Here is a 72,089-nt window from a genome sequence, read left to right as displayed (position 1 = left end):
TATTGAATAACAAAGATTCCATTTTTTTTGCAGAACTGGGACTTGAACTCAGGGCCTTCACCTTGAGCCACTCCATCAAAAACCCTTTTGTGAAGGGTTTTGTGAGATAGAGTCTCATGAACTGTTTGCTCACTGGCTTCAAACCGCGATCCTCTGATCTTTGCCTCCTGAGTAGTTAGGATTACAGGCGTGAGCCACCAGGGCCCAGCTACAAAGATTCACTTTTGATTGGGAAAGTAATTTCTTAACCTAATCCTTCCACTCATACATTACCATTTTGTGTGGATTTTGAAATGAATTTTGGTACATTTCCTTCTAGACTTGATTTTATTTTTGGCAGTACTGGGGTTTGAACTCAGGGCCTTGCACTTGCTAGGCAGGTGCTCTACCACTTGAACCACTCCTTCAATCCTTTTGTGTTGGTTATTTTGGAGATAGGGTCTTGTTTCATGCTGGGCTGGCCTGGAACCTTGACCCTTCTGATCTCAGCCTCCCAGATACCTCCCAGGTACCATTGGTACCTTTCTTTTTTTGTATGTCTAGAAATACATCATCAAAAGTTAATTGATTAAACAGAATCAAATTTCATAATTACTAAAGAGATTGTGATTTTCATCTTGAAAATGTAACAAAATTAAAAACATTTTAAATAAAATTCAAACTGTACTTGCCACTATACACCAAATCCTGGAAGTAAATACCAATGAAGAGTGATTTGGAGCCAGGTGCTGGTAACTTATGCCTGTAATTCTAGCTAATTGGGAGGCTGAAATCAGGAGGATAGTGGTTTGAGGCCAGCCCAGGCAAATAGTTCTTAAGACCCCCATCTCCAAAATAACCAGAGAAAAATGGACTGGAGGTGTGGCTCAAGCAGTAGAGTGCCCTGTTGCAAGTGTGAAGCCCTGAGTTCAAACCCCACTCCCACCAAAAAAAGAGTGATTTGGAGTGGAGTGGTAAGATAATTTTTCCCAAGAACATGAGAGTTCTGTACTCTTATCTTTTACTTCACATTTAATTTTTTGATAACACAATTGTAGAGGGGAACGTGTTTGCAAAAGTGCTTGACGAGCTCATCAGTTTCCTCAGTGGCTGGTTCTCCAAGTGGCTTATTTTACCCTCTCGGCTGACTTTCTCTCCAATTGTTTGCTGTCTCTCCAGATTCTCATTTGCTACTGGCTTTATGTTTGATTTGTGCGGCTTCCAAATTCGCTCTGATTTCTTCATGAAATTTTGCAACTCTGGAGACTTAGATAATATGTGGGTAAGAATGACACATTTCTATGGCTGTGTAATCCCATAATACAGGTCTATACCTGTACTGCCACTTAACAACACATCTCAGAAAACTTCAATTTCTTTAAGAATTCTTTAGAAGAAGGATTTTGTTCTCTTGTAGTGTTGGGGATGAACCCAGAGCCTTATGCATGCCAGGTAAGCCCTGGACTGCCCTCCTTAAGAAGTCTTCACAAACATTCTTTACATAACAGACTCTCTCCTGGGGAAATCTTGATCTGTAATTTATGGAGTCATTCCTTTATTATTGGATGGTTATGTTGTTTCTTTTTTTGTTTTCTTTTTGCTTTTATAAACAATGTAGCAAATAGTATCTCTGAATTCAAACGTTTATTGCGTTTCCTGGTTTTGTTTCTGATGGGTAACTGGAGGTTCAATTAATTACAAGGCGAAATGTTGTGGATGTTTTTATGCAAACTGCCAAGTAGCTTTCCTGAGAATACTAGTGTAACTCCTGCTCTTACCAGCAGCATATGACCTCACAGAATCGTATCTTTGCCAACATTGAGTGCTACCAAGAAAAATATTTTTGATAATCAGAAAATGGTATCTAGTTACTTTTAAGTTGCTTAAAATAATTGCTTAAAGACGCTTGTTAAATATTAATGTTATTTTCTATGCATTATTAGTTCATATTATTTTTAAATTTGTCAGTGGTGGATATTTTTGTAATTTATTTGTGAGAAGCGTGTATTAATCCTTTGCCTAGCGTATTTGTTACAAGTTAGGTTTTACTTATTTGTTTGGTAAATTATTTCAAGCTTATAAGAATTTTTTTTTTTATTTTGCTCGTACTCTAATTTGAAAGGGCTTCATACTTGCTAGGTAGACACTCTACTGCTTGAGCCATGCCTCTATCCCTGATTGTTTTGATGTGGGACTCAGAGGTACAAACTTTTCTCTTTGCATTGCCTTTTCTGTGTCCCTAAGCTTCTGATTGTGCTGTGTTTTCATTTTCATTTGATTTTAGGAATTTTTTTAGTTCCTTTCATTTCTTCAATGATTCACTGATTGTTCAAAAGTGAATTGTTCAGTCTGTATGCATTAGAAATTTTTCTGTCATGTCTCTTATTTATTTTTTGTTTTATTCCATTGTGGTCTGATAAAATGCAGAAAGTTATTTCAGTTTTCTGAATTTGTTTATGACTTGCATTACTTAACAACATTTGGTTTTGGAGAAATTTCCATGAATTGCTGAGAAGAATGTGTATTCTGTGACTGTGGGTGGAATATCCAGTATATGTTAAATAATTTTAAGGATTCCTTATTAATTTCTTTTTTGGATGACCTATGTATTGGTGAAACTTAGGTATTAAAGTCATCCACTATTAAAAAACATTTTTTGGGGGTAGTGCTGGAGTTTGAACTCAGGGTCTTAGCCTTGTCCCCAGTCCATATATTTTTATCTTCTGCTCCAAGTTAAGGCTTTAACATTTATTTTTAGTCAACAAATTACCAAATTAAGTTTTGAAATTTACTCATGTAAATATACTTTAATGCTATGAATATTTAATTATAACTTATTTTTCTATTTAGAATTTTTTCTGTTATAATTAATGGGATGAAATTTTTCTTAAGTCTCCTTGTGCAGCTGAGCTATAGTTTTTCTAATACATACATGTATTACATGAGAATTAAATATGTATAATGTTATTAATTGTATTACATATGGAGAATATCTGGGTTGAGGACTGCCTATCCTTAATTTTAGAGACTACAAAAAGATGGTGAGTTAACCTTAGATGCATCAAGTCACCATGGGTTGGTCGTGGATGACGAACATTTCCTGGTCGTGGTGATCACACATGGAGGTGAAGATTTTGGGCACATTTTCAAGTGAAAAAACCACCTATTTAAGAAAGTGGATGTAGTTAACAGGGGAAAAAGAATTAACAGAATAGCAGAGATCTTGGGAACCAAATTTTGACACATATCTGTCTATCATCTCTATCTATCTATCTATCTATCTATCTATCTATCTATCTCTATCTATCCATCCATCCATCCATCATCTATCTATCCTTTTATACTACTGGGATTGAACCAGGAACTTCATGCATGTGAAGCAAGTGCTTTACCACCTGAACTATGCCTCCAGCTTGTTTGTTTTTTTTGACAGTACTGGGGTTTGAACTCAAGGCCATACATGTGCTTGGTATTTTATTTAAAAATAAAGGCTCACTTTATTTAAACCTTCTCCTGTGCTTGCCTTGAACTCTTGATTCTGCCTCTACCTCCCAAGTTGCTGGGATTACAGGCATATACAACCAGGCCTGTCTGACAGATGTCTATTTTAGGGAGGCGGTAGAGGAAGAGGGGTTAACAACAGGGATGCGGGAGCAGACAGAGATGGAGATATGAGGATTGTACACTGCCAGAGAAGCCATGCAGAGGTGGGTGGATCCCACTGAGTGGAGTATCAATACTACAAATAGAGAATGAGGACCAAATACTAGGCATTGACCTTTAAAGCGACCTTGGGAATAAAGCTTGCATAGAACATGAAGTGAGAAAAAGAACTGATTTCAGGGAAAAGAAGCTGGTGTTGACTACTGATTTAGGTGGTGTGGCAATGTGAAGATACTAAAAGTAGTGTGAATAGAATGAGTAGTGGAAGGAATGTTTCTCAGGTTCTGAGAGGTCTGAATGTGCTCCTAGCAGAGGGTAGAAGTCTGTAAAGAGGAGACACTGAGAGGGCTGTTGAGGAGGGGGACTCAGGAAGAAGGGACAGGATAGTGCACAGGAGGATGGTCACTTTCTGACGGGAGGAAACAAAGTCCTTTGAGATGGAGAAGAAAGGTGAGGTTCAGCAGGAGACAATGATTTCTTGTTGACTGGTGGTGATGCTGGTGTGGGAGGGGACACTGAATGCTGAAGGAGAGAGAACAGGCATCCATGCCCCAGCCTTCTCTGCTTGCATAAGCTCAGATGGGGAAGAGAAATGAGTTGGTGCCCTGGAGCCATCTGCCTGTCTGCCAAGCCAGTAGTGACATAGCCTCTTTAAAATACTCCAGAAGTCATGAGAACCAAAAAATGAAGGAGGAAAGAAAGAAAAAAAGAGGCAGTTTCAGGGGCTGACCCAGAGCACTGGCATCCTGGGACTGTCCATGAGCTGGTCCCAATCATGACCTACCCCAGCTGTGACCCTCTGAGGGCTGAGAAGAGGTGCTTTCCTGTGTACACAGTAGAGGATACCACAGTTCCAGTCTCTAGCCCCACCTCCAGCCCAGCCCAGCCCAGCCCAGCCCAGCCCAGCCCAGTCCAGCTGCTGGCACCCTTCCTGTGGACCTCTCACTTTACCTTACAGTCAAGCATACCACACCTGACACCAGTGGTGAACATCCCCTACATTTGCTCTCATTGCAGTTTCCAAAGGGCTTTCCCCAATTGTGATCTCATCGTGGCCTGCTGACTTCACTTTAAATCTGCCAGTCCATAAATGCCTTCCACTAAGATGCATTGGGCAGCTAAGATGCATTTAGGACTTAGATTTGAATGTCAGGTCCTTCCAACCATTTCTTCTTGCCCACACCTGGCAGTGAGAAGGTGGCCTCTGGGACTTGGGAGAAGAGAATGGAAAAATACTTGCATGGCAGGACCTGGATGACAATAAGCTTGTTTGCCATCAGCCTGAGCTTGCCAAGGGGAGTCATATCCTTTTGTGGGTCAGGAAGCCAACCTTCTTTTCTTTTCTTTTTATTGTTTTGGTTTTTGGTTTTCTAACTTAAGTTCTCAAAATACACCAATCTTTCTCTCTTTTTTCTTAGTTTACATTAATTGTATGAAACAGTGGGTTTCATTATGGCATTCTCATTACTGACCTTATGTCTTCTAAAAGAAACAGACAGTGCCTATGACCTACAAACCTCATGGAAGCAGCCTACTTCCTCCCCTTTCACCTTGAATGTGTGCAGGTCCACTCCCAGGTGAGGGGCACTGACCCGAAGTGCAGCCCTAGCCAAGTCACTTCGTCTCTCTGGGCTTGGCCTTCCTTTCCTGGAAAGTGATGTGGTTGTAATGGCTGCTTCCCAAGGTCTGACTAACTTGTATAGTCTCTGAGTCCGTGATTCTGAGGAAACAGAAATCATTAGAGCAGGAAAAGAAAAGTTCTTCCTGGGAACTCCTTATTCAAGGAGATTTCCCCCAGGAGGCAGTGAAATTTTTAATGGTTCCACAAAAGAACATCGTTTTCTAGGGGGCAGAGCATAGTTACGCTATTTCTAAAACTAGCTAACTAACCAACCAACTAGCTCACTGACTAGCCGATCAACCAACCGCCTAATTAATCAACTAACTAACACATCTGCACAGCAGCCAAGGAACAGAGTAGTGGCCACCGTGGATGTCCCTTTCTGTGGGACCTAGTGGAAGGAGGCTCAAATACAGAGCAGATATCTTGGAACCGCTGCATCCAGTAGACCCCACCTCTGAATGACAGTCTGTGATGGCCACCCAAAACGGTCTTACAGCCTGGCCACTAGCCATTTCCACATATGGATTTTCTTTAAGCTCACTTGGCCTGATGGTGGCCCTGGGAAGTTTCCTGACACAAACCCATACCTGCTTGGTGCTGCACAGCTTGCTGGGCACAGGCGACTTCGGTTTCATGCGGCTGTGCCAAGTATGGAGAGCGGCCCTATGTGCACTTTCAGTCACGTGACCAGGTGACTCAGGCCCTTTCTGGTTCCTGCTTGTCAGAGTATGGGAACCAGGGAAGAAAGGCGAGAAATGACTTTGCAGTGATTCTCTGCAGGGAGGGTCTGGGGTTGGGCAATAAATAGCTCCTTGTTCTGTGGGCTTCCCTGACCCTGTTTATCTGAGCATAATAAAAGTTACCAGAAGAGCCACCGAATTGTCATTTTCAGATGTTTCCAGAACTCCTGAGTTCCATGTCCTTTCTCCAATAGGAATAGGCCAAAATCATCCAAGAGACAAAAAAACAACAGCAACAACAACAAAAAAAACTACATATTTACTACTTCCTCTAATGACACAGTTTGGTATTTAACCTCTCCATGTAGAAATATTTTTTGTGTTTGCCTGAGTCCACCCTGCCACGTTTCTGTCTGGTAGACAGAGTGGAAAATGCATTCCACAGCTGTAGGAATGTCTAAGTAACCCGAGAGAAAACACCAGTTCTGCCTGCATCTTCTCTCCCTGCCAGTCTACAGTCTTCTGTCCTTTCAAACTGGGTTTCAAAATTACTTCCTTTGAGGCTGACCTCTCCTTTCCACAGAAGGGATGAGAGCAGAGTTTTCCTAGAAAAAACCCATCTTGTGAACATGCTATCTAGAAAATAATTTGGGTCTATTTCAGGTTGCAGTTGATTCTGTTGAATGTGACCATGGTGTCATGAAAACAGGAATGGTCTTGGAGTCAGAAGTCCCGGATTTGTCCCAGCTATTACTTCAGAGAGGATCTTCAACCCTTCTTTAAGCCTCTGGAAAACAGAAGGAGTTAAAGGACCTTTAACTCCTGGGGTCATTGCAAAAGTAAAGAAAGAAATGTGTATGAAAGTGCCAGGGGTGGTTGTCACTTTTAACAGGACCCATAGATATAGGCTCACGTACTTTCAAGGCAGGACCTATAACTTCTTTTTCTATAGTTTTTCTTCTTCTTCTTTTTTTTTTTTTATGGCAGTACTAGGGTTTAAACTCATGGTCTCACACTTTCAAGGCAGGTGCTCTGTCATTGGAGCCACACCCCCAACTCTTTTTGCTTTAGTTATTATTCAGATGGGGTCTCACATTTTTGCCCTGTCTGGCCTCAGACTGTAATTCTTCTGCCTATGCCTGGCTTAAGTGTGAGCCACCACACTTGGTTTTTTATACTTTTTCTAGAAAAGCCTCAGTAAGCTTCTCTGGGCACAGTGTAAGCTTAATGTTCACTGTGGAGTGACCGTCTACTTGGTAACTGAGGACGGGCAAACTGGAAAGGACTTTGGGTCATTCTGTGGTCTGGATGAAGTTTTGTGAGGCCCAGGATTGAGGGTCCTCACTCCAGGGAGGTTGAAGAAAATAGGGACTACTGTGCAGTGTGTGTCTCTGAGCCAGGGAATCTGGGAAGGCAGGGATCCTTGGAATAAGAATTGGGGGAAAATAGGAAAGAAATGGAGGAGTTTTTCCTTGGAGATGTCTGGCACCATTCCAGCAAAAGAAAAAGTGCCATCAAGGCACCTATTAAAAAAAAAATCTGACCCTAACTGCGTGCAGTGGCTCACAACTGCAATCCCAGGTACACAGGAGGTGGAGATTGGGAGGACCAAGTTTTAAGACCAGTCTAGGCAAACGGTTAGCATGACCCCATCTCAATCAAAGCTGGGTGTGGTGGTTCACACCTGTAATTCCAGCTATGCAGAAGGCAGTGGGAGGAGAATTGGTCAGAGGCCAACTCAGACAAAAAACCGCAAGACCGTATTTGAAAAAATAACCTAAAAAGCAAATAGTGCTGGGGGCGTGGCTTACACGGTACAGCACCTGCCTATCAAGCACAAAACCCTGAGTTCAAACCCCAGTAGTAGATAAAACAATATGTCTTTGTAATTTCACCTGCTCTTAAAGTTCACCTTTGCACTTCCTCCCTGTGTTACTGCGTCACTTCAAGCGACCATTTCCGGGCCTTATCTGTGGCAGGTGGGGTGTCTCTGTCCAGTTGCTTACTTCCATTGCCTGGGTGTGTGTCAGATGTAATTGCTGCTAAAATAATTTTTGGTCCCCAGAAAACACAGGTCTCACCTCCACCTGGGTTGAGGATCAGGCCATGGCCTCAGCTTTAATCCAGTGAGTGCTGGTGACAAGTGTCTACCTTGATCACCACTTGGGGTGCAGTGGTCAGGAATTTGGGCTGAGGAACTCTCTCTGCAAGGACTGCAGAAGGAAGTGGTGTTTGGGTGGGAAAACCATGGCCCTGGCAGGAGAGAGGACAGGCCAGGGAGCTGTGGGTTTATAGAGGGTGTGGTTTCCTCTTCCCCCAGCAGGCCAGGTGAACAAGAGTCCAGGCAGGGACACTGAGCCCAGGTCACTTCCACTCCATAGCTTCTCTTTGGGGAAACCAAGCAAAGCTGCTCACTTAATTTTCTACCCACAGGGTCATGACCCAGGAAAGGATCCCAGGTAACAATAAGGGTGAGTCCTGATTGTCCCTATATCCCCTTCCTGACCCCTACCTGGGGCCCCACCCATCCCTGACTCACATGACAATGGGACACCCTTGAACATGAACCCATGGGTCTTGGTGACAGCAGTTTTGGTGATTGCTGGGCCACAGGGAGCAAAAATGTGGGACTTTGCCTGCTTCTGCTGGGCCTGGGGACCAGTTTAACATGGCTCCAGCAGGGTTGCTTCCCTGAAACTTCTGCATTTGGTGCTCTGTGGACTCCCCGTCTTTGCATGTTGGGCATGTTAAATGGGTGGACCTTTGCTTTCAAATTTGTCTTTTTTTCTGATTTCTGGCAAGGTTAGCCTTCTCATCTCACGATTCTCAAAATCGTGTGTTGCACGTCTCAGTTTTCTTTTGGGCTTCCAATCATTTTCATACTGATTTGCAGGAGATGCTGGATTTCTAATTATCTTTGTGCTGTAATCTCAGCACTCAGCAGGCAGAAGCGGGATGGTGGAGAGTTCGAAGCCAACCTGGGCTTCATAGAAAGACTGTCTCAAAAAAAAAAATCTATGTGTATAGAAAATAAAAATTAAAAATTTCTTCTAGTAGTGTTCTTACTCAGTTTAGAATCAGGATTATATTTATTAGCCTCACAAAGTGATTGCTATTTGAATTGTTTTTTTGGGCATACTGGGGTTGGAAACTCAGGTACTTATGCCTGCTAGGCCACACAGCCAGCACCTGGTATTTTAATTTCTATAATGTTTATTTATCTGTAAAAGTTTTCAGTTCCTTCTGCTGACCCAGTACTATAAAGTAGTGGGTGTAGGACTCCCCTCTTGCATTGTGTTAACACTCCATAAGTCTTTTCAATTGAAGTCTTTTATTTTCCTTAATTCTGAGAAATAATAGCTCTTTTTGGTTTTTTGAAGGGAGTATTTGAGATGATCTCTCACTATTTAGCCCAGGTTGGCCTCCAACTCAAGATCCTCCTGAGTGCTGGGATCACAGGTGTTCACCGCCATTCTCAGCTTAATATTTGTCTCTTTAAGTATAGCCCTCCTTCATTAATTTTTTATTTTTTGCGGTACTGGGGTTTGAACTCAGTGCCACAAGCTTTCTAGGCAGGTGCTCTATAGATTAAACCACACCCTTAGCTCTTTCTGATTTGGTTATATTTGAAATAGGGTCTCAAGATTTTGCCTGGGCCAGTCTGGACCACAGACTTCCTACTAACAATTCCCATGTAGCTGGGATTACAGCTGTGTGCCTCCTAGCCCAGCTTTTTTGTTGAGATGGTGTCTTGCTAACTTTGTGCCCAGGCTGGCCTTGAACCATGATCCTCCTGATCTCTACCACCCTTCCTCCAAATTTGTTGTCTTTTTCTGGCACTCCCATTGTATGGATGGTGAGTCTTCTTTTTCATCTTTATGAATGTTCAACTTCAGTTTTTATTTCTTTTGGTGGTACTGGGGTTTGAACTCAGGGCCTCAACCTGGCTAGGCAGGCACTCTACCACTTGAGCCACACTTCTAGACCTCATTACTTATTTCTCTTTTTGGAAAAAAACCCAAAAAACAGTACAGTACTTATTTATCTACCCTCAATGTAAGTTTCATAGTGTTCCTTTGTATTTATTTTTCTTCTTTTCAGTGCACTTCCTCCAAGAAAATATTACATGAGGTTTTACATCTGTCTGTAATATCACTCATTCACCCCCAACCTTAAGGATGGTTGAATCAGAGTTACAATTCCAAGTTGGTTATTTGACTGTCCGGCATCCAGAACTGATGGTAAGGACTCCTGCTCCATTCCACGGACTCTGCACCTTCCTGCTGGAAACTTTTAGAATTGTTACTTTTATTTTGGTTTCTTGAAGCATGTTTATTTTCTTTACCATCTGAGCCCATCTGACATGATAGCTAAAGAATAGAAACTGGTGCAAATTTTCCATAGTTAGGAGAATGTGGTACAGATCTTCGGAACCCATGAGGGGTGCTGTGTGGATGTAGGGCAGAGGAAAGCCTTGAAGAATGCATATGATGGAAGCTGATGTCAAAAGCCAGTTTTTCTTGCTGAGTCTTGAAAGGATACTTATGCCTGTAATTCCAGCAACAGGGAGGTAGAGATTGGGAGGATCACTGTTTAAAGCCAGCTCTAGGCAAAAACTCAAGACCCTATCCGAAAAATAACAAAAATGCAAAGGGCTGGCTGAGTGGCTCAAGTGGTAGAGTGCTTGCCTAGCAAGCTTGATGTCCTGAGTTCAAACACCCTGTACTGCCAAAAAAAAAAAAAGCCTAAATTTGAAGAGTATTTGAAGACTCAAAACTCCAGATTGGTCAGAAAGCAATAGGAGCTGAGATGAATTCCCCAACTCTGAGATCCTGGGGGAGGACTGCTCTTCTCCAAATTGAAGCTGGTCATGGTGGTACATGTGTGTAATCCAGGCACTTGGGAGACTGAGGCAGGAGGATCACAAGTTTGAAGCAAGTCTGGACAACATAGAGAGACCATCTCAAAAAAAAAAATCAGACAACCTATTTATCTGTGGGAGTTCTGTCCCTTTCCTCATGACATGGAGTCCGCTAGTTAACAATGCCTGCCAGAGTATCCCAAGTTCACAGTCAGTTTTGTTTTGATGCCAGTTGGTATGATATATGAAAAAACAAGGTCAAGAAATGAAGAAATGATTCCATGGGAAAACGAGGTTTTCCAGGGTACGTAGGGTGCTTGAAAGAAAGTCTAACTTGCATCCTCAGAGACATTAGATATCATTTTAATTAAACAAAAAGAGAATGCAGACCCATTACAATCATGGTGAATGTGATTAATAACAAGATTTTGTGCACTTGAAAATTGCTAAGAGAATAGATTATAAGTGTTCTCACCACAAAAACCTAAATATGGAAGGTACCCCATATGTCAACTAGCTTGATTGAGCCATACCACACAGGATATGTCTTAAAACAAGGAGCACACAGTAAACGTGCACAATTTCATTTGCCAATTAAAGAAATAAAAAGAAAAAGATGCTATGAAAATAAAAAAATTAGAGGATGGAATACAGGGAAGAGAGAAAGAGAAAGAGTTAAAAGTGAAGAAAAGAGGTCACACGTGGAATAATTCAGGCTCGACCTCTAACTGACAGAAGATCCACAGAGAAATGAAGGGAAAAGATGTGGGAAAGAGTAAAAGAAAAACATTGCAAGAGAATCTCCCAGAGTTGGAGGGTTTAGAATTTAAGAAAGAAGTGCTCACTTACCACTTGGCTACAAAAAATGAAAATTGGAAAATGTGTTATCAAATTCAGGACACTCATAATAAAAAGAGAGACCATAAGTGCTTCCAGAGAGAGAAAGAGGTGGAGAAAAAGTAAGGTCAAGGTACAAATAAATGCACCAAAGACCTCAGATAGCAGCATCACAGGTTGCTGCAAGGTAATTTTTAACTGCTTTAGATTATGGAGGAAAAATGATTTTTCAAGTAAAATTCTGTACTTAGCAAAATATCTGTAAATGTTGGAAGCAGAATAAAGGATATGTTGAGACAAATTAGGAGTCAGAGGTTTAATTTTACACACACCTTTTCTGGTGGTACTAGGGTTTGAACTCAGGGCCTTGTGCTTGCTGGGGAGGGGCTTTACCACTTGAGCCATGCCCCAGCCCTGTGCACCCTTCTTTTAGAAAGTCATTGGAGACGTCACTCTTGCAAGATGGAGTAAATCAAGCCACATGGACATGAGATTCCAGAAGTAGCAATCCAACCCAGGACAGGAGCAAAGAGAAATACAAAGACTGGTTACGGCAGGTCTAGAGAGACCAGTACAGATTTTGCAGTGGAAGGAAACACTAATTAGTATTCTCAGACATTATTGAAGCTATCAAAAACACAGAGAGGTCAAGTGAGTTGATTGTGATCATGAAGGTGAGACTACAGTCATCCCTTGGTATCCATAGGGGATTGGATCCAGGTACCCCATCGGACACTATGAGGGTGTTCAAGTTCCTTATGAAACATGGAGTAGTTTTTGCAGGACACAGGCACATCCTCTCCTGTACTCTGTCCCTTGGTTACTTACAATACCCAATCCAGGGTAAAAACTATGCAAATAGTAGTTGCATTGTGTTGTTTAGGGAATGATGACAAGAAAATGTCTTGACATGCTCAGTACTGATGTAATTCTCCCCCAGATCTTTTCCATCATGGGTTGGTTGAATCCATGGACATGGAACCCATAGCCATGGAAGACTGACTGTAAGTTAGAAATGAGGATCTACCCTGTCGGATTTTGGAGCAGGTGCTCTTACCTCTGACTACATGGTGGTTCTCTTGCTATCCTAGCTCAATGACATTAAAGACTTTCGTTGAGAAAATGAAAATGGTGGTGTGTTCCATGTGTACCAAACACTCAGGGTAAGAATGCAAAATATACTGTGTAAAATTGCAAAATAAAAAAAACAGATGTATAGATACTAAGAAATAGTTTCTAGAGAGATGAAAGTAACCACCAGGAGAGAAAAGTCACAAAAAAATGAACTATGATTTGGTACAGGGAGTGCACAAGAGGAAGAGAAAAGGAAAGAGGAAGGTAAGGGGTTGTTTTTTGTGTTTTAAATCTTCTGCGCTTAAAAAAATGAAGTCATGAGCTTTTATTACTTTGAAAGATGTTAAATTTGTGTATGTTTTAAAGGATAAATAGGGCACATACAGAGAGATGTCAAATGGGAGTTACATCAATGTGTAGAGGAACAGAATTGAGAGTTGGTGGCTTGGTTGGAACCAGTGGTTTCCTGACTGGACTAGGGAGTGGGCATGGGTAGTGGAGACAACTCTGCAAAAGGAGGCAAGGGCAAGCTGTGGAAAACATCGAATGTCACGTTAAGAAGCTTGTAATTTCCTGTTGGCACTAGAGGATGACAGAGAGGACTGAGCAGCATGAGTCCATCTGTGCTGTAGGAGGATCGTCTTTGTGGCAGTATGGAGCAGCGTTTGCTGTGGGAGAGGCAGGAAGAAGGAGGCCACAATCTGAGGCAGCTACATCAGTCTTCACTGAGAATCTGGGCCAGAGCATGGGTCTCCACCTGTGTAGACATGGATGCTGTATATCTGCAATTGGAATAAAAACACTTCTCCTTACTTTAGGCACCTGCTGGGGACTGATCTGCTATCCAGAGCCTCTGATTAGCTGAGGTGATCAGGGAGACCCCTATGGGGCATCAGGTGGGTGGGCCACATGGACTTGCATCTCATTTTAAGACCTTTAAATAAACTCTTGCTTTTGGCCATGTTTCAAGACTTGTCTTACTTAATAGTAAAAGATTTTTACCAAGCTCTCTCCACCCCCTTTAACGAGTCCCTTGGTTTTTATAAGTGGTTTTTCAGGTTGTTTTTTTTTTTTTTCTCCTGCTCTGCCAACTCATCTAAGAAGTAGGAGTTTTTTCTCCTTCTTTTATTAGTACTATTTTAAAAGTAGTAAGATGGAAAAAAATAAATGCTTTTACACTCTGGCCTCTTGGTTCTGGCCTCTGGCCTTCTAGGTTCACACCCACTGCCATGCTCCCTTGGAGACTGGTTAATATTCCACCCCCGGGTGTGCCTGTGTGAGGAGCCCTTAGACCTCGTTTCTCCTGTCACCATTATTTCCTCCCTGCCTTCTTTTCTGCTTCCATCCCTCCCTTCCTCCTGCCCTCTGGTTGCCAGGCAACATAGCTCAGGGGCAAGGAAAGATGGCTGATGGTACCCAACTGAAACAGTGGCCCTGTTTCAGCTAGGCCAGTGGCCATGGCTTGGGAATTGGGTAACTCATTGAAGGCCAAAGGAAGCCATCCATAGCTGTGACATTCTCTCCTTAGGTGTAAACCTGACTTGGGAGGGGAGCATTTGCAGGTAGGGGATGCCGAGAAGTATTTTCCCTTCACACCCAAGAGGCCACGTGGCTCCTGCCCGAGAGCTGAACCGATGTCTGTGTGGTTCAGGAATGTGAACTTCCTTTCGCTCTTGCCTGTCTTTCCATGGGCTGTGCTGGAGAATTAGACTTGACATCGTAGAACAAGTTCATGTGTTAGCCAAGGTTGGATAATTTGAGTTGGAGCCTATTTCCCAGTGTCAAGTTACTCAGATAGGTTCTGGGATTAGTAGCATGCCCCACCTCTTCTGGGAGCTTGTTAGAAATGCAGACCCTAGCGCCATCCCAGGCCACAGAAACAGAAAATGCATTTTGTCAGAATGGCTGGGTAGTTTGAATGCACATTGCATTTAGGAACCACCGATCAAATACCCTGCTGTCAAGTTGGTGAGAATGAGAGCACATGCATGTCAGCTGGCTCATGTATCCCAGAAACTTCTGCCTTTCCCTGCTCAGTGGCACATCATGGAGTCGTAGCCTGGGGTCTCTGATGGACTTACGAGGGAGTGTGCAAATGTGGCTGTCTCAACCTGACACAAATGTCTTCCCTTTCTCCACCTCTCCTTATCTTACCCGGGTGTGAGTCAATCATGTTCAGATACTTATCTTATCTTCACACGTTCTTATGGATAATAAATTGAGGGTCACACAGCCCAATTTTATTGATGAGAAATAACCTATGATGTCTTAGGTCACTGACCTAGTAACTGAACTCAACCTTGAGATTGGCGAACAGCCCATGTTCTACTTCAGTTTGTATGTGACCCAGGCTAGAACATCCAGTCTTGAGACGAAGCTCAAGAAAGTAATTATTTTTTTCTTAAAAGCAATCGGAAGCGTAATGGTGGGTTTGGTTTGAGTCAGAAATTCCACCATGTAGAGCTGAAGCAAGGACGTTTTCCTGAGCCTCTGCAAATCATTCCAGTAGTTCAGAGGCCCTTTTGAACAAGAGGCTACATGGATTGAGTTTCAAAGAAAAGAATGTCGAAAGAAATCTTCCAAATGAGAATGGTCTCCAGATGTGAACATTGTTCTTCCAGATGTGTGGACAAATCGGGGGGAGTACTGGGGGGTGGGGGAGACATGCCTCACAAGTCTGCAGAATGAAATGGAAAAACCTCTCTCAGCCACAGGGGAAAGTAGGACAAGAGGAAGAGAAATGGGGTCCAAGTTAAACTCTTCAGTGTGAGGCTGGGCTGACACAAAGAAAGCCTTCGGTGTGGGCTGGCATGTTAAATCTGAGGTGCGCATGGAGACCACACCTCACACAGTGCTGCTAGACAGAGACTGAAGGCATTGTGCCTGAAGGAACTCACTGTTCTCAGGCTTGAGCAGACCTGCTTCAGCACTGTCAAGGCCAGCAGAGCCAGCAGGACAGGCTGCAGGAGTACTCAGGCGAAAGGAACTGAGCCCAGAATGCGGAAGGAAAAGGAGCCAGGAACTGCATATTCCTTTCTTTTGCTTTTGAATCAGCAACCCATTCTCTGAGGGATCACCAGGTTTGTTTCTTTACAATGGCGAGAAGTCCCATGACTCTCAGATGAGTAAGTCTGAAACCCTAGAAAACAAAGGTCTTGTGCCTAAGTCAATGTGGCTTGTCACATCTGTGCAGATCTGAACCACTGTCAAACTCCTAGCTGCATGGAGTGAAACCCCTTTATTTCCATTTTTCAGATCTACCAGATAACTGCTCAAGGTATTCATCTTCTCAATTCCCCATTTTCCTGGACTTTTCTCTTCTGTTTGAGGCTGTCCTGAAATCCCATTTCCCATGACACCCTGAAGTGTGACTTTGGTTCTCTTTAAACCCTATATTTTTAGGCAACATAAATAACACACTGCACTGGTCAGCTGGTGGAGGATTACATTTTTATTTCCCTCTAACAGTTCTCAGGATCTAAAGAATACACTTGAGTTGCTAAATGTATGCATGTAACAATGTCTATATGTGGATTACACACACACACACACACACACACACACACACACACTCTTACATCCCAACCAGCATACTCCCTGGTTAATATACTAATAATACACTTCATAATTGCTAAGTTGAAAAGCTTCATTAACTGTCTTCTCTTTTCCTGTGTGGGACCCAATTTTCCCCTGGGATTTCCAGCCTAACACATTTCTTGAGGGCTCCACTGGTCAGAAGCTGCAGAGCTGAGTCTAGGACCAGTCCTTTGTGTAGATATAGGAATCAAGTTTCAGGAGGCGTAGGATGAATGCTATCATTTTCATGGTCACCGTCATCAATAGCTATCAGTTCTTCCCTCCTTTCCTTTTGTTCTTTATCTAGTAGGCACTGAATTCTGAAGCTGATCTTTAAGTTTGATTCTAAGCATATTTTGATATTCCAATTAGTACCACATTCCTGGTTTTATAGGATTGATTCTCCTGGCTTCCCAGGTGAATATAGTGTTTAATTTTAAAATATAATTTTAAAAGTGTAACTTTTAATTATACTTAAACTCATGCTGAATTGACACAAAGCTTAGGAAAATAAGTTGGCTTTAGTTCTGTTTGTGGTCTAGAAATGCATGTACTTCATCCTGGCTTTGAACTATGATCTTGCCATATTTCATGTCTTTGAATTGGATAGCTTTTGGTGTGTGTCACGGCAAGGGTATGCTCTGTTCTTGAGAGTTGGTCATAGTCATCATTATTTGGAGAAGATTCCAGAACACCTTGGATCTGCAACTAATCCATCTTGCTCCACTGTCAACTGTGTATCATTGCATTTAGATTTGAGCATCAGGATCCTAAAATTCTCTGCCTTCTATTTCTAGACCTTTCCCCACCTCACAAGCCCAGAGTCAGGAGAGAAGGCACGTTGGTTCACCTGCTTCTGTGGTATAAGCAGGACTGTTCCTGTTCAGGCAGAAGGGAAATGTTCATTCTGTGACAATTCAGACTCTGCCAACATAGTTCCCGCCTGAAAGGGATTCCCAGTCATGCACTGTGCCATTCGCTAGTCCTCACCAGTGACTAAAGCCTGACAACCCAGCCCTTGTCTTGGCTGGGTGTGGCTTCATGTGGAATGTGACTTGCTGTTGACTTGTTTCTGCCTTTCTTTTCACCTGTCTGTTCTGCTTAGTGCTACCCTCCTGCACGTGATAGTTCTAAGCTTCCGGTGATCCAAAGCTAAAGAAAATGACGCAGGAGTAAGCTATTGACACCACCCTTTCCCTCCATGCTATGACACCTCTTTCTCTAAGACTAATATGCTAGGTTTAATCTGCCACATCCCAAGTCACTTCTATGTATCACATTTATTGTTACTAATAATCCATCCAGCTGGTTAGTGTCACCCTATTGTTTTTTAGAGGAGTAAGCTGAGGCTCAGAGAGGCTGAATCCTCTTCCTAAGGCCCTGCAATTAGAAATCAAATCAAACCTGATTTATCTGACTACCAGGACTTCCAAATTTGACTCAGGTTACTCCAGTAGGAACTTTCTGGTGTCAAGAAATTCTCAAATGCCCAAACCAGTGTATTTTAATTCATTTTATTAATAAAATAATAATGCCTCTCTGTCTTCCAGGTGGTGTAATGAGGTGAAGAGAGCAGCCAGAAAGTCTGGGAATCATCACGAGTACAGGAAAGGGAAGATTTCAGGTTACCAATGAGAGGTTTCCCTCAGAATGACTTTGGTCATTGGTGTGTGAACTTAACACCACCCTTTTAATTTGATGGATCAATTTAACCCTGCAGCTGAAACTGTATAGAGATTCCTTCCTGGTTCATGACCCTGCTGTTGGAGAGGTAGTATTTAACCAGTAGGCTCTAAGGGAGAAAAATGAAGTCCTCACTGATCCTCATTTTATCAAATAATTAACAGTATAATCCTTCATTCTAGATCTTGTAACAAGGTAGCAGAAGAAAATATAAACCATTTTCCTTCCAATTTGTTTTCTTGTACACTTTGAAGAACAACCTATCTGGACCACCAGAGGACAAATCTATGTAAGGATGGAGGAGAAGAATGCCTGTGCATACATATCTTCCTTCTGCCTCCTTCCAGAAAGCATTTGAGGCAGTGCTAATGATAACACAAGGCACTAACAGGGCCATGTTTTTCCAGAGGTGACAACTGCTATCCTTTTGGTGCCCCTGGAACTCTGCAGACAATTCTGAGAGGATCAGGCAAGACTTCTCCCAGAAGCCCTGAAGCTGAGAGTCACAAGTGTCACTCTGAAATGTGTCATGAGAAGTGGAACTTCTGGAAGAGGCAGAGGAAACATTGCATAGAGCATCAAGCAGATCATTGAATTCAGCCAGGTATGGTGGTATGTGCCAATAATCCCAGCTACTCAGGAAGTGGAGGGAGGAGAATCATAGTCTGAGGCAGGCCCTGGGCAAAAATGCAAGAACCTATCAGAAAAATCAGTAAAGAAAGAAGTTCTGGAGGCATGGCTAAAACTGTAGTGCACTTGTTGAGCAAGCGTGAGGCCCTGAGATCAAACCCCAGTATGGCCAAAAAGAGGCAGGAGAAGGAGAAACTGCAGAGAAGGTTTAAATTCTGAGCCCTTAATACAATTTTTAGGAAAGCTCCTGTTCTTCCTTTATTAATTGAAATAAAATGTGAAGCACACCTTTCCTGAAATCATTCCCTTGCTCTGTTTTTTATTGACAATGAGGGTGGTATTAGGGTAGGGAAACCCAAGCTTCTTATTCTTTAATTGTATGAACTCTTCCTCAGAAAATATGAGCAAACATCTTGCCATCTTTTTCATTAGGTATTAATTGTCTTACTGGGTGACTCTACAGAGACTGTCAAATTTTCAAAAATAAAATGACACCTCTGCAAGTCTTTCATCATGGGATTTCTTGGCCAAGTCACCTTCCCCTCAGTTTGCAGAGATGACAAAAAAAAAAAAAAAAAACAAAAGTGAGGTCACTGGTGAAGAATAAGTCACCTGCAGAACAAGTTGAGAGCTCAGCCTTTTTTAGCTGGCCTGTAGCCACACGATGGCCTACACAGGAGCCTGGTCTTTACTCCCAACCCTCAGTCTGTGCCTTACTGCAATGGGCACATATAGTCAGCACCAAAACAGGAGTAGGATGGAGCAGGTGCAGTCACTGTTGAGTTAGCGGCAATTCGAGGTCAATTAGATTCCTTAATCATTAACAGTCACCCTCTGAGTGTCTATGTGCCAGTATTGCCCTTGACACCAAGGGAAGGATATAGGGGCTGATACTTCAACGTTTCCAGTATGAAAGAAAAGGCAGGTGTAGTCTCATATTTTGCCTTACCGGGGTCGAAAAATAAGCATCAAGTCACTAAAGAATGACATGGAAAATGTCATCAAAATGTCAAAGACAGAGAGAAGGGAGTGATGTAAGGAGTGGGTATTAGTCTCTTGAGAGCTTGTTTGGAGGTTCTAGCAGGGGAGCGCAGCTACTCGTATACCCTTGACCGAAGAACGGTCCTCCTCTGTCGGGGATGGTCGTCCTCTTCGACCGAGCGCGCAGCTTCGGGACGGACGCACATGGAGCTGTGAGGGAGGAAGGGGACACCCGCCTAGCCAGCCAGATCAGCCGAATCAACCCTGGCGATCAATGGGGTGACAGATGTCGCAGCCAGATCGCCCTCACATCCGCTATCAGTCTCTCGAAGGCTGTTTTGAAGGAGGGTTGGAGGAAGAGTGGTTCAGAGATGGGGAGGCTGTGGAGAAATACTATTGTTAGCCAGGCACCTGTGCTTACACCTATAATCCCAGCCCCTCGGGAGGATATGTGTGGGTCACTGAAGTTCGATAAGGCCCATATTCTATTTAGAAAGTAGCAAATATGTTTTATGTTTCATGCACAGAAATGTCTGTGATGTTATTGGGAGGTGACAGTTTGGGTTTATGACCTCTGAATTATGACTGCAGAAACTTGACCCTTGCTAGGGCCCAATCCTCACAGAACCTTGGCAGGTAGTGAATTACTCTGCATTGGTGTCACCAAAAAACTAGAAAGTTCCAGAAGTTGGAAAGGATTGTGGGCAAAGGAAGGCTGGATCCTGGAGCAGAACCAACTTCTGGGGACTGTGAGGTCTGGGAACAGGCAGGCTCGCTGGGGCGGTTAGCTCTTTTCCATTTGTTTCATTCAGGTCTGCAGTCACCTGGCTCCAGCCTGATTCACACCTGCTTCACATGCCGTTATGATCCAGGTGTTCAGCCAGCACCGTGTCTTCACACCACATTTTGTCAAAAAAAGAAAAAAAAATTTAAGACCCTTTCCCATGAACTGGGAATGCATTTCATTTACCTTCATTTAAAATACATCCTCAGAGTTGTGCTCCACAAATCTGTCAAATCCTATAAATATGTATGAAGTCCCAGTGGCCTCCTACGCCCATGGAGAGGCCAATTTTTGGATGGATAACAGTCGGGGAATTTTAAGTACATCCCGTTCCACCAAAGCTGACTTCTTTTCCATTCCTTCCTCCTTTCCTCCCTCCTTTTTTGCTCCCCCACCTTCTCCCACCCCAGCAGAAAAAAAAATTGTTATGGGGGCTGAGCCTGGTAGTGCTGACTTCTTTTACTTTTCCTTGCAGTGTTGCAAAACCTTAAAAATGTAAGGGAATGACAGCCCTCCCCCAACAGGCAAACACAGCTCTTCTCTGGCAAACAGGAAACTATCCCAGGGCTGTGGGCTCCTAAGCCAGGAAATGGGTCTTTGCTGCCCTGGCTACCTTCCCCACAGGTTCTTCCTGGTCATTCAATGTGGTTAAAAATAGTAACCACCAAAACCAGAAGAGACAATTTCATTGTCTAACTGCTGGACCTGTGGCCTGAGTTGGGTAGCTGTGGAGGGAACTTACCCTGTGACTCGGGGCCTTGAGAAATCTTGTGGAGTCAAGGCTGGCCTCTCTAGCAGGGTTTTAACACCTGGTACCCCTGAGGGGCCAACTCAGCTTTGGGGAGAGGGTGGTGACTCAAGCAGTGCTGACTTGCCACACACGCACATACATGGACATGCACACATGCACACTGAAGGTGAGACAGCTGTGGATATCTGCGATCTCCCCTTGGCACTGCCCAGGTGCAGGGCAAGGTGGCGTATGCCCACTTTGGCTTAGGAGGGCAAGTCTTGGGGTCAAAATCCCTGCTGCCTTAGCCAGTCACTCCTGCCAAGCTCTGGGGAACATGAGTCCTCACCTGGCCCTGGCCAGTTCAGGAATTTGTGGAATATGTTTAATTTACTCGGCGTAGAGAGATGTCAGAGGGACTCAGGGTCTTCCAAGGCTAGGAGAAGAGAGCAATAGTTTGAGAAGACATGGGAGGGCCACCAGTAGTTAATCTTGGGGAATAAAAGAGAAGGGTTTACAATAAAGTGTTCTGCCTGCAGTGAAGATTAAAGTCCCCCAACACAGAGGTGAAGTCGCAATGATGAAAAGATCCCCATCTCTCAATATGGCTTATCAGTCTCAAATTTGCTTGACTTGCTACTCTGTCACATAAGTGGATTTTAACTTGTAAGTGATAGGTGTTAGGAAAAACGCTGCTCACAAAGAAAGCTCACGAGAAAAGTCTCACGTCCATACAGCAAAGTTTAATGGCAGGCCCAAACTGCCAGGCTGGCCGGGTAAAAGATGGCGCAGCAGCGATTCTGGGCCAGGCCAGAATCCTCCCAATGAGGGAGGCAGGTGAGGGAAGACGATGAGGAGCCTATGTAGTCTGCTGGGTATTGTCCCTGATGAGAAAGTGGGGAGAGGAAGTGCTCGAGAAGGCTACAAAGTCAGAATAGGTGGCCAGAAAAGTTCTTACTGAGAAGGCAACACAAGTAAAATCAGGAACTATCCAAGTACAATTGTCCCTCAGTATTCCAGGAGGATTAGTTCTAGGACTTCCCTCAAATACAGAAATCCAAGGATGCCCAAGTCCCTTATACAAAATGGCTTAGTATTTGTGTAGAGCCTGCTCACATCCTGCTATACCTTTTAAATCATCTCTTCGATTACTCATAGTGCTTAATACAACGTCAATGATATGTAAATAGTTGTGACAGTGAATTGCTTAGGAATAACGATTAGAAAAATGTTTGTATATGTTAAGTACAGACACATTTTCCCAAATATTTTCTTTCTTTCTTCCCTCTGCCTCCCGCCCTCCCTCCTTTCCTCCCTCCATTCCTCCCTCCCTTCATTTCTTTCTGTCATGGGATGACAGGTGTGCTCCACTGTGTCCAGCCTTTTTGCCTAGGCTGGCCTCCTAAGTAACTAAGATTACAGACTTGAGCCATTGCACCTGGCTTCCAAATATTTTGACCTGTGATTGGCTGAATCTGTGGATGCAGACACTGAATAACGAGGGCCAACCATACTAAAATTTATGGTACATCAGTGAATAAGCCAAGGAAATTCATGCAGAATTTTCCGTTAAACATTTGAAATCTTTATCCATTAGGAGAAGGAGCAAGAGAGTCAAAATTGATACTGACTTTTTACAGGACTGTTGTAGGCATATTGTATTGAGTGCTTAGCAAGTCACACACATTATTATCATTATCATGGCATGACAAAACTATGTGAAATAGTCATGACCATTCAATTGTTGTGAAATCCTGTCCTCAGTCAGTCATCACAGGACTCGCAGCCTGGGGTAAGTGACTACATGGGGGACAGAGGGAGGTTGTAATGCATCCTTGTCTGCCTGACCCTGCAAGTGTGACTGAGCTACACTCTGACACGGGGCCACCATGGGAGAGCACTTTGAGGACCTTGGGGTGGCTTTTGGAGAGGGAAGTCTAGAAGAGGCAGGGAGAAGGTAGATGGTGTTGACTAATAGGTCTGAGTAGGTCAGCTATGGGGCCATGAGCTCTGGAACATTCCTTCTATAATGTACTGTCCATCAGCATCCTGGAATTGAAGCATCATTCAGGATGGACCTGGGGAGGGCACTGGGACTTTGCCCTCCTCTTGCATACTCTCTTTCTCCTCTCTTATTGATTTTGATGGTCACCCACTGTGAGAGCTCAACAGTCATACAATAAAAGCTCTGATAAACCCCACTGTGAAACTGTGAGGAGTTTTGGGCATTTAAACTGGCCTGGATAAGGCCTGAGGGAACTTACTGTAAGTGAGTCAAGAAGACCTGAGGTGCTAGGAAGGTTGGGAAATGAAGCATAGATCTCAGAGCACTGACTGTTTCGGAGTAAATGAAAAATCCATGGAATGCAATGGAAGTGCATGATCTGGGCGTTGGGGATACCAAGACCTGAAGCAAATGTCACATTTGGATCCTGAGTGTTGATGTCCCTTTGCCACTGTGCTCAGTATGGAATCACCCATCTTTGCTGCTTTCTATCCGTCCCTTCCATGCACAATCTAGATTCTACATCGAGATGGTGGCCTGGGCCTCTCTTGTCTTCTATAGGTTTAATAAACAGGTGTTCAAATACTTGCTTGACTCATTGATCAACAAGGTAATTACTGGCACTCTTAATCTATGTTTAATTCTTCCTAAACAGTTATTACATGCAAGGCATGGGAGTTTCTATGCATCGTCTTGTGTTTTCTTACACTTTGTGATGTATGTACTCTTATTGGTTTTGCAGACAAAGAAACTTAGCCTTGGAGAAATTAGGTAATATGCCAGGCATTCAAAATTAGTAAGCAGCTGGGTCAAAATTCATACTCAGTCTCTGCCTAACACCAACATCTGTGTATTTGAACAAAATGCCTATGATTTACTATCCACCATTGCTCATGTCTTGGCTTGTTTATGTCTTTAAAAGTGGGTAGTGCCTAAAGATTGGAGATGAGAAATTTGAAGACAGTAGAGTGGGTAGGGAGTTACATACATTAATATATATCATTGTGTTTTCATAACCTTCCATCCATGTATAAGCATATTTCATCCAGTAATTGTGAGGATTCACAGCCAAAAACCATCCTTGCATTCCAGGATCTTGCCATCGAATGGAAAGAGGCAGATAGACAAGTAAATGAATATTGGCTTTTCCTTGTGATGAGGTAAAGACAGGTGTGCCCAAAGGTTGTGGGAGACCTCAGTGAGGGGCAACAAATCCACACAGGGCAGAGGCCATGTTTTTGTTCCAAGTTCAGCCTTGCAGAAAGGCCAGAGGGAAGGGTATTTCAGCAGGATAGGAAATTGGAGGACTGAAAGTTTCAGACTCTATCTAGACAGTGCTTTATGTGGTTGTTATAAAAGACATGAGTAGGACTCAGAGAAACTAAAGCAGATACTTTAAAGCAACTGGGGCCAATAGGAGAAGGGGACCAGGAACTAGAGAAAAGGTTAGATTGAGAAGAATTAACCTAGAAGGTAACACACACGCACGGGAAATTAATGTGAGTCAACTCCCTGTATAGCTATCCTTATCTCAACTAGCAAAAACCCTTGTTCCTTCCTATTATTGCTTATACTCTCTCTTCAACAAAATTAGAGATAAGGGCAAAATAGTTTCTGCTGGGTATTGAGGGGGTAGGGGGAGAAGGAGGGGGCGGGATGGATAGTAAGGGAGGGGGTGGGGGTGGGGGGAGAAATGACCCAAGCATTGTATGCACATATGAAAAAAAAAAAAAAAGACATGGGTAGGGAATAAGGGGTTGATGGGAGGTAGGTCTGGAGAAGTGGTAAGGCCAGACCTGAGAAGGTCTTGTGTGCTGACCAGGTAATGGTCCATATCCTCAAAACAATGGGGTGCCATTGAGTATCTTTCCATAGAGGTTAGGAGTGGTAGCTTTGGAAAGCACTCTGAGAACAGTGGAGAAGAATCAGAAGGGGAGCTGCAGTGGGGAGATAAGTGGGGAGGACTACAGAGATTGGGGGTGGATAGTGGGCAGGCTACAGATCATTTTAATTTGGGCAGAGGGCTCTCAACATCGAGTTGCTTTCCATCTCAAATCAGGAAATCCATGTTATGCCTTTGTCTTAATGTTATTACTGCCTTAAGTGAATTCACACTGGTATTTCTATATTTCTTATAGTTGGTTCCTGTTTGTTCTCATGGTCTACAAACCTTATAGACAGTCTCAGTGGTAGACATGGCTCAAGCTTCCTACTGGTGCCTTGTCAGTTCATCTTGTTATCAGCCTTCTGGGATAGATTTATTCATCTCATAGATGAAGAAGTCCAGGCTCAGTAACTGTTCCAAGTACTTCAATGTGACAACACTGGGATTCAGACCAGGCCCAGCATTATCAGTGAAGCTTTTGGTATTTGTTTTAGAAAGGACTAATTCTCCTCTTTTCCACCCACACCCACTCTCTATAACTGTGTGTTAGTAATTCAGTCATTTAAGAAACACATTTTTATATCCCCTAATTCTCACACTTAAATAAGGGCCAAAGGTTGGTCTAGGCTCTGGAACGCAGGTGTCATAGTTTGCAAAATGTTTTCTTTTATGTGAGCCTCTTTAGCTCCTCCTGTATTCCAGTGAAGTTTTGGGAATTGTTATCCCCACATTGCAGTTGAGAAAACCAGGCTCAGAGAAGCCAAAGTCACACCACTAAGTGGCACTTCTTGGTCTTACTGAATTTTATCCTTCACTTTTTTATTGTCTTTTATTGACCCTGCATTCAGGTGGCAAATGGCACCACATGACAGTATTTGGTGAGTAGAACTCTGGAAAAAAATCATTTGACCTCTTGGTTGTTTCTGTTTTACATCCAACCCAACCCACGTGAGAAATGCTGTGTACCTCTGAGTGTTTGAAGATGCCCAGCGCTGCCCTTGGGGAGCACGTGTTGGGTGGAGGAAGGAGGATGGAGCTGAAGGTGACGTAGTGTGGTGGGGGCCATCCTAGAGGCATGGAGAAAGCACGTGGTTCATGGGGTGGGGCTACTCACCTGGTTAGAGCATGGTGGAGGGATGGGGCAGGTGTCACAGAGAAGGTGACATTCAAGCTAGCTATGAAGGTAAAATAACATCTCTTTAGGAAGAGAAGGGCATGAACTATAGCAGTCATGTCACTCCTTAGGTCCTTGCTATACAGCAGGCCCTGTCTTGAGAACTTGACAAATATTATTTATTTGCTCCTGCCAGTATTCACGAGGTATCGGCTAGCATTATCTCCACTTCATAGATGAGGAAATGAAGGCTTGGGGAGGATTTACACCTAAGAAGTCCATTTCTAGCTCCTTCTCTTGACCACTGCCCATAGCTTGGGCTAAGCCTTTGGGAAAGTGGGAGAGATGCCCGGCCTGCTGAAGGTGCAGTGTGGGTAACAGGAAGGAGGAGGCAAAGGGTGAAATGTGGATGGGGTCAGGGTATGATGAGCTTTGTGTGATTTCCTTTCCTTAACATACTTAGATAGCAGTTATGTGTTTCATCTGGACACCGGTGACAGAACAGAGCAGCAGCTATGTGTCAATGTCCACAGAGGGCCAGACCCATGAGCGAATGAGGAGAGGGGCTCTCCTGGCTGAAGGAGGTGGGCCCCCAGCCTCTAGCTCCTCTTAACTCACTGTGGGCATGAAGCCCCTTTGCTGACAGTTTTTCTGATTTTTTTAAAGAAACTTTGGAAAACCAAAATTTAATGTGAAATTTCCTGATTTGAAAATGTAAGAAACTAACTCAAATGTTTCTTTTCTTTTCTTTTTTAAAGAACCTTTTCAGGATCAGACATGTGATGTGTGTGGGGCAGTAGTTGGCTACATCTGGTAAGGAAGGTGGCTCAGAAATAAATGGAGCTCAGAGGCCAGGAGCTCTGTGTTTGGAGCCAGCTGTAGTTGTCTAGACAAGAGAGAAGACCTGAGCCAAGGCCATGGCAACAGAGATGAAGAAGAGCCGTCAGGCCTGAAAAGCATTTAAAATAGATTAAGCAGTACTTGGTGACTTTGGACATGGAAGGTGTCTGAGAGAGGAGTCTAGGATGTCAGTGTAGGTAATGGAGCCATTGATATTCAATTTTGGACAATTATTTTTTGAGTATCTACTATATCCAAGATATTGTGTTCTGAGCTGAGCTATACCAAGGAATAAGATGCAGAACCTCACTGTGAAGTTGCTCAGAACCTAGGGCAGAGCTTTGTTGGGGGATAAGCAGAGAAGTCTGGGGACAAGTATGATGAGGACCCGTCCTGGGCTCAGGGGCAGGATGTCAGGAGAGGCTCTACTGATAAGCAACACAGCAAAGGGCAGGTGTTGAGAGAGAAGGTCCCAAGTTGAGTCTTGGGTATGTTGAGCTGAGTTTTAGCTTTGGGCCAGCTGGTGCTGTGGTCTGATACCCTCTGTGACGCTTTAAGTTTTGTGACATTTGAAAGCCCTACTGGGCATGGTAGTACAAGCCTTTAATCTCAGCTATGTGCAGAAGGTAGAGTTAGGAGGATCAAGATCCAAGACCAGCCCAGGCAAAAGTGTAAGACCCCATCTAACAACAAAGTAAAGCAAAAAGGGCTGTGGTTAGACTCAAGTGGCAGAGCACTTGCCTAGATTGTGCAAGATTCTGAATTCAATCCCTAAAAAAAAGTCCAGATGACTTCCTCACTCCTAGGACAGATTTCTTTCTCCTGGTCACATTTTCCCATTGTCATCTTTCAAATACTCCACATAAGTGCATCCATGGCTGAGCAGGTAGCAGATACTGGCATTACTGCAATTTGTCCACATCTCACCTAGGTCCCTGCTCACTGCCATTCCTCCTAGGTGTTGCAATATTTGTAAGATGACGGGCTTGGGTTTTTTAGTTTACTCATTGCTGTTGTGATGAATGGTCTGTTTTATTTTCGGGATTATTTTTGCACGGTGGATTAGTTACGGGGGAACCTTCTGTGCTGCTAATTACTCTCCCTCCTCCAAACTGAGGTGAGGTTTAGCGTCACTCACTCAGTACATGTTTACTGGGAACCCACCACGTGCCAGGCACTGTTCTCGGTGCTCAGAGTCCTTCTGTGAGTGAAGAAGACCTCTTGCTCCCAGACAGCCCCTGACTTCCTGCAGCCTAGACAACTGGATTATTTACTGCTGGGTTGTTCTTTTAGAGGGGACATTCTCCTGGCCGAGAGAATGTTCCCTCCTGTCCCTTCCTAAGCGGGGCAGTTCTCTCTTCGCCACTGGAGACTCTCCATCACAGTCTCCTGGTATGGATTGCCAATGGCATGGCAACTTTTTGGTAATCAGATCCCAAGTTCAACATCTCACTGCTCCTCTACAAAGCCTGAATCAATCTATGTCCTCTTTTGGGAAGACAAATTTAACTCTTTTCTTAAATCAGACCCTTTTTCACCAAGATATGATGGGATGAAGAACCCAAAGGCCCCTGCAGGGATCCTTTGAGTAGGGTGAATTCCTCACTCAGAGAGCAAGGGCTCAGGGATCTTTAGGGGTTACAAACTTCCCTGTGAGGATCTAGGGAGTTCTGATGTGACACCCAAGTTCAAAACCACTTCACATACCAGGAAACCTTCTAGCTTGTTGGATCATCCTGGGTCATGGCAAACCTTCATAGATTCCATAAGCCACAAAAAGGCAAGAGAAAAGTTGCAGCCAACATGGGTTAAGAACATGGAGAACTGACATTCTGCTCCTTCATGGATCTGTGGCTTTGATAGAGCGTTGAGTCTTTTCTCAGTCTCAACTTACCTTAACTTCCCAATAATGTTAAAAAAAGTTTGACATACAAGGAATGCATGTCTGTAACTCACTACACGAATGTGAATTGTTCTTTTTCTTGTTATTTTTACTTTCCTTTTTCTTGTTATTTTTATTTTTAGGAGGCTTCCTCCTGAAGCCCACACTAATCTGGACCTGAATCCTCAGGACTGCTCCAAGTATTGTCCACCTGAAGGCCTAGGACAGTCTGAGGGCCAATGCCCAGTGAACCCCACCCTGTCCCACCCACCAATCAATCAGAACCTGGCCGGAGGAATTTGTTCAGTCACCAGCTCACCTGGACCTTGCATTTTATTGCTTCTGAGCTAAGGCTGGAAATTCCTGGGTGAGGACTGCAGCAGTTGGGACATGCCTATTACACTCCACCCAGGCTGCTGAGGAAACCCCACTGTGGCAGGGTACTAGGACAAGTTCTTAGTACATCTCCTGCTGCCTCCCCCCGAATCTGGTGTGGGCTCTAGCCTGTGGAACTGACTAGGGTCACAGCCTAAGCATGGGGATGAAGGCATAAAATGAGGGTAAGATGGTGCCATGAGTTTGGAATTTGTGGAAATGAATGTGCTCACATTGAGAACATGGATGGAACTACCCATGAGGTCCTTTTAGCTGTAACTAAAAGGATCATTTAAATTTCAAAGTGCTAGTAACTACCTAATCCTATATCTTTAAGATTAGGCAGTCCTGTAAGCAGTAGGAAATACACTGAAACAGACAGGAATAAGCAAAAACTTCCTAAATAGAACTCTAATGGCTCAGTAAATAAGAGGAAAGAATGAACAAATGGGACTGCATCAAATTAAAAAGCTTCTGCACAGCCAAAGAAACAGTCACTAGACTCAAGAGACTGCCCACAGAATGCGAGAAAATATTGCCAACTACTCATCTGATAAGGGACTAATATCTAGAATCTACAGGGAGTTAAAAAATTCAACCCCCAAAGAATCAACATCCCAATGAAGAAATGGGCACATTTCTCAAAAGAGGGGGTACAAATGGCCAGTAAGTGCACGAAGAAGTGTTCAACTTCCCTGGCTATGGAAAAAGCAGCATGTAGACGCCTTAAAAAACTAAAAATAGAGCTGGCATATGACCCAGTGATACCACTCCTGGGCATCTACCCGAAGGAACGAAAGTCAAGATACAACAGATGTTTACTGCAGCACTATTCACAAGATATGGAAACAACCCAGATGCCCTACAACTGATGAATGAATCAAGAAAATGTGATATATATATATATATATATATATATATATATATGGAGTTTATATAAATGAGTTTTATTCAGCCATAAGGAAGAATGAAATTATGGGGTTCGAAGGTAAATGGATGGTAAATTGGAGGTCATCATGTTAAGTGGAGTAAGTCAGGTTCAGAAACACAAAGGATGCATGTTTTCTCTTGTATGTGGAAGATAGATGCAAAGATAAACATACACAAAAACAGATATAATCATATACTAGCTTATATGTAGAACATGTTTGCAACAGTCGAACTACTCTATGGAACTCGGGGAGGAGGGAAGGGAAAAGAGAATGCTAGAGCATCAATGATATTAAAACACACAACATCTGTGCAGGTAGAGGATATAAAGATATGTATTAAAAGCTGTTGAATAAGGAGAGGTGGGAGGGAAGGTAAGGTGGAAGGGGTTGATCTGACCAAAGTAAAGAATAATTATAGCAGGGATAGTTGGAGAAACCCCTTTGAAATTAATAATGAAGGACAGGACAATAAAATAGGTACAATGTGGAGGGGTACTTATGGGATGGGGAGAGGGAGTGAAAGAGATGAAGGTGAGGGGATATGGTTGATGGACTTATATACATATATGAAATAGAACAATGAAACCTCTTGCAATTGCTTAAAGTGGGGTGGGGAGGGGTGTGTGTGTGTGGGAGATGGTGGGGGTGATCTAACCAATTTGGAATTGTCACAATGGAAAAAGATCAGGCAGTCCTGTGTTACTCTGTGTTCCCAGATGAACAATCAATCAGAAGGACAACAGTGTGAATTGTCAGCCATGCTTCATGAAATAAAAAGAGAAGGAGGCTAAAGAGGTCTGGTTGGCATCCATTTGTACCTCAGAATTGGAAAAATGACCATAAAATGTTAACACTACAAGGGACACTCAAGATCGTGAGAAATCACCCTTTGGAAGAAATTGAGATCCAGAGAGCGGTAGTTTTCCAAGATTCCACTCTATTGAGCCGTGAAATCACTACCATATGCCCGTCCAATGAATGGGAGACAATACTTAATAAAGATGACAGATGCATGATTACACGTAAGGATGCTGTGTACAAGGAGTTTTACAACAGTATTGTTTATGATGGCTAAACATGGAAGCAACAAAAAATACCCATCATCCATTAATAGGGAATTATCTGAAGACTTTATGGTATATGCACTCGACAGAATAGCAGTAGCCATTACAAATCACGATGTAGGTAAGCCTGCATTTATTGGGATGCTGAGGGCTTAGCTAAAGGGACACTTGTGACTTTTTCTTGTGCAATAATGGCTGATGTCAACGGAGAATGTATAGCATCTTGGGTAAAACTTTATTTGTGTGCATATAAATAAATGTTAAATTATCTCAGAGGCAAGGTTTGGGTTTTCTTTTTCTTTTTAAACATTCTTATTTTCATGTGTTAGCATTTTGTTCACAGATCAGATATCATTTTATTCTTATTTTTATTAAGGTATAAGTGACAAATAAAAATGCCATTTTGTAGCAAGAACATCTACGATCTACTCTCTTAGCAATTTTCTAGTATTCAATGCCTTGTTATTAGCTAGGGTCATCATCTCCTGAGCTTACTCGCTCTGACTGACTTGACACTTTGCACTCTGCCGTCAACATCTCCTTGCCCCCATTCCCAGTCCCTAGCAACCACCATTCTAAACATGCTCTGAGTTCCTTGTTTTAAGGGCCCACATCTGAGTGAGATGAGAGCCAGTGCTGTATTTGTCTTTCTGTGCCTGGCTTATTTCATTCACCTAGCATCAGGTCTTCCAGGCTCATCCATATTGTTGCAAAGAGCGGGATTTCTTGTTTTTAAAGGATGAAGACAGTATGCGTGTATGCAGTGTTTTAAAATCCAGTCACCCACAGATGGACACCTACATTGATTCCAAACCTCTGTATCAAACAGTAAAAGGACACCCTGTTTTTGGCATGGCTCCCTGTGTGAGGTTTTGTCAGGATGGTGGGAGTGAGTTTCCACATCCGGTTGCTTTGTCTCAGTAATAGGAAAGTACTGCCCAGCAGGCAAACCACAGGAAGGGTGTTATGGATGGCATGAGGCCCGGGATCTTCAGATGGAGGTGGTTAGTACAGGGGTAGGTTAGGATGACTCTAGAATGTCAAGATAAAATCTTCTTCAAGAGGAAAAAGTAGGAAGAATAGAATGATTGGCGTGAGCCTCTGTTGATGTGTTTACCCTAAAAATAGTCATAAAGGGGCAGTAGAGTAGTGAACCTCCAAATCTGGGATACTCCGGGTGAAAATGACTTGGTCAGAATTATAACTGGAAAGATGAAATCAAATTAGTTGCACTGGATAGCCTGTCAATTTTGCTGAAGACGCAGTGTGTTAACCACACAGTCTAGTGGATCAGCATTCATCCAGCCCTGTGCAGGGAAGGATTCCTGTGAAGCCCATGGTCATGAACTCTGCCAGGCATTGAGACACCGCCCTGCACAGCATCCTAGAAAGGGGAGGCTGGACAGTGCATCGATGTGTGTGGAATGGGAAATGCTAACTTGTGTGCAGGCATGGCTTTCGTCCTACATTATTTTGAAAAATGGACCAACTATCCTATAATTTAACCAAAAAGAATGCTCCATTTTCCTTTTGTTTGTTTTTACTAAGAAACAATTCATGTCTTTCAATGTCTTAGCTAGCACTCAAGATCACTTCTAGCATGTCTTGGGTCTTGAGTTCTTTGCTGACCACATAGTCCCAGTGGGGAATATGCTTTAAGCTCCCCGGGCTGGACAGCTTGGCTTTGTGCCCCCTTCCATGACAATTTCTCCTTGGGAAAATTGAAGAACACATACCAACTGTTTTTCCCACAGCTGTGGGGGCTTAGCTAGAGGGGTCCTCTGGCCAGCATCTCAGTTGGAGGGAAAAATCTTGCTGCAGAACATGTGATTCTTTTGCTTGGGTATTAGACACTTCATTAATTAAATGTGCTACATTTTAATGCTACATAGCCAGCATCTGTTTATTAGAGGCTGACCACAGGGAGGGATAGTCACTCATCAGTTACTTATAAATATTCAGTTCTTCATCATTTCAGGTCCATGAAGAAGTAGGAACAATGCTCTCAGTAACACAGAGGCAATGTGCAAAAGAAAATCCATTTATTCATTATCCCTTTAATATATACCTTTCTTGGTGCTACTGGGATTTGAACTCATGGCCTGATGCTTGCTAGGAAATTTCCCTACCATTTGAACCATTCTCTCAATTTTCTGCTTTAGATTATTTTTCAAATAGGGTCTTGCATTTTTCCCCAGGCTGGCTTTGGACAGCAATCCTATCTCTCACATAGGTAGATCACACATGTGGACTACTACACTCAACTTGTTTGTTGAAATGGAATATCACTAACTTTTTTCCCCGGGCTTACCTTGACCCTTGATCCTCCCAATTTCTGCCTCCCCAGTAGCTGAAAGTATAGGTATGAGCCACTGCACCCCACTCAATATATACCTTCTAATGTTGCAGTTGACAGTAGTTGGAGAAAGACAGGATATTTTCACTTATTATTTTGGTGACAACTGCTTCTTATTTGTCACCAAATAAGCAAATTTGTGTGCTTATTATTCTTCTCTGGCTATGAAGCCATATTCTCAGGAGACATGGATCAGAAGGTCTTTTCTTAACTGCCTGAAGAAATTGGTCATAGCAGTTAGGACCAATCTAGTGTCCTCTGTGGCAAGGTTGGCTTTTCCTATCTTCAGCCTTCTGTCACTATATGCAGCACTTCATCAGTGAGACTTTCCTGTCTGCTCAGCTGGAAGTGTCAGGTCAATGACCCAGGTTCTTAGAGGGCTCTTGGAGTTTCACCAGCATTATTTGTCTAAAGTAGTTCAGCACAAACCTTCTATGAGACAAGAAGCAGGGGGATAAAAGGGGATTGTTAGAGACTTGTCACTTTGTAAAAGTATATTAAAATTACATTTACTGGGAGGAGTTCAAGGAAGTAAACCATAGAAGCAGGAAGAAAACAGTGTGAGGGAAAAACAGAGCGGCATAGTTGAGAAAAGGAAGGAAAGAGGAGGAACAGGGAATTTCTATTAAATTCTCACATTTCAAAAAGGAATGGCACAGAACAGTTACTTGACTTTGGAAGAAACTGCGTAACTTCTTTGGCAATCTGTTTACTTTTCAAAGTGTTTGCTAACATTAACAATGGCATCCCCTGCACATATAACAGCTTTGGAGAACATATTGCAATGTCGTGGTCATTTGGGTTCTTTTTGGCTGAATTTGAGCAAAACCAACTTCAAGCTATTATTAGTTTTCTTTTCTGGGCTTGCCTGTAGTGCCAGCCCTACCTTAAGAGACTTCTCCTTGTATCAGATATTAAAAGTATTGACACCAGTTTAGACATGAAAATCTGCCCCAAATGGCATCACGCCCAAAGTGGATTCTTATTGCTTCAGAAGGAGGGAACACATCGCTGTGCAGAGAAACACTGTTGTCTTGGGCAAGAGTGGACTCTCCGAGACTACATGGCTTTACTGAGGTCCAGTGGAACTGCCTGGCTCCCTGCCCATGTGGGAAAGGAATGCGCCTGATCCACTCCCAATAAAGACCATGTAGATGGGGACAACCAGATTCCAAGGCCCCGGTGGCTTTAGGCCCCTGACCCTGCACTGTCCAAGGTCTTACAGTTGTCCCTCACAACCATGGGAAGAATGAGGCATGAGCTTTTAATCCCACGCAGGGGCACAGTAAACCAGAGCTTCAGCCAGAACAGATCTGCTTTCTATCCCAGGCTTGATAACTGTTTTATAAAATGAGCTCAGTGATATCCAACAGATAATTATGAGACTTTAGGGATCCTACCTGGCATTTATCTTTAAAAATTATTTACACCACAAATTTGGCTTCATATGGCACGTGTGTGCGTGCGTGTGTGTGTGTGTGTGTGTAAGAGCCCAACACATTTAGCGTTTTCTCTCCAGACCTAAACATCTCCAAAAGTGCACAGGAAGGTGGGATTTATGAGGAGCACTTGGGAGGCATGACATTTACTAACGTTACGGCTGAAATGCAGAAAGCAGACCATCTTCGCCAGGCAGTAGGAGAGGAAAAACTAGAACTCCTGCCCCTCCCTCTGTCCTCTGTCTCTGGAATCCAGTGTGGGAATCCAGAAGAACCAAATGTCTCCTCTACTCAAGTGCTTTAAGAAAAGTTTCAGTTTTTTTTCCTTTGTTAACCCAGAGAGGGAGGTGGGAGGGAGAACACCTTCCCTCCAAAGTTCCCTGGCTCCAGGTTTCTCTCTAAAAAATGCAACCAGACCAGTCCCAGCATCTCACCTCTGGAGCCCAGCCCTTCTTGACACCCTGCTGGGGGAAGAGAGAGTTTCAAACTGGCAGAAGGCCTGGTGTGTGGGTATGGGGGGAATCTCAAGAGTAGGAGAGAGGCAGATTGGGGCTGGGGTTGCGGGGGGAGTGCCTGTCCTCACAACCCACCAACAAATGTCTCCTCCCACCCTTAAACTTGGGCTGCTTAGATTATAGGAAATCAGCTCACTGCTGGGAGGGTCTGCTCCCAGACAGGCATTTTTTATTTTCGAGTAAGTGATGGCAGAGGTGGGAGGTGAAGACATATGTGGTACACTGATACAATCATTGTCACATCATCAGTTTTTAATGAAAAATCTAGACTGTGTTATCTTTACAGAGATAGAATTCAGTTCTCAGGGGCTCGTGAAGAGACAGCAACAAATCGCTGTGGGGTGTGTGTGTGTGTCCCCATCATCTAGTTTAGGAAACATTTCTCTTCTTTCCTATGGGAAAATATTCTTTCCTAAAAGTCAAAGTAATGTAGTTCATTGCACAAGGTTTGAAGAATTCAGAAATGTGAGAAGAAGCAACTAAAGTTTACCTACAGTTTTTGCTACCTTGTTTTTATCCACATTTTGTTCAATTGCCACCAGTCTGTTCCCTGTTCTTTTACGGAATTTAAGTTTCAAGAGTGAAAGGATCTTGTTCGCTTCTGCAAGCCAGCCCTCTGAACCTGGCCCAGGGAAGGCTGGCATGCAGTGGGGGCTTGTTGAGTGAGTGAATAAGTAGCCATACTTGGAATTGAAATAGTAGAGATCAACTGACAGAATTGCTTGCCTCTGGCAAACTTGGGTCCAAGCAACTTCTGCTAAGTTACTGTATCTCCTTGGAGAAGTCATTTTACCTCTCTCTGGACTAGAATTTCTTCAGTAAAATCATTACTAATTAAGTGCTTACTATGTGCATTGTTATAAGCTCTCTGCACATATTTCTCAGACAAGAAGTTTTAGGTTTTTGTTCTTTTGTGGTGCTGGGGATCGAACCCAGGGCCTGGCTCATGCTAGGCAAGCTCTCTACCATTGAGCTACATCCCAGCCCTAAGCATGTATTTCTTGCCATAACACTGTGAGATAGATACCTACTGTCTCCGTTTTATGCAGGCAACAGGCAAAGAGAGAGCAATACTTTGCCCAAAGTCACACAGCTAACAAGGGGAGGCTGGGCTCGAATACAGGTCCCTGGGATCTGAACCTCAAGGTGGGATTAGATGGCTTCAAAGGCCCCTCCCAGCTCCAGGACTGAGAAGTGGCACAGGGAGGTGGCTGTGAAGATCAGGCCACCAGCCAGGTTCAGGAAAGTCACCTGTGGAACAATGTCCACAAGATTATTACATGGAGGTCATGCAACAAAGTCCACTCAAGGACTTCCTCCTGGAGTGCTAGGGTGTTTAGAGAGAAGAATTAAAGACCGGGGGATTGTCTGCTGTCAATCAGGGCTCCATCAGTCAAACGTAGGTTACAAGAGCTCTTGGTGGCTCTCCTGCTGCTTCCTCCCACTGACACCCACAGGACAGGGCGCTGTGGAGTGGGGAGAGAGGGGGTGTCAGGCAGGGAAGTTGTAAGAAATGAAGCGGACAGTTCCTGACAATGAGTAGTCACTGATGCCTGATGGGGGAGGAAGAGCAGGAATCTCGGTTGATGAGTAGCTGGGGTTTTAATTAACGGGGCTGTCCTTTTCCCCTCTTCTCCCTCCCACTCCCTCTCCAGCCTGGAACCTATGTTTTGGCTTATGTCCATGGTAACCAAGTCTCCATTCTGGTGAGGAGGAATGAGCTTTGGTAAACAGATCTATTTGTGTGACTTCTATTACTCACTTGAAGCAATGTCACTCCTTTTTCCACTGCGGTCTCTGAGTGAGTCAGAGGGAGCTACAACAGGGATCTTTGAATTGATGGCTCACTCCCAACCACTTTTGACTGACTGCCAACTTAGCAGGGCGTAGCTTACCAACAAATCTTTTTTTTTTTTTTTAAAAGCCAGACTGATTCATAGAAACTCCTTTAAAACACGGGGAAAAGAAACCGCCCATCACACACCCCAGCACACCAGCAGAGGAAACCTATAACCTCGGGAGGCAGATCTCTCCTCTCATTGCAGTCGCATACCTTCAAGGGAGCGGACCAGGATCAGGACCAGGACCAGACCAGCCTGTCAGCTCCAGCCACTCAGGGCGTCTGTGTGCCTCAGTCACTGGGACCCTCGAGGTAGGACAGCTTGCATACGGAGGGAAGCTGCTAGCACTCCTTCCTGTGTACTGCATGATTCTCAGCACAGCTAAGCCTTGCTGCTCCATTTTCCTTTGCTTTTCCTACGGTTCCCAAAGAATCAAGTCCTTGAAACTTAGTTAAAAGTGGAGACTGAGGCAACTTTTCCCCTGAAGTTCAGAGTTAGCAGGACTGGGCTGTAATTGTGTATAGTATCTGAGGATATGAGGGACTTTGGAACAAACCTAGAAGAAATATCTGTATGGAGGAACTCTGCATACCTTTGAAATGACATATGAATTCGCCAGATGTCTTCAGCACCTCTGTTTTGATTCATCTTGCTTTAGTACTTGAATCGTTTCTTTGCTATGCTGGTCTTCTTTGGGTGATGGTAGATAAATATCTGGTTTTCAGTTTATTTTTGCTATAGCTTTTATTGCTCCTTTGCTTGTTCATTCTCTTCTGTTTAAATTTAAGTTTCCTTTTTTTTTTTTTCTCCTACTCACAGGCTAGGAAGAGAGGGATTGTTTTGTTTAAATAAAACCGTTAGGGAAACAGAGAGGCAAATGGGTTTTCAAATAAAACGTGGGAGGGGTTCTTTATGTGGATTCCAGATTCCTCTTCTTGGCCAGATGTGGAGTGGGGAAGGGCGAGGGGAGCTGGGGCAATGGGCTGGAGGACAGGGTGGGGCCCAGAGCTTCGTGAGTTTCTGTAAAAAACTGTTCAATGGCTTCGTGTTTCCATACCAGCTCTGAGTAAAATGATGGTTATTCAGAAATGCTAACAGAATTTTCTAGGTGGATGTGGGATTTTCTGGCCCGGAAGGCAGTGATTGTTTTTGGAACATTTATCTTTTCACTCTTTTCCAAAATGTGGCTGTGCAAACACCAGTGCTCAGTCTAGGCACGGTGTGAATCTGGGGAAATGGAGAAGGACGCCTTTTCTGTTTGCTTGTTTTCTTAGGTTCACATTTTGGTGGAGTGTCAATGGAGGTGTGGCCCATTTGAACATAGATACTGGTATATTCCCCCCCCCCCCCCCCCGCACAAAATAAACAAGACAGAGGAGCATGACAGGACCTAGCTTGTCTGAAGAACTGAGGCTTTTCCCTCAGAAATGCAGATTGGGAGAGAACATTTAAATGCAATTGGCCTGCCAGTTGAGCAGGCAAAACTCCTTGTAAAACTGCCCTGAGGGGGATTAAGTAACTGCAAGAGCAATTTCTTAAGGTACAGGGAACTCCTGCCTTTGCTTTAAAAGTTTCTTACTCTAGGCGGGTGTGGGTGGCTCATACCTGTAATCCTAGCTACTCAGGAGGCAGAGATCAGGAGGATCAAGGTTTGAAGCCAGTCTAGACAAATAGTTTGAGAGACTCTATCTTGAAAAAACACACCATAAAAAAATGGGCTGGGGGTGTGGCCCAAGGTGAAGGCCCTGAGTTCAAACCTCAGTATCACAAAAAGAAAGAAAGAAAGAAAGAAGGAAGGAAGGAAGGAAGGAAAGAAAGAAAGAAAGAAAGAAAGAAAGAAAAAAAAAGAAAGAAAGAAAGAAAGAAAGAAAGAAAGAAAGAGAAAGAAAGAAAGAAAGAAAGAAAAAGAAAGAAAATTCTTACTCCAGACTACAGGGCTGTGAGTAGGGAAGTCATCACGAAATCCTTAGGGTTGGTAATAATACAACTTTCCCTTTAATTCTGTGCAGGTTAAAATAAGCAACCTGTAGCCAGTCAACAAATAGGAACTCTGAAAGGTGTAAACCATCACAAATCGTGTTATTTGTAGAGTGTTTCACAAATGACAAAATATACTGCATGTTTTTTTTCCTGGAGTTTTGAGGATAATTCAAAAAGTGCTGCTCTGATTCCTGCTGTCTGCTCTTCCTCTGGGTGGTAGGTGAGCTCCTCAGCTGAGAAGGTTTTTCTGGGCTTCAGCTGGAAGTCTTTGACAACACTGAAATGTGATGGTTGTTTCTCCCTGTGGTCTCCCACCCTCAGCCTGATCCAGTTCTACCCAGACTCTGAAGAATGGGGCGGGGGTGGAGAGCTGTCCAGGGCTACTGGACATCCGGTCTGGTACCCTGGGGCATCAGAGGGCGCCCCAGATTTTACATTGTTTGGGGGTGCTAAACTGTCCTGGGAATTGGCAAAAGGCCATCAAGGTCAAGCCCAGAGCAGATCACATCCTTAGAACCTGGCAACCCGCCAGGAGTACGGGGTAGCCCTCTGCAGAGAGGAAAGACATCCATCTTCTTAAAGACCTAGACCGTGGTTTTCTTGCTCCTTTCTGCTTCTCTCTGGAGACCCCATTGGGCCCAGCCATGACAACCGGCTTCATGGAGGCCACCCCGGGGAAAGCAGACCCTCTTGGCTTGCCCTGGGAAGTCAGGTGGTGCTGAGTGGCGGGTCCTTGGAGGGAGAACACAGTCAGATACCTGGTGAAGGAGGCAGACTTGTTCTCCTGTACCTCCAACAGAGCTGGATGGGGTCTCCACCTGGGCAGGGGCTGCAGGAGGGGCACAGGCAAATTAGTTTCATTCCATGCTTCATAGAATTCTAAATACAAGAGAGAATGTGAAAACCAACTCATTTGTTCTTTTAGTATGCAGAAATCTGATTTTACATCTTGGACAGATGATAGTCTTCTAGTTCCTTAGAGTTCCCAGTAACTTGGAGTGCACATCCACACTCACCGCCTTGGCTGGACAATTCTAATGGTCAGAGTTCCCTAAACTGAGCAAAATTGGCTTCCCTATAACTTCCTGGTTCTGAGAGCTGTTTCTGGTTTTCTTGTTTCTCCACCCAATTTGAGACCCCTGTAACTTTTTAAATTTCTTTTTTTGTTGAGGTAGGGTCTCGCCGTGTAGCCCAGGTTGGTCTCAAACTCAAGATCCTCCCGCCTCAGGCTCCACAGGGCTGGGATTATCGATATGCCCTGCCACGCTCTTTATTTAACATTTAATTAATATAGCTTGGTAGAGCTGACTGGTGTCATCTCTTTTTTCTCTTTCTTTCATTCTTTTTTTGCCTAAGTCTCAGAAAGAGCATTTTTGAAGTTTTGAAATGATGTACCTAGTCAACCATACTCGCATCCTTTGATTCTGAGGTATTAATTTTCTAAACACATGAATATGACCCAGTCTGTCATTCTGTATTTACATAGCTGTCTAGCACGGAAGCTTAGAGACAGCCGGAACTCTCAGACGTACACCCAGGGTTGCCACCTATCAAGTTGTGATTAAATCAACGCAATACTAGAAACACAGGCTTTTAACACTGCCTTTAGGGGACTGTCTCCTACTTTGGACCCCAGTGCCTAGGATCCATGCTTATACACTGTTGCCACCTGTCATGGTAACTACAGGAATAGGCCACCAAAGGTAGCATTTGTCTGATTGCTGCTAATGTGGGTGTCAATCCTCTGAGAACTCATTATCTTTAGCTGTGTGGAGCTGGGATTCTCTGACCACGAGCTTTCTTTTTCAATACTCTCTTCAGCTCTGCCCAGGTAACCCTGAATTTCTAGACTGTTCTTGTTTTTCATTAACCAAGGAATTTCCTTGAATTTTTAACACTTACTCCCCAAACATAGGTCCTTCAGCCAGCTCTTTGCAACATTTCAGACCCTGATTCCCTGACTGGTAAAACCACTTCCCTCACTTTAACTGGGAGACCCTGTGAGACTGGAGCAGAAAGACAAAACACAAACACGGAGCAGATTGCTGCTTCTCTTCCTTTGAAACAAAATATCTGGGTTCAACATCTTCTTCCTCCTTGTGGAAAGGGCATTTATCTGGAACTCAAGGGACTTCTCTACTGTAGCTGCTCTTGGCCTTATGTGACTGTGGTGGTTTCTGTGTTTTCTGAACCAGTGTCATGAATTCTTCCTTCAAACAGGGAGATCAAATAAAGACAGCTTTAGCACAGGTTGAAACTGTGGCAAGAATGCTTGGGGGTGAGTGTGAGATGGCCAAATGGGGAGATGGGGACTCTGGTCTTCTCCTGAGTCTTCTAAGTGGCCAGGAGCAAGTGACTGGAGGAGACTGTACTTGTTGGTCTTCCAGGCTCTCTGAGGCTCTGAAATTCTAAGATCCTGCCATTCTTATTCTAAGAAATCCCTTGAGTTCATGCCAACAACCAGTTTAAGCCATAAAAATTAGTGGAAAAATGAAACAAGGCAATGGAAATGGGTATTTGACTGAGGATTCTTGATTCCCAGCTGCCGCGAGGATCCAGGCAGCCTCCTCTGCCCTATCTGCCCAGAGACTCGCTAGGCACAGACACACCGGAGAGAGCATCAATCCAGCACTTAGAAGAAAATAAAAAGTTTTGATTTATGAAACTGAGGGTGCTACCTCATGAGGAGGGCAGGCTGTTAAGACATTAACAACAGCAGGGAATTCACCAGGAATAAAGTTGGGCTCCTGAACAAATGGAACTGGTCCTGGGAAAGACTCCACCCTATTCTCAAGGAGGGAGATCCTGCAGCATGCGGGTGTGGCTGTGCGGGTGTGGACAGAGCCCGAGTGAATGAGAAACAAATGGAGAAGAGGAAATAGAAGTTTGAGGAGGAGAGGAAGGGAGAGAGAGGGAGGGAGAGCAAGTGGGACCATGTATGTTGGAGAAGGAGGCAGACGGAAAGGCGTAGAAGGGAGATAGGAGCTAAGAGGACAGAGAAAGACAGAGAAATCAGTAGACCAGGGACATGTGTTAAGGATGCTTTTGTTCCTATCTCCTCCCTCCAATTTGGGGGTCCTCCACTCTCAGGGTAGTTCTGTTCTTGGTTCCCCTTGAGGCATCTTTCATTGCTAGACCATATCTTGATTTTCGGTATGGTCAATAAATGTGGGGGGCCATTTGTGGTTCCTTCAAATGTTTGTGTAACAAGGTAGGGACCTCCCCCAGTCTTTTTTTTTCTTTTCAGAAAATCAGAACAGAGCTGAGAGCCAAGTGAGGCCCTTTTGTTTAAAAATCAAAGCTTCTTTCCCAGGAGAATGGGGAGGGGAAATTGGAGCAAAGTTTGCTATCCTGAAACAGTTTTGAGCCAGACGTTGGTTGGTTCACACAGATCTCAGAGTAAGAGTTCTGAGGCTGAGCCCTGGAGCTCAGCTTTGCTGAAAAGCCCTCTGAGCTTCGGCAGAAGGACTCCCGTGCTGAGGTGGGGCCTGGGACTGGTTATTAGAGGCTGATCTTGGGGTTTGCAGGGAGAGGGCTTGGCAGGACCTCTCTTCTGGGTGGGCCTCCTTAGGAATGTGACAGGAAGCAGCAATGACCTTTTGAAAGACCCTTTGTTTAAACTATTGGCACTGTTTTGAGGGTTTGTGTTGACTCTGATTAACTCAGAGGTAGTGGGAGAAACATTTTGAGGAGTGTCATTAAGACTGAAGACAGGAGAGAGAGAAAATCATACTGGAAAGAGAGATGCAAGATGGTGCTTCCATTCTTAGTGTACTTCTACTCTAGGGACGTCCACTTCCTTCTTGATCCAGGGGTAGGACTGTATGTCTTTAGTGCCTCCAAACCCCTAAGTAACCAATTGCCCTAAACCAGAAGCAAAGCCTGCAGCCCACCTGGTGCATTTGGGGGCGCCTCTGCCTGGAGCATCTCTCGCAGCTCACCCAGTCCAGGGGCTTTGGTTTTGATGGTTGAAGCTTGTTGTCGCCATCTGCTGTCTGACCCACCCAGGTGCCTCTGGGGACGGGCCACACCTTGATTTTCTTCCCAAACCCTAGTTATTATCTTGGCAACCTTGAAGACTTCCGGCTGCCAGAATACTTCTCCTTTGTCAGAAGCAGAAGGCAACCCAAGCTTCCGTCTTCACCCAGGGGCCGTGGCCTATCACTTGACCAGCTGTAGTCTGAGGGTTGGGCTCAGGCTTTGTAGCTCAGGTCTGGCCTCAGCCTTTGCAGATGCTACTCAGACCCAACCCCTCCACTGGACACAAAGGAGGACAAGCGGAAACAAGAGGGAGAGGCTATTCCCCACTAGAGCATTTGCAAAAACAATACTCATGCTACTTGTTGCCTTTTGCATCGTTGTTGGCTCTCAGGCTCTGCCAGAGGAGCTTGCAGCCCATTTCACTGGCTTATGCCTCTCATTTCATACAAAGGAATGCACACAACCAACAGCATTTTGGCCTTGCTCTGTGTTAGCCGTGGGCCCTCAATCCTCAAGCTAACCCTATGAAGTCTACAGGTGACAGTTAAGAAGTGGTAGAGTGGGGGTTTGGGCCTAGAACCTGTGTTCTTTATCACTTGGTTTTCCATCTCTGTGGGAGCCACTGGCCAGAGAAGTTATGTAAGATTTCCAACTCCGGTGGTTAGGTCAATGAGGAATGTTTATGACAGTCTGGTTCGGTTCTCTAATAGGTTGTTTCTCTCTCTCTCTCTCTGTCTTCTTCTTCCTCCTCCCTCCTTCCCTTTTTCTTTGTCTTTCTCCTTCCTTCCTTCCTCCCTTCCCTCTTTCCTTCCTTCCTTCCTTCTTCCTTCCCTCCTTCCCTCTCTCCCTCCCTCCCTCCTTTCCTTTCTTCCTTCTTTCCAAATAATGTTTTCTCTGTATTCCAACCTCAGCCCTGGTTCCTCATCCCTATGTGAGTCTATATTGGTCTATACCAGCACCAGATAAGGACTGCTTTTCTATAGTTACTCCAATTTATGATAACCCACATTTGCAGGCTGCAGTCCCCTTTCCCTAGAAACATGAAAAAAATAGTGCTTTCCCTGTGCCCTGTTTCTTTTACTGCTTGATTGCTGATATTTCCCCTGGCCATAATATACTTAAGGCACCAGCCCTAGCATGACAGGCACAGAGTAAAGGGCAGCCTGCTGTTCTTTCTTCCACACCAAACAGTAGACATCCAGAGGCAGGAGGAAATGCTCCTTTAGGAGCCTTCTCCTCCACGTTTCTCACAGAGAAATTAATGCACCCCACTCCCACCCCTATGGAAGAACAACACTGAGAATGGAAAAGTACACTTGACATAAAACAACAAGAATGGTCAGAAAAGCTCATCCAAGGTCTCATACAGTCAGCCTGCCTCTAGTCCCAGCTGTTTTCCCTCCCATACAACCTCTGTGGCTGCTCCCAATGGGAGTACTTCTTTCCTTGCATTTGTGTTCTGTGGACATCCATCTTATCAGCCAAAATGATCCTTAACGGGATACAAGCACATTAAAAAAAAAACCCCACAAAAGCAAAGTGGTCCCGTCATGTACAAGACAGAAGGGCTTCTGTGCAACCCTACAGTGTCCTCAGGAAGAGGAGGCCACCACACAGATTCATTATAGGTTTCACTCTGAGGAAGATGTGCAGTCAGGGGCTGACTCACAGAAGTCCTATGACCCGGGGCAGCTTTGCCTTTCATCTTTCCTGCTGCCTTGGAGGAAGCATAAGGTCTTTGAACAGATGGTGTGAGAAAGCTGTTTTTAAAACTTGTGGTTACCCAGCAAAAGAGAATTTCACTGTTGGAAAAAACATCGGCCAGTGTAGAGTCAGAGGAGGGTCCAGCAGTAGAGCAATCTCAGGGCTGGGTTATTTCTTGACTGAAATTTTGGGATCTAAGGTGAGGTCTTCTGGAGAGTTCTCTTATAGTATGGACTTGCTGCAAAGAGCAAATATGAGTCTAGCTGGGAACCTCACAGGTAGAACAAAGATGGCCGAGGTTGTGGCAAGAGCGGACTCAGATACCTTGTCAGAGGGCTTTTCTAATGGGGATCCTGGTAGGTAGTGAGCTGCCCGTGGCTGGAGGAGTTAAATGTGATTCAGGCAGATCTTTGGTGTAGGGTTGTTCATGAGTTTCACACATTGTGAAAGAATTTTAAAGCCCTCCTTCAGTCCAGAGATTCTATAATTCCAAGAAGTAGATAGAAAAAAGTTAAATCTGCAGACAAATTAGAGTTTAGAAATTTAAAATATCTTCTTTGCATTCATTTATTCTTGAACAAAATGCAACACACACATACACACCCTTGTACATTCAAAGTCCAAAGTTACTCAGGGAATGGTCCCATGTTTACATGGGGATGTGTATGGAAATATACAACTTAAGGTTTGCATACAACAAGATGCTCAACATATAGTTGCAGTAATGCATCAAATGACTTCTAAAATAATGAGGAAGTAAAGGTCATGTAAGTTAAAAAAGGAGAAACATTTTTCCTCTTGAATTCTATGTCTAATAGGAAGTTTCAGTTACTTTGACATTTTTCTATACGGAAGAAAATATTGTCGTCCTTAGTTCATTTATTTGTTCATTGAAGAATATTTGCCCTTCAGGAATTTAGATTAGGAGTTTAGAGTAGGGAATCAAACATGTCCATAGATAATCCTGTTACCAGGCAGGCTGTCTTTAGCAGCTTTAATGAAGGCATATATAAGGGTGATTGCACACTAAGAGGAAAAGTCTACTTCTGACCTATGCATCTGAGAGGGTGTCTTAGAAAGGCTGAATTTGAGCTTGGTTAAGAAAATTGATAGGCACTTACTGTACCCAAGGCCAGCAGTAGGTGTTTGGAGCCTCTTTCCTGGTGACTGGTGCTTGTAGTGGTGTGTGTATGGGGTGTGGCTGGAGGTTTTTGAGCAGAGAGGTACATGGTCAGATAACCCAAAGACCCTATAGAAGATAGATGAGGAGGGGGAGTTCAGAGAGGATCATGGGAAGGGCTGGGTCCAGGCTGGGACCTCAGCTGGATACTTGCAATGGGAGGAGAAAGTAAGGACTGGATGCAAGATAAATAATGGAGACAGATGGGAGATGTTTTGAGCAGTGAAACTGGAGTGAGGAGAGAGGGAGATAGGGGATTTGGCAGTTGCTTATTGCTCTGTTCTTCCCAGTGAAGCCTGGATTGTCCTAGCCTACCCTGGAGATGCCTAAACTGGCTTTAACTAGCCAGAAAGATCCATGCACAAGCACTCAAAAAGCCTCTGGTGCCATCTTGCCATCGCATAGGGAAGTCCCACTTTGCCTTTTATTGGAGAGAATCTCATCCTTTCTCAAGTGAATCATGGAGATTTGAGCACTGCAGGACTGACTTCCCCACTGTTCACAGTGCCCAGCCCCTGGTTTCCAAGTCCCCAACACTCAGGCTGATTCTTCAGTGACTCAAAGCCCAGAATTTCCACCACTTCCTTGGCTGAAGAAGTGGGTTTGGGGTTGTTCTATTCTATTTTATTGCTCCCAAGTCTGGAGGCTTAGAGCATCCTGGGAGCATTGCTTCCCACAGACTCCTGTGGCATTTTAGTAAACACACAGGCTCTAAGATAGGAAGAAGTTATCTGATCTCTCACTTAGCAGTCATGCAGCCAAACTGTGCACATCTAAACTTCCATATTGTTTCTTAGAAGTCCATTTCGCGTCTCTGGAGAATTAGTTACTCATCAGCAACAGAAAGTCTCCCATAGGCGATGCATTATTTTCTCACTGGTCAAAGTACCCTAGAAATTTTACATTACTTGAAAAAAAAAAAAAAGGCAAACAGCCAATATACTGCAGTCTCAGGGCAATGTTCTTTTGATTTTTTTCTCTTTTTTGACTGGGAGGAGGTGTTAGATGGAGGAGAGAAGACAGTGAAGATTTAAGACGATGGAGACAACTAGAAAGAGCAGCTACTCCCTCCTATCCACTGTATTGCATTTTCTACTAGCAAAGAACTTAATGCAAATTCAAATGGCCAGTGTCTCTGAGGCTTACATTAGGGGTAGGAGCACAAAGAGACCACTGCTGTCATGTGATCTGGGCAATGTGGGAAGAAAAGGAGAAACAGAGGTCAGAAATGAAAGATGGTGGCATGGAAAGGGAACTGGCAGGCCTCTCCATTAGGGCAGGTAGACAAAGAGAAGAGAGGTAAGAGAGGCCAGTGCATGGCTCTAAGTCTCTAACCCCCATTTCTCCCAACAGCCACTTCTTTCTAGAGTCAACATTCAACTTTCTTATATCTGTCTTGGTTTCCCCCTTAGCCTTGGCCACCCTGTGCCAAGAACATTGGGTAGATAAGGCTCTGTTATGCTACTGGTGGTGGGGGGCAGAAATGTGTTCTGGGAGCCCTTCACAGAAGCCAGTGGCGACCTACACTTTCAGAACACTATGAATTGACCATCTCGTGGTCCAGACTAGGGAGTGTAAACATCACACATAACATTTTCATTTTGGGAGTCTCAACAATGCACGACATGTTGGGACTGCCCACGGAGCAAGTGCTCTGTGGGAAGTACATGTTACACTGGGGTATTTAGAGTGGCAGTGCTGTATTCTCTGTTTCTTGGTTTGAGCCGTCCAGCTACGCCAAGAGTACGCTTTTCACTGGAGCGTGCCATGTAAGGTACTGTAGAGAGGCGTGAGGGACAAGTCCATTACTGTCTCAGTAAAACATACAGCTGAGAAAGATGGAGCAGCCAACACTTCTTATGATCTAAGTGCTCTGAAATGGCTTTTTTTTCAGTGCCTTTGTATAAAACAAGATACACAGTAGAACAGTGAACGAGTCTACCCACAAGCTATGCTGCAAGTAGGGGATGGGTAGAGGTCTCAGAGCATGGAATTTTCTGTTGCTTACACCCCTTCTACTCTACTGTCTGGTAGATTCTCAGACATTCACCTATAGGTACTACTCATGGTAGACCTCTAGAGTTTCCTCCCTCTGGATGAGGGGATGAGCAGTGAGGAGTGGTGTCTCTAATACAGAGACTTGGTGACCAGGGATGATCCAGAACAGAGATTGAAGAAGATAGTTCATTCTGTTTTCAAGCATGTTAGGAGAGGGTTATTGAAAATAATGGAAGCCCTTGTAAACTGACAGTGGATGGTATTGACAAAACCTGACAAATTTGAGGCAGTGAAAAGATGAACCTTTATCTATTATGCAATAGCTCTAGCTAAACAGCCTCTACTTCTGGTGGGATGCAGCAGAAGTTGAAGAATTGCATGCTTTGCACAGTAAGAACACTTGCCGATCTGAGACATTTTACTCCTTACTATGGTGAAAAGACATAGCCCAAGCACAAACATCTACGTTGAAAAGGAGTCACCTCTTAGCTTCACTCTTTCATCCACAACTCCAGCTTGCAACTGGCAGGGAAATAAGGACCAGGTAGGGTTGTGACATAGGTCAGAAGTGAAATCCATTGATCAGAAACTCACATGTCCTGGGGATGCAGTGGAGGGCCTATACGGAGACACAGAGGGAGGGATCATCTGATGGAGACTGTGAGCAGGGGTTTGAGGACTTCAGACTCAGTGGGAGAGGGTCACAGAACAGTGCAAGGACACAGAAATGGGGCTGCCAAATTTCAACCACCATCAAGGAGGGAACTCGGGATGTGTTCCTGCAACTCATTTAACTGGCCTCACTTGGTGTATTATCTTCTGCGCTTAGTCCCTCAACCACTTCTCATTATCAAAAGGAAGATATTTGTAAATTAGAAACAAAAGGAGTAAGGCAGTCATTCAAAGAGCCCAGGGAGAACTAACCATAAGTATGTTGTGTTTTCCTGCGATCAACCTTTTCCTTTCCCCAGGAGGGGCGTGATGGGGATGGAGGGAAGTGCGGCTCTTGGAGTGTCAGGAGAATGGGCTGAGAGGAGTCACCTTTCTCCTGGGCATTGCTGTGGGTGTATTCTTAGTAGTCTCCCTCACTCAAGGAGCAAGGATTAAACAAAATGACGATTTCTAAGAGGACCAAAATAATTTTATATACAGTGTCTTGTGAGCTAAAGAGCAGATATCTTATTCCTTGCACTTAGTCTTGCGTGAGGCAGACTGGTGATGAAGTAACTGGGTTGGGTTGTCAACAGCTGCTGAGTTTCACATATGAATATCAGTGACAACAATGATCATGACAACAGCAACACTCTTACCAGTACCTGCCATGTGCCAGATACTGCTGGGTGCTTTCCTTCTACTATCCAAATCCTGTCTCACTCCCTGTACAATAGGCCTTGCAACCTCCATTTTATACATGAAGAAACTGAGGCAGAGATCAAATAACATCGTATAGTTATAACTCAACCACCATCTGGTGAAAAAAACCCTTCTTACCATTGCATTCAAGCAGAAAGTTGCAGAGTTGTGCAGGGACCTGAGAAAAGCAAAATGAACTTGAATGTGTTGATAGACGATTAGAAGCAGACATGGAAGCTCTATGCTGTCCCCTGAGGCTGCAGGATATATTTCACCATTTTTATCATTCACAGTTAAATTGCACACATTCCTTCAAAAAATAGCCTGTGTTGGAAGGAAGTGCTCATGAGGGAGAAGGTCAGGGTGGACCTGGCAGGCAGTGTTTGCAAAGAGCGAGGCACTCTGGTGTGACTTACATCATGCTTGACTTTGGGTGCCTAATGAGGAAATTGAGAGGAGACAAAAGACGACCGAAGCACCGGAATAAGGATAATATCAGCACTCTAATAAATACCCACTATTGCATGAAAGTGGCTTAAGCACACTCGAACTGTCAATTAAATTAGGTGGAGAGAGAGAAGCGAAGCAATTGCAGCATGCAACCAGCCATCTCCCCCTGGGTGGGGGTACCCTCACACCTGCCCTACCTAGGGTGTGAATAACCTCCAGCCCTTTCCTTTTGATGTACCTTTGAGCCAGCACAGAGTCATGACTGGTGTGGGCATGACAGACACCTCTGCAGCTGACATAAATCAGAGTCGCCCCGATGTGTACCTTCACTTCTCTTTTAGTCTCTCGGTTTTATGCTCAGTGGGCTCTTTTCTTCTCTGCTGAGATTGTGGTTGAAAGCTTTTGTTTATCTAGGCACATTCTTAATCGACATTAGTTTCCAGTCCTACATATGATTTAGGCACCTGCCTGTCCTCTATGTTGAGGACTCTGGAAGTTGTGCAAGCGTCGTGCACAAGTAAAAAGTACATCTGGTGTTATCTCAAGCCTCACACCGCAGAAGCCCCAGGGCTGTCATAATATCAGACTGTAGGAAATATTACTGAGCTCTCCATCAAGAGGCACACAAGGATCACAGGCTCAGGTGTAGCAATCCTAGTCTAAAATGACCAATCAGCAGGTGATCAGACCATTTAACTGTAAGTAGGTCTTCATAATTCTTGAATACCAAAGACAATCATGATAATAGAACTGGCATCTCTCCCATTTTGCGTCTCACCCGGGATCAAATTAGTAGCCTAGTCAGCATATGGGCATTGAGCAAAAACTGCTGTTCTGCAGAACACAGCACTTCTATTAAAATTGCTGGGTGAACAGTTTGCTGGGAGGTGGATACTCCCCTTGTGGAAAATGGAGATACATGAGATGTGGCTGCAGAGACATGGAAGTGACAAAAGTCTTTTAAAAACCAAAGCTAGAAGAAAAAGAAAGAAAAGAAAACACTTGCCCAACATGCATAAGGCCATGGGTTTCATTTCCAACACCACAGAAGAAAAAAAAAATTACAAAAGCTCTACTTTTGGCCTCTAAAACGCAAGCAAAATAAAAGTTTAGCAATTATCACAAACATTCTGTTTTTTGGGGAAATAGGTAGTGTTGGAGAAAGGAGTAAATAAACACCAGAGGAGAAAACAAAACAAAACAAAACAAAATTATGCTTACATTTCAGTGTACGCACACAGACAGGTAGTCTGAGACAAGGGGTTTTCAGGAAGTCATGATGAAATTTGATGGTTTTTATTGCAATGCCTCCTCATTTTAGCAGAGGGGAAAGCCGAATTGTCTTATCGAACCTCACCATGTGTTCCTTTTCTTTTTCTCTTTTCTTTTCAGAACTCTCCTCACTCACGAGTCACCAGAAAAGTCAAGATGCTGGTGTTACTGGCGAGTATCTTCGTGGTCCACACTGCCACTCTTATCATGCTGTTTGTTTCCACCATTTCCAATGTGAGTCATGTTCTCTCGATCATTCGTTCATTGAGGAATTACTAAAATATTATATAAAGTGCTTCAAAAGAGGTTTAAACCGCAATGTCTGTCCTTCCGGGAACTTCCAGCTCAGTTGTGCACATACTTGTGGATTAAACAATGAAATAACCAAAGGGTAAAAGCAAATGTGCACAGGAAAGATCCTGCCAGGGCTGTTGGTTTTGGGAGGCAGGAGTACACAGGGAGCTTCCACAGTCTCTCTCTAGAGGAACCTTGGCAGCAGAGATGGAGCTTGAGGTGAACTTGGAGGACAGGAAGGGGTGGGGTTTCCTTTAGTGAAAGATGGGCAGCAGAAGAACCTAGGCGTGCATTCCAGGCAGGAGCTAGCAAAGGCAGCAGGTGGAAAGGACATGCACTGTTTAGGGGAGGCTGGAACAGACCCTCCCCTCTTTCCTGGAACCTCGATCAGAAGGGTGGATGGAAGTGACAGTCTTTGGTTGCCAGACTGTTGAATTAAAGTTTTGAGCACAGAATATCATGTGCAAATGGAATTTTGCCAGATTAGCCTGGTGCCCTGGAATTAACTCAAACCAAACAACCTAAAACTACCACAAAGAGGAATGCAGTCTTTTCTCTCTGAACTCGGGGCTACCCTGACCCCTAGTGGTAGTTTTTAGCATCCAATTTGCCTTTCTGTTTGTCTAAGAGCAACATAGGTCCTTGGAGTACAAACCACTCATCACCAGGTGACAAATGATGGTTCTGGGATCTGTTTTGGTCCCTGTTACAGTTAAAGGATAAGTGGGTTTTAAAGATCAGAGAGGAGAGCTTTGCAAGCCTTGGGCGTGATCCCAGCAAAGCTAATTTAAGCATAACTGTGATAAGACAACCCTCTGCCTCATGCCCCCTCCTCCAGGGTTTATAAGTTAGCCATTCTCTATGCCAATCCCCATGCATCCTAGGGTAAACTTCAAAGTGTATTACGAGATACTCATGCACTCCTTATCAGCCCCTAATATGGGCACGGGTGGTACATAGCTGTTTATTGACTACAGAGAAGTCCTTGGCTCACTTTTCCAGTATGCACATGTTTTGCGTGTGTGGACAGGACTCTGTTCCCTCCCCTCCCCTCTCCTCCCCTCCCCTCCCCTTTCCCCTTCTTGGCCTTGCACTAGCTACACAAGCTCTCTACTACATGAGCCATGCCCCCAGCCCTTTCTTGCTTTAGTTATTTTAGGGTCTCCCATTTTTTACCCAAGGCTGGCTTTGGCTTCAGACCATGTTTCACTTACTTATGCCTTCCTAGTAGCTGGGATTACAGGCTTGAACAACTTTACTGGCTGGCCAGGCAAGAAGGAATGCTGGCACCATTGTGAGCCTGGGGAGGTACATTTTGGTCACTCCTCAGCTTTGGGCTGCCCCCACATGGAAGCTCTTGCTGCACTATTTTACTATAAAATGACTGCATGTTGTGGCAATCAAAGCTTTGTCCTTCTGTAGAGATGGAAGTGGATTATTAGTCTCAGCCCAGGAGCCTTCATATTTCTAAGTACTCTCTACTTGGACATTTTTTCTTAATTTTTTTGTTAGTCATGCACTTACGTGACACAGTCATGTCAGAGTATTTGAATTGAGCACACACAAAACCAATTTCCTCACACAGGGTTTTTGTTTCAGAAGCAAATTTTAAATCACTATGTTAGAATTACTTCTAGTTTTAAAAAAATCATGCCATGAAGAATGTGAAGCCCAAAGAGGGCAGGTGACTTTTTTTCCAGGTCACAATCCTCTCCCTTATGTCTTGGAAATGTGACTTTAATTAGACCTTATTTCCACCAACAGACCATTCTTAGGGCGACCTAGGGCATCTTGATTAAGATTTGGCCCAGATACAAACTGTTTTTTTTTTTTTCTGTTTAAAGCAGAAGTTCAGTTTTTTTTAAAAAGATTTTTAAAAAAATAGTTGTACTTGGGGCACATTGTGACATTTACAAAAGTTTTTGCAATATATCATGTTGAATTCACCCCTCCATCATTCTCCTTTATTCCCTCCCCGATTCTGGAATAGTTTTAACAGGTTTCATTTTTCCATTTATGCACCTGTGTACATAATATTTCTACATTCACTCTCCTTCACCCTTTCCCTTCATTGTCCACCCTTCCACTGGTACCTACTCCCAGACAGAACCTCTTTTACTTTCCTGTCCTCTGTTTTTTGAGAAAAGACATTTAAAAAAAAAAAAAGATAGCCATACAGGGAGTTTCCTTGTGACATTTCCATGTATACATGTGTTATAACCTGAATTGGTTCATCCCCTCTATTTTTCTCTTTTCTACATTAGTCAGTCTCCTTCTTCTGGTGATTCCAACAAATTTAAAAATTTTATATTCATTCTTGTATACAGTACAATTTTAAATCAACTTTTTGTTTCCCTCTGGTTTCAGGTCTGGGTGGTTTCAGATTCCATCCAGTCATCTGTAGGTCTTTGGAAGAACTGCTCCAACAGTAACTGTGATGTGGGTTTGTCATATGGCAATGAAGGTATATATCAAAATATCAGTCCCCTGCCAGCAGTGGGTGTGGTCAGCCTCTGGGGGTGGCCTGACACCCTTATTCTCCCTGCTCTGTTGCCCACAGATGCCCTCAAGGCTGTGCAGGCCTTCATGATTCTCTCCATCATCTTCTCCGTCATCTCCCTTGTGGTCTTCCTGTTCCAGCTCTTCACCATGGAAAAGGGAAACCGCTTCTTCCTGTCAGGAGCCACCATGCTGGTGTGCTGTGAGTATCTCACAATAGAGCAGCTTCTAAGTGGACCTTACCGTGGTCCCCTTGTATAATATTCTCCTCTAGCTATTTCCTCTCTCATTGACAACCTGGTATTGCTGGTTGGATTAAGAACCCCATATGCTTCCTTATTTAAAAACCTGGCACTGTTGGCAACTACAAATGGCTGGGACACACCCATCAGTAGCACTTTTACATGAGATGTTAGAGGGGGTGAGAAGATGGGGTCCTCAGAAAGATGGAGCCACTGCCACAATGTGAGCAATCATCACAACCCAAGCCTGCTGCCAGTCTTTCCAAATACACCCAGTTTGGTGCAAGGCCATGTTCTTTTGCGTCCCTGAGTAGGCTGCCTGGACATGTGGGCATGCAGATAGGAAAAACGGGTGGTAAACACGATGCTCTGTGTTTTACTTTACACTTGAAGCTGCACAGACCAGCGCGGTCAGAGAACCCAAACATTCCTAATTCATCAACACAACCATCCAGCTTGAGCCAGGGCAAACAAACAGAGCCACCATTTAGAAACAAACCAGCAGAGTTCACATTCCCATTGTCAATGAAGGAAATAGGATCTTTAAAAATTATAGGTCTGGCATGGTGACTGACGCCTGTAATCCTAGCTACTTGGAAGGTGAAGATTGGGAGAATTGCGGTTTGAGGCCAGCCCTGGCAATAAGTTTGTGAGACCTCACCTCAACCAATAAAATCTGGGTGTGGTGGTTCACACCTGTCATCCCAGTCATACAGGAATTATAAATAGGAGGATGGCAAAAATGCAAGACCCTTTTCCAAAACTAACTAAAAAGCAACAAAAAATGGTGTGTATGGCAAGTGGTAGAGTGCCTGTCTGGTAAGTGGTAGGCCCTAAGTTCAAACCCCAATACTGCCAAATTTTTTTTTATAAAATCTTTATCTTGGTGTTACTATTAAAACAACAGTAACAACCACAACTACCTCTTTGTCACCCTGCAGGGCTGTGCATTCTGATCGGAGTGTCCATCTATACCCACCACTATGCCAACAGAGATGACAACTTTGTAAATAACGGCCATCACGGCTATTGCTTCATCCTGACCTGGATCTGTTTCTGCTTCAGCCTCATCATTGGCGTCCTCTATCTGGTCCTGAGAAAGAAATAAAGCTGAACAAATGGAAGGGGTTCTGGGGGGTGGGGAGGAGGGGAGTGGAAGTCATTGTGCAGGAAAAACCAAGTGAAGGGAAAGGGATGGGTGGGGGAGGGGAAGGAAGGGTGGGAGAGGCTTGAAAGCCAACCATTCCTGGAGCAGTTCTCCACTGTCAAGCACTGGTCCTTGGGAGAAAGTCATTGGCTAATACTTTGGTGCTCCCTTGACATGGGCCAGAGAGCCTCCCTCCAGCCACCAGCTGTCATCAGTTACACACACCACCTGGGGCCCATCAACTGCCACACCACTTGCTCCACTTTCAAGGGTGAATTCTGGGTCACACACTGAGGCCTTTTAGATCTACTGCACCAAGTTCAAAGAGCGGTACAGTCCTGGCAAGAGCAGATGTTGTCTCTGTGCTGACTATACTAAGCCTGAGTCCTCCCCATCCTTCTGAAGCAAAATATCTCATTCTAATCTGAAGGGCCTACAGAACAGCTTTGGCTAGGGAGTCATAGTCCCTCTTTAGAACAGATAATTTGGTGACATGTGTGACAAAAAGAAAGGACGAGAGATAGTTTATAAGGCCAAGTTGGTGGGTTAGCTAAACCAAGAAAGAGAACGGTTCACCATGGAAGGTTTGGGGGATGGGCAGAACCCAGAGAAGAACTTGCCCAGCTGTCCCTCAGAGAGATCTCTTGCTGTGGACTCTGCTAGGCTCTTGCTTAAGGCCAAGGCAGCAACTCTGGAGTTTCTAGAACCTCTGATGACCAATTCGGTAATGAAGCATCAAGCCATGGGACCAAGGGGAACTCTTGCCACAGTGCTATATTAGGGTTATGTTTTTAAGATCCCCCTTAATACAGTCAATGTTTCTTGTAAGAATATAACAGGAGTGAGACGGACATGGCTCCTGGTGCCCAGTATGTTACTCGTCCTCTAAATGATGGACCTTTGAGTAAGTTCTATCTAATGATCCACACTGGGGAATAAGGGCTTTTGGACCCAGTGGCCACTTAAGTTTTGACATTGGCTGGAGTGGCACCTCTCAGAGATCCTGCCCCATCTGCTTCTTAAATGAGATTTGACAGTTCTGGAAGCTACTTCAAACACACACAAACCAAAAACCACCACAGCAGGTTCGTGGGGAAAGATGCTGTCTAATTGTGAAGTATTAAGCATACTATATTTCAGTCATGATAAGATCAGAGTGCCTACTCCCAGGAAAATAAGGAGATCCCATGAGGCGAATAAAAATATAGGTAATGGGCAGATTTTTTCTTGGTTTAAAAAAGCAAAAACTCTTGGGGTACTCAATCAGACCATTGTTGAGCTGTTTAGGGCCACAAGAGTATTTTGTGTAGGACTTAGAAGTAGTGTATTGTTATTCTTGCCTCAGTGGGCGGTGGTCTCCCTGGGGCAACTATTTTAAGCCATCTCTGAGCCTGCTTAAAGGGTGTTCTCCTTTTAAATCATTTCCTTATTACCCTTAGAAAGATATGCCCTGGGAAGAGCCTAAGACATCTTGCCTACTTTCCGTCTAGTTTTCTACTTTTCATGTCTTATATACATTTTCTTTTGGGGGAGTTATGCCATAATTGCTGGTATTTATGTAAAGGGACTATTACTAAAAGTATTTTTCTCTATGTTTATTCTGGGTAAGGGAATTTGAAGGCAGGCCTAGGCTGAGGGTAGACAGATTGGCTAGAAAAACCCGAGAGATAAATGACTTTTAAATTATGATTTGATCACCACATGACGTCCAAGGCTGTCTCAACTGCAGAAGCATAACCACATATTAGCTATATCCAAAAGACATACACTCATTTTGTTAAAAAGTTGAATTATGACTGGAGTGAACCATGTGTTCCCTTGCCTTTTCCTTTTTTTTTCTGTGACATTTATGTCTCATGTAATTTGCATTTCATTGGTGAGTTATTCTTGTACTGTATTTGGCTTCTTCGTTAATAGATGATTTCATATACTATAATTGTAAATATTTTGATACAAATGTTTATAACTCTAGGGATATAAAAGTAGATTCTGATTCCCTTCACTGTGTGACTGTTTTCTTTCTAAAAAAGAAAAATTTGGTGGAAATGTGCTGATAGTGACATTTATCCCTCACTAAGTTGTCTCTTGATTTGATTTGGGGAACTTGACATTTATTTGAGACATTAAGCTATTTTCTGGTAATACCTTAAGGATTTCTGTAATAACTCTTTCAGGCAACTGAATGTTATTAAATAATTTTGTCTTGCTTTAATTAAATCTCTTCAGCAAGAAAATGGAATTTTATAAGCTAATAGATTAGAGAGAGGTTATGATCTTAAATCAGAATGGATATGACATTAAGAAATGAGGCACTTGTGAAGTTTCTTTGAAATAGCCATCTCCTCTAACATATGTTCATCATACAGTGATTCATGAAGGAGGGCATTTATACACACTTGTGGGAGTCCATTGGCTGCATAAGCTGGGTGTCCCCATGTGGGCTCTGTGAGTGACAGCATGTGAAACTGCTTTCTGTGAGTCAGGACATGCATCAACAGTGAAGAGCAGGGTTGGGTACTGTGTGTCCCACTGTTAGGTCAACACCAATATGACGACCATAGTTTTTCTGTGGACTAGGTGATCTTCTGTCCCCAGCTGATCTTGGATGAAAAAACTGCACAGAACAAAGCACTCAAATTTTTAAATCAATTGACCAAATTGCACTGATTCTTTAAAAAAAAATCAAATCAGCATTGTTTATTGACTGGCAACCCAATGAATGGCTATTAGTGGACTGGTTCAATAAACCATCCATTGTCAGAAAACATGGAGCCTATGGAAAGGTGAGCCAAGTTCACGGAAACAGACGATCTCAGTTGGGAAGCAAAATCTTCATAGTGAATGCTCCTGTGCATTCAGTAATGGAGATGCTTACACGCAGAATATCTCTGCAAAGAAAATTGCCTTGACCCTTGGAGCCTTCTCAGAGGCACCTACAATTTCTTAGGCTGCTTCTGTGACACCATCATAAGAGGTCTACTTCCTCCTTTATCTCTTTCAAGGAATTTTTCCTGCATGTCATACTCCCAGGCACGGATGGGGCCTCCTGACTACCCCTCTGTCACATCTCCAAAGATGAGACAAAGATCCTTTTAGTCAGGATCACCAACAAACTCTCAGCCCTACCCAAGGTGTTCTCTCATGTCAACATGGCATCTTTGCCTTCAAAAACTGGTCAGTGAATGAGGGTGCATTACTCAGAATTCTCCAGAGAAACAGGGAAAATAGGATGTGGGTTTGTACATAGAGATTTATTTTAAGAAATTAGGTCAACATGGTTATGAATGTAGGCAAGTCCAAAATCTGCAGGGTGGACCAGCCAGCAAGAGACTCAGCAAGAGGTGATGCTGCAGTTCAAGGGCCAAGGCCATCTGCTACATCATTCTGTCTTGCTAGGGGAGGGCAGTCTTTGGGTCCCTTTGGGTCTTCAACTGATTGGATGAGGACCATTCACGTCATGGAAGGCAATGTGCATTACTCAAGTTCTACCAATTTAAATGATAATCTCATTCCAAAACACCTTCACAGAAGCACTTAGAATAATATTTGTCCACATATCTGGACACTGTGGCCCAGCCGAGTTGACACATAAAGTTAGTCATCATAGGGGAGCATTCTTACCAAGGGTAAGGTACAGAAATGACTTAAAAGAAATCTGTATGCATCTTTCTGACACTTAGGCTTTTTTTTTTTTTTTTCAGTACTGGGGCTTAAATTCAGGGCCTTCACCTTGAGCCTTATAGTTGTGAAGGGTTTTTTCAGATACGGTCTTGTGAGCTATATGACCAGGTTGGCTTCGAACTGCGATCCTCCTGATCTCTGCCTCCTGAGTAGATAGGATTACAGGCATGAGCCATGGGGGTTATCTTGCAAGATGAGCTTGGATATCTTGTGAAAGGACAGAAGGTTGTCAGTTCCTTCTATAGAGGAACTTAAGTGTTTGTTGAATTAAATGTCCTGGAGAGACAAATTGAATTAAAGTGGTTAGGTAAACAGTCAAGTAAAATTGATATAAATTTGGAGTACAAAGGAGAGATAAGAGCTTGTCATTGCCACTCAAGAATGGGTTCACAGACATGTGATAACTTATTCATCATGGTGTGAGGCTGAGGTTCTGCATGACTGATAGACAGCTATATAACTGCCTCAGACTCAGCCATTACAGGGCCCTTGGAAAACATCACTGGCTTTCCTTCAGGCACAGAAAGCCTGTTCAGAGAAGCCTTCAAAGAAGGCAAATGTAAAATAAGAGAATACTACAGGACTCTAGACCTGAACAAAGCAAGCAGCTCTCTCCTCTGCTTGCTAAGTAAGAGTTAGAAGGTGCCAGAATACAGGTAACAGGTCCTAGCAGAAATATCAAAGAAAAAAATGGTTCGATTCTGGGGCACAGAGGGGAACAGGGTAGGGTGCTGGGAGGCAGGGTGGAAAGAAGAAAGCTTGCTGGAAATGTTCGTGTCCATTCTGAGTGGAGGGATTCATTTTAAGCATTTCTTTCTCAGTTGAGAGAACACACACGGGTGTGGTTCCCATGGGAAGGAGGCCTCCCACCTGGACTTACTGTTCTAAGGGAGCCATGTGGGGCCCGCTGCTGGGGCAGGAACGTGAATATTAGGATCTGTCCTGATACAGCACTAGGTGCCAGATGCCAGAGCACCGAAGGTGACCCAGACACGATTCTGTCTCCCTCCAGCTTACAGTGTCATCTAAGGATACATCTCAGACCTAGAGACATGGGGCAGAGGCTCTGGGGCAGAGTGGGGAGAGGACACTGCTGCCTGGTGGGCAGAAGAAGGGTTTTCAGGTAGTCAGCTGTTCCTCACCAACCCGTCCTACCCCATGAGTAACCAGCTGACACCTCTTACGAATTTGGCCTCTCTGCTCCTCTTACCGTCTAACAGCTCCTTGTGCCAAACCCCACTCCTTTGTTTCAGGTCATCTTTGTCTATCATCTGGAAAACTGCAGGAGCAGCCCCCATGTCCTTTTTGCCTCCATCTTCAGTCTCTCCAACCTGCACTTAGTACTGATGCCAGGATGGGAGATGATGAATGCTTCCATTGCTGCCAGAGCTGGGAGGATCAGAAGCTAGCTCACAGACATGAATATGTGCTTTTGTTTGTCTTTTTGAGGCAGGGTATTGCTATTTAGCCTAGACTAGCCTCAAATTTGGGATCTTCCTGCCTCTACTTTCCAAGTGCTGGGATTATAGGCATGCACCACAGTGCCCAACAAGAGTATTGTATCAAGAGATGAACTGAGCCAATGTGGGTTGGTGAGGAAGGATGGATTATTGAGTGCTTCCTGACTTAGGAATGGGTTAGTTTCAAAAGTTATTTCCCTAAGTTATTTGTTGGGAACTCAGAGTACATTTTTCCACAAGGAAAATTCAGAAGTCTTTCATTTATGATTTGGGCTAAAAGGACTATGATGATCTAGCTTGGAAAGTTAGTAATCACAACATGTATTTTCAGCTGGATGTGAGAAAGGTTAAATCTTATAACCTGCTGTTCCTCCTCCAAACCCTTCCTGGAAAGATGATTGTGTCCAGTTGAGGGGGGAAGGATGAAGAGTGAATATGGGTTCTTTCTCAGAAGACCTGGGATGTGTGTGTGTGTGTGTGTGTGTGTAACTTTTGTAAATTGAGTGTTCTTAACCTGGGACTCCCTATTTTACTCCCCTAATCTTATGGTCCCAAATCATTCTTAATTCTCCCACTTGCATCAGCATATCAGTGGCTGAAATTCAGTTTTCTTAGGAACTTATGAATGACACCAACTCCTTGTGGGACTTTATGAAACTCCACTAATTTTAATTTGATTTCACCACTTCTTCCTCTGTCTTATAAAATGCTGACATACAACACGGATGTATTTATAATTTTTAAGATGAATCAAATTTAAACTTGTTTTGATTATTTGGGCATCACTCAATACCTCAGTAGGCATTGCAAAATGAGGTTTGAGAGTTAGCACTGGCTTTATTGAGAGAAATAGAGTACATCAATTAATCTGACATTAGTCAACTTGTTTTCTAAAAAAATGCTAACACCATTCTGGCAGTCATATTTAAGCCTGGATTTCTTTTTTATGAAGCAAGTTATGAAAGGCATTTCAGCATGGCGTGCTGGAACCAGCTCTATGCATTGCTTTCCCCATAGTAATTTAAATTCTGTACTTTTCATTGTATTTAATATTTGTCAGAGAGAGAGAGAGAGAGAGAGAGAGAGAGAGAGAGAGAGAGAGAAAAGTGTAAAAGCAGACAATTCTTAGTTGTTTGGTTCAAGTTTATTTCAGCCACCCATTCCCTGACCTTGGCCCAGACCTCCCATCCTGCTAACTCAGGAGAATAAGCAGTGGTCCTTCCTTCTGTGACCACCATGGCTGTCAGAGCTCTTAGCTCCTCATGGATGATCTGTGATTCCCAACCCCCACCATGTCACCATGCAACTGTCTCTATGGAAATGTTCTCTTGTGCTTAACTTAATCTTATTTATTTATTGCACTGGGTGTACATTGTGACATTTATCAAAGTTCTGACAATATATCATGGTTGAATTCACCCCCTCCATCATTCTCCTTTATCCCCTTCCCCCATTCCTGGAATAGTTTCATATGTCTCATTTTTCCGTTTTCATACATGAGTACAGAATATTTCCACTACATTCACCCTCCTACCCCCCTTGCACTGGTGCCAACCCCCAGACAGGACCTGTTTTTAACCTTTCTAGTCTCCATTTTTGAAAAAAAGACATTTTTGTTTGATTAGGATAGTGATACAGGGAACTTTTCTCTTTCTTTCTTTTTTTTCCTGCGGTACTGGGGCTTGAATTCAGGGTCTACACTTTGAGCCACTCCACCAGCCCTTTTTTGTGTTGGGTATTTTTGAGATAGGGTCTCATAGACTATTTGCCCCAGGCTGGCTTCGAACCTCGATCCTCCTGATCTCTGCCTCCTGAGTAGTTAGGATTACAGGCGTGAGCCACCAGTGCCTGGTTCAGGGAGTTTCATTGTGACATTTCCACATATGTATGGCTGATTAACATCACCATATCTTAAACAAAAGATAAGCAAGCAAGCAAACAACCCCCCCCCCCACTTTCTTCTCCCCTGAGAACTTTTCTCCTTTACCTCCTGTCAGCTTTGTTCACATGTGGCTTTTATTTCTGTCTCCACCAGATCCCATCCTGCCATCTATGGAACATGCATGTAGGTAGCACACCATGTGTCTATCTGGAGATCAGGACCCAAGTTAAAATGCTTTGTGTCCTTGACTTCAGGGGACGAGTGTTTACAGGCCCTGTGTCTCCCGCTCCCGCTCATAGACTGCCTTTCTTATCATTCCAGTCTCTGCTCCATTCCTCAGAGGGGTCCAGCCCCCACCTTCAAGGCTAGTCCTCACCCTTTCCCGTCCTGCAAAGGACAGTGCTTTGGCTGTCCTTTGGGTTAGGCGTGCATGCTCCTGTGAGGTGGTCTGTCTTTTACATGACATGCAGAAGGGGAACTAGAAGTCTCACATGCTGACCAATGTTTGGGCAGGGAATTCTGGGTCCTGGATAACCAGAATGTAATCTGAAAGAAGGGAGTAGGCTCTGGGCGGGTGTGTGCCTTTGGCTTTGAGCCATGGGAGGGTTTGACTAGGGGAGGGCTGGGCAAAGCCATGCAAACAAAAGGGGAAGCCAAAACTCCACCAGGGCAGGAAACTCATCTTCCATTTCCTTACCCACAACATGTAGCACCCTGCCTGGCAATTAGCAGATGATGAGCTCGGTTGTGTGAGAAGTGCTGGGAAGGTGTGGGGTGGCTTGAACCATCCCTTTTCTTGCCTCTCTGCTACTGGTCACCATAAGGTGAGCTGCTCTGCTCAATCTTGCTTCCCACCATGGTGTTCTGCCTCACCTCACGCCTTTAGTGATGGAAACACAGCTGGTCATGGACAGAAACTCAGAAACCATGAACCAAATAAATCTTTCCTTCTTTTAAGTTGTTTCTTTCAGATACTTGTCACAGAGATAAAAAGTTATCTGGTACAGGTAGCAAGTGTGAAGATGTTCCAGAATGATCTCCCAGGATTTCTTTCCAGAATGATCCTGAAGGTTCGTGAATATGTAAATTCTGAAGAGGCTATGTATTTCTCACATTTAAACTCTAGTTAGTCAAGTTTTCCAGGGCACATATTCAGTCCAGGTCACCTTTCTTGGGACTACTTTCCCTGTATCTATTTGAGTTCAGCTGTCTTTTTACCAATTTTAACTTCCTCAAATTAGCTTTCATTTTCTCTGCAAGTTACTTCCAACCTGGATCCTATAGGCGTGGGTACAGAGGGGCGATGGGAGGACAAGGTTCAGATCTGGGGACACACTCAGACTTGTAATTTTTGTAATCCATGAAATTTCTTATTTAAAATATCTGATTTGTTTAAATTTGCTTTTAAAAAATATTGCCTTTTCATAAATTTTCCTTTTCTACAGTTTTTAGTATCTGTTTTTGTTTTACAAATAGTTGTCATTTTTCTTTTTAAAAATATCTGTACTTTTGCTCAAACTTTCCAAACCCTCAAATGGAATCTTCTCTAGGGAAAGTTGCTTTGATACTGAAACTGAGCATCAGGCTCCATCCATGGGAGACCTGGAGATGTCTGCACATGGGTATTGTGACCGGTGCTATGAAAAAGCTCAGGCGAGACCATGGGGTATGAAGAAATATGAGATGAGAGGCAGTAATCCCTTTGTATTCTGAATTAGTCAGATTATAGTCTGAATTAGAGTTCAGTGTTGGTCACCACTGTTCAAAGGGGTATGAAGAAATTAGAGTGGAGGAAGAAACAACAAAGATGATTAAAGGGCTGGAAAATAGGTCTCAGGATGAAAGATGAAAAGGTCTGTTTCCATCTCCAGAAGAGAAGACTAAGATGGGAAATGACGCTGATGGGTTTTATAAGGAGATGGACAACAGAAAGATAGGATTTGACCATGTAATGGAGGAAGAGAATGGAATGAATCTAAGAGAAGAGAAAAGTGTTCTGTCTGGGATAACTTAGGCCAGAGCCAACCTTCTATCATTTCCTATGGTCACTTATTAATTAATTTCAATAATCCTTCCTGAAGAGCTTGAGTCATGCCCCCAAATCAGCCATGTAGTTCTCCAGGCATCCTCTCCCAGTCCTTTGAGGTTTGTCCTAAGGAAGAAACTCATCCTCTAGTCAAGATTTAGACACCGAGCTTTGAGAGTTGGAGGTTTAGGCCAGATCATTTCTCAAGGTGTTTTTTTGCATTGCTAAGATTCTAATGAATCGCTTGGGGAAAGAGGGAGACTCATGGATAATGGTGGCTCTGTGAACAACTAGGACATTGAAGGGAGGTTTTGAGTGAAGAAATTGGAGATTTGGCTACTATTTTAACACACAAAGTTTAGTTGACTTCTTAAACAAATTCTCTACCACAGCCTAAAAAGTTCTATGATGCTGAATAGCAAAAAACATTTTTTTTGGGAAGGAGTCAGATATAAGAGAATTTCCTCCAGGCCTCCTCTTCTGAATGTACTGTTCCATCCAGGAGAGGCAAATTGGGCTCTAGGCTGATCCTGACTGCTGATTGGCTAAGGAAGGAGGCATGAGGCCCTAGTGAAGCTAATTGAAATTCCCACTTTTTCTGGAGCTCTTTATGGGTTGCTTGAAAATGGTGGTTTTCTGGCATGGAATCTCTGGGAGGTAGGTGGTGATAAATGGCCACTCAGGCAGCAGGAGGGCAGTGATCAATATTTGCTGTTATTCTATAGGGAATTAGGAGAGGCCTTTCATGAGATGGACAGATGTTGTTTTCCCAATCAGGCTACTTGATCTTTAGTAGTTTCTAAATTCCCTTTCTCCCAGAGGGTCTAAGTTTCTGTCTTTGCCATTACCTATTCTAAACATGAGAGGCTAACTTCACTAAAGATGATGTTCTCTGGTTCCGTCCATTTACTTGTGAATGACAAAATTTCATTCTTCTTTGTGGCTGAGTAAAATTCCATTGTGTGTAAATACCACATTTTCTTGATGTGTTTGTGGGTGGTGGGTCATCTTAGCTGTTTCCATAGCTTGGCTGTTGTGAATAGTGCTGCAATAAACATGGGTGTGCAGGTGCTTTTGTAATAACTTGAGTAGCATTCTTTCAGGTATATCCCTAGGAGTGGGATTACTGGATCATATGGCAGATCCATGTTTAGTTTTTTAAGAAGCCTCCATGTTGTTTTCCAAAGTGGTTGTACTAGCTTACATTCCCATCAGCAAGGTATGAGGGTTTCTTTCTTCTGCATTCTCGCCAGCATATGTTGTCAGTGGTGTTCTGATGATAGCTATTCTAACATGAGTGAGGTGGAATCTTAGTGTGGTTTTGATTTGCATTTCCTTTATGGCCAGGAATGGTGAGCATTTTTCATGTGTTTTTTGGCCATTTGAATTTCTTCCTTAGAGAAAGTTCTGTTTAGTTCAGTTGCCCACTTCTTTATTGGTTCATTGATTTTTGGGGAGTTTAGTTTTTTGAGCTCTCTACATATTCTGGTCCTTTGTCTGATGTTTAGCTAGCAAATATTTTCTTCCACTCTGTGGGTGGTCTCTTCAGTTTAGAGACCATTTCTGTTGTTGTGCAGAAGCTTTTTAATTTCATGTACTCCCCTTTGTCCATCCTTTCTTCTAGTTGTTGGACTGATAGAGTTCTACTGAGGAACTCCTTGCCTATACCTGTTGTTTTCGGGGTATTTACTCCCTGCTCTTTCATGTACTAACTGGTTAGCCAGGCTCAGAAGGCCAAAAATCCCATGTTCTCCGTCATATGCTGATTATAGACCAAAACAAATGCAGTAATATTATTGGACATGGGTCACACACTAAGGGGAGGGATAAGGGAGGAAAGGAAACCAAAAACTTGAATGTGGTTGATGTGCTCACTGTATAGGAATGAATATAGTAATCTTAAACTGGAGGCCACTATGGGAAGTAGAGGAGAGGTCTGGCAGAGATGAACCAATGTGGGTTGTAATACACATGTACATGGAAGCAACACTAGGAATCTCTCTGTATAGCTGTGTCTTTATCTCAAACTAGCAAAAACAATATGTCTTTCTTATTATCTCTTATGTTTTTCTCTTCAACAAAATCAGAGAAGAAGAGGGTGGAACAGGTTTTGCCTGGAAGTGGGGGTGGGGGTGGGGCAAACAATGTATACACATGTAAGTTAATGTAAAAGTGATAAAAGGAGAAAAGAAAAAAATTAAAAAAAAATCCACAAATAAACATGAGAGGCCAGTTGAAAAGGTGGCAGGAAATTCATCCAGGTACTATCTAAATTTATTTGACTTTTCTAATCATGACTAGCATAAGTTGTTTTGTTGAGGGACAGCCTTTAGAGCATAAAATAGATGAAAATAAAACAAAAGAGTGAAACTCTGCTTAAAATTTTTTTTAAAGAGACTAAATACTAAATTTTAAGAGCATATGTTTTCTCAGTGACACTTGGCTCACAAACATATTCCAGAGCCACCAAATTTGGAAAACAAAAATTAAAGGCATTTAAAAAAAGCTATTTCTTCTAATGAGGTCAGCAACAATGTTTACCTTTTTTAGACAAATTCACAAGTCAGATGTTACTAACTTGAAATCTCACATCTGAAAAATAATTTTTAAAAAATCTTCAAAGCTATTGTGTTAGTCAGTTTTCTGTCAGTGTGAAAAATACCTGAGAGAAACAACTTAAAAGACAAAAGGTTTACTTTGGTCATGGTTGCCCCTTTGGCTCAGGTTTCAGCACCTGGTCAGCTGGCTTCTTGGATATGGGCCTATGTTGAAGCAGAATATCATGGCGGAGGGAACATGTGACAGAGGAGACTACTCACCTCATGGTGACCAGGAAGCAGAGACAGACATGGAGGGACTGGGAACAAGATATGCCCTTGAATCTGGCCACTGGCGGCTCACACCTGTGATCCTAGCTACTCAGAGGATGGAGTTCAAAGTCAGCCTGAGGAAATAGTGAGAATCTGTCTTGAAAATACTCAACACAAAAAAGGACTGGCAGAGTGGCTCAAGTGATAGAGCACCTGCTTAGCAAGGACGTGGCCCTGAGTTTAAACCCCAGGACCTTTAAAGGACTGTCCCTAGTTTCTCACTTCCAGTGAGGCCCTACCTCCCATTCAGCTATAAAGTCATCTATGGGTGACTTTACCACCTTTATGACCCAATCACCTCTCAAGAGTGCTACCAGCTGGAACCAAGTCTTCAGCACATGAGGCTTTTGGGGGGATGCTTCATCTAAACACAACAGATATTTTCAACATTTTTATAGCATTTATTGACCTTTCGTTTTTTTGATTTTCTTACTTTTTCCTTATCAATACCCATTCCTTTAAAAAAAAATGACAGAATAGTTTTCTGCAATTTGAGCTAATATGGTTGCTTTTGGGATGCTCTGTTTTGTTGTTGTTGACCATTCGACAATAGGAAGAACCATGCTAGCAGCCCTTTCACGTTTGTACAAGGTACTTCTGTTGTGGTTTGCATGGTACCTTCTAGGACAAGGTCTGATAGAATCTCAAGAGCAAAGATTGCAGATAGAATCTACCCATCATGGTGCTCCATCATCTAGGGTATTACAGATACAGAGGGAGTGGTTGCCTCTTCTTCTCCCACTCACCTCATGACTGCAGGCTCACTTGGCCAATCATAGACTAACATGTAAGGGAGCTCAGGAGAGAGAGCCCCGACCATATGGAATAACGATTATGGAGGGGCTGCATCCAGGACAGTCTTATGATTTTAGAGCCTTAAGGCAAAATAATGATGGTTTGAGGGGCTATAACTTAAGGCCACATTGTTAAGACCCCCAGACATGATCTAACCAAAGCCAAGTGTACCTCCCTTAACTGTGAGTACCTATGAGCTGGTTCTATGATGTTTTTCTCCATTTCCTAGAATCCACCTGTTTGCTGGTTTCTGGTTAACATTGAGTCAACATTCATTGAATAAATGAAATGAACAACAGAAGGAAAGAATGTTGGTTTTGAATGAAGGAGAAATGTGCTCACATTGAAATAGCAGGAATATAGGGAAACCGTTGAGGGAATTTCTTGGTAGAGAATATTATGGAGTGTGGATCTATTGGGAGTTATTGAGGAGGTTCCATGTAATCTGAGGAGATGAGTGATAGAAATTGAGTGTCAGGAATTCTGGAATGATTTCAGCAGGTTGCCTGGAGGAAGCATGCACTGGTTACTGTAGGCTCTCATCTTCCTTCAACATTGATGGTCATGATTCTCAAGAAGGTGCCCACTCTTACCTCTGCCACCAACTGGCTTGTCTATTTTCCTGGGCGATATTAATTGTATTGCCACAGTACAGTTGCTGGTCCCAAATCACTGCAGGCAGTATGGCACTAGTATGGTACTGACAAATGATTTCAGAGCAAAGACACTTTTTGGGAATATGCTTATGGCACCATCTGCTAAGGTGCCTAGAGGGCTAAAGTGTGAGAGGGAACCCAAGGACCCCACCACTAAGATTCCAAGTGCCTCATTATGTCCTGGTATGAGCAATAGTGAGACACAGAACACAGAAGCTATTCCCACTTTTTGCACAACATAAGTTGACACATATTGTAATTTATGTAAATGCCATATGCCAGAAAAATCAAGGGTAAAAAGGTCATGTAAAGACAGAAAGGTGGTTGGAGAGGACCTGGGGTAAGAGAAGTGGGAATAAGACTGTTTATCAAGATCTAAGCAATGATGTCTGATTTCTTTCCAACTATCGTTGATGGTTGCTCCAGCAATCTTTGATCAATAGGTGTACTTTATGATAAGAAAAGTCATGCCCTACCACCCACCAGGTACCCGTTTGCACCTTGTGTCTTGGGCTAACAGCAAGGTCGTGAAGTGGCAGCTGCTTACTGAAAGACCAAGAGGTAGCAGCTGGCAACCCAGTTAACAGGTTCAGTTACATCCTGGTCCCAGGCAGTGGCTGTCATTTCACATGTTGACACTAGATGTCAGGGAAAGACTTAGAGTTCCACTTGGCAGGTCTCTACCAGCTCGCCAGCCAGAAAGGCTGCTTGAGAGATCACATATTAACAACTGGCAAATTCCCCGCTGTGGGCCGGGGACATCAGGGCTCCATGCCAACATATTGCTGTGCATTCCCTCTTAGACATACTGTTAGAGGCCATTTACAAAACGGGGTAGGTCAAGGTCACTTCGCAGAAATAGATGGGGTGGGGGAGAAGGAATGAATGTCATCAATTTACTCTCTCGACTTCATTATGAAAAATACTCAATTTTACCTTTAAAAAAGGATAGCCAATATAACTCAGTTATGTTCTTATAACCCATTGTATTAGTAAGTTAGGGAACAGTCAAACCAGTTTAAAGTTGCATGAAAAGTCTTCTAATATCATTCTGATAGATATTCTGTAGTAATTTCTTTCATTTTGCACAAATGACATTTTGCTTTAAATGATATTAAGGAAAAATGTGATTTTACCACAGAATAACTAAGTTTTGACCTCTGTAGTTATATTGCCTGAACGCCAAGGTTCTTATCCCTTTAGCAGGGTTTCTGATGGGATAAAAACCAGGTGTCTTTTCATTACTATGGATGGAGTATTCCTTCCTTCTTCCTTCCTTCCTTCCTTCTTTCCCTCCTTCCTCCCTCCCTCCTTCCTTTCCTTTCCTAATTTACCCCCTCCCTCCTTCTTTCCTCCCTTACTCCCTCCCTTCCCAGAAAAAAGGCGATGTGAGCAGACTGGACTCAGGCAGGACAGCAGTTAAGGACAGAGCCAGAAAAGAATACATCATTTTGCTCATTGTGCACATTTTTTTCCTATTCCAAAAGGTCACAGCCATCGTGTTCTCAACTGCCCTTTGGAAATAACTAGTCATCTACCCACCCAAGGTCAAAAATAGCACTGATCTTGGTAGGAGGAGCCCACAGTGGGAAGAAGGCCCACTCAGACATGTGGAGCGGCCTCGCCTGTAGAAAGAGGTGCCAGGAGTCCTCTTGGCCATCTTGGAAGCCATTATATCACCCTCAAAATAGCACTATTAATGCCATATGGGTGTGCCCTTCATTTTTCTGTGAGCTGGATGTTGTGCAAAGCACAGGCAACGTGAAAAGGAAAGGAGAACTTCTTTGAGGGTTCACAATGGAGGCCGGAGAGAGCTGTGCTGAAAAGTCATTCCACCATTCAGAACAGATACATACTATGATTGCCGGTATCTATCTAGAACAATCTAGACAACCCTATGCTCTTGGAACTTCCAGATAACAATTGATAGGGATAAACAAAGATAATTTCAAGGCATAACTAGATTCCAGGATTACTCAGAAAGGTATAAACGTATGGAAAGCTGTCAGTACTGTTGATTTGTTGGCCAATTCAATTGATTTATTTGTAAAACACTCCCATGGTATGAACTATGTAGTAGGTATCATTCTAAGATAACTATCAATCCATTTCATCCTTACGGTGATTCTGCTAAATAGATATCAGTATTAGTCCTTACTTCCTCATTGGTCACCCACTAGAGGGAAAGCCAGCTGCTATGTCATTGGGATGTGCTGGCTGTGTGAAAGCCATATAAGAAATAGCCCCTTTGGCTTAGTCAGGTCTGCAGAAGGAAGCAGCCCTGGCTGACATCTTGACTAGATGATGGTGATTCTGAGCCAGAACCACCCAGCCAAGTACTTCTAGATTCCCCACCCATAGTAACTCTGTGAGATAATAATATTTAATGTTGTTTTAGACCACCAGGTGTGGGGTGCTTTGTCACACAGCAATAGGTAACTAATATTCTTTCTCTCATCTGTTCTGTCCCTGAAAGGTTACGCCAGGCTCTTATGTCCACTTCTCACAGCACAGGTGTTGTGAGTGAAGTTGATCCAGGGAACTCCTCTCCCTTCACAGTCCATTCTGCCACCTCTATCCTACGAGTGGACAGCGTCTAGGCCTCCCCGTCTTCTCTGATTGCAGCTGCCCAATACATTTCATTGGTGGATCTGAGCTCCACAGTGTCTCTTCAAAGACATTCACTGGAACGGTAGATATGGATGACGAAGTGCTTTTACAGCACAGTCTGGTACTGATGGGTCTAGGCCTAGATTGGAATTTCCTATAAGTTAAAACACAATCGAAATTCCTTGAAATCTCCTCCAAGGCCCTTTGTAACTGCGCCCTCTCCAATTTATCCTGCACCACTCTTTCTTCTCTTACTGCCCTCAGCTCACACCACTCAGGCCTTTCTGTCTCAAGGGATTGTCAAGGTTATTGTCTGCTGGAGCTTTTGCACTTGCTGTCCTCCCTGTCTGGAACTCTCTTTCTCCAGGACTTCCTTTGATCTTCTTACTCTCAGCATTTAGATTTCAACCCAGTGTCAACTGCTCAGAGAGCGTTCTGGTTATTAACTAGTTAAACAAAGTCCTTCCCACCACCACCTTTCCTGTCAGACTCTGCCATGCTGGGCCAGCACCTTCATGGCTGCTACCACTGTCTGAATGATCTCCTTCTTTTGTTTTTCCACTTGGTCTTTGGTTCTCCCCATCTTCCCAATCGTGTGCTACATAAACAGGGCTGTCCTCTGCTTTGAAGAATGTTTGTCATAAAGTAATGTTCAATAA

At 43.6% G+C, this 72,089-nt stretch overlaps 1 protein-coding gene across 1 annotated transcript; it reads left to right on the top strand.

Annotated features, from left to right (window-relative positions):
• The first annotated feature begins 37,473 nt into the window (after window positions 1-37,473).
• On the top strand, window positions 37,474-57,452 carry Emp1 (epithelial membrane protein 1). The gene is made up of 5 exons (XM_020169615.2): window positions 37,474-37,661; window positions 51,389-51,502; window positions 53,930-54,026; window positions 54,123-54,263; window positions 55,245-57,452. The coding sequence occupies exons 2-5, from the start codon at window positions 51,425-51,427 to the stop codon at window positions 55,409-55,411; spliced, it is 483 nt and encodes a 160-aa protein (XP_020025204.1). The 5' UTR covers window positions 37,474-37,661; window positions 51,389-51,424; the 3' UTR covers window positions 55,412-57,452.
• Window positions 57,453-72,089: the final 14,637 nt, after the last annotated feature.

Source organism: Castor canadensis, chromosome 6 (genome assembly GCF_047511655.1).
Source record: "Castor canadensis chromosome 6, mCasCan1.hap1v2, whole genome shotgun sequence".
Classification (NCBI taxonomy): domain Eukaryota; kingdom Metazoa; phylum Chordata; class Mammalia; order Rodentia; family Castoridae; genus Castor; species Castor canadensis.
This window is presented reverse-complemented; position numbering and strand designations above follow the sequence as displayed.

Coding starts and splice junctions, on each gene's coding strand:
- Emp1 (XM_020169615.2), top strand. CDS start 51,425: ATGCTGGTGTTACTGGCGAGTATCTTCGTGGTCCACACTGCCACTCTT. Junction 51,503..53,929: donor TTGTTTCCACCATTTCCAAT/GTGAGTCATGTT, acceptor CTCTGGTTTCAG/GTCTGGGTGGTTTCAGATTC. Junction 54,264..55,244: donor AGCCACCATGCTGGTGTGCT/GTGAGTATCTCA, acceptor GTCACCCTGCAG/GGCTGTGCATTCTGATCGGA.